This window comes from Glycine soja, chromosome 17 (assembly GCF_004193775.1).
Source record: "Glycine soja cultivar W05 chromosome 17, ASM419377v2, whole genome shotgun sequence".
Taxonomy (NCBI): domain Eukaryota; kingdom Viridiplantae; phylum Streptophyta; class Magnoliopsida; order Fabales; family Fabaceae; genus Glycine; species Glycine soja.
Genome location: NC_041018.1, coordinates 3,661,007 through 3,721,954, shown reverse-complemented (window position 1 = coordinate 3,721,954; position 60,948 = coordinate 3,661,007). Strand labels below are relative to the sequence as shown.

At 31.8% G+C, this 60,948-nt stretch overlaps 5 protein-coding genes, 1 long non-coding RNA gene and 1 other non-coding gene across 7 annotated transcripts; 3 read left to right on the top strand and 4 right to left on the bottom strand.

Annotated features, from left to right (window-relative positions):
- The first annotated feature begins 2,983 nt into the window (after positions 1-2,983).
- On the top strand, positions 2,984-5,547 carry LOC114393832 (serine/threonine-protein kinase RIPK-like). Its single transcript, XM_028355291.1, has 5 exons — positions 2,984-3,650; positions 3,904-4,039; positions 4,152-4,288; positions 4,405-4,528; positions 4,645-5,547. The coding sequence occupies exons 1-5, from the start codon at positions 3,279-3,281 to the stop codon at positions 5,244-5,246; spliced, it is 1,371 nt and encodes a 456-aa protein (XP_028211092.1). The 5' UTR covers positions 2,984-3,278; the 3' UTR covers positions 5,247-5,547.
- A 9,846-nt stretch (positions 5,548-15,393) lies between these two features.
- On the bottom strand, positions 15,394-15,475 carry TRNAS-GCU. The gene has a single exon. It is a non-coding gene; the product is annotated as a tRNA-Ser (tRNA).
- Positions 15,476-21,722: 6,247 nt separating this feature from the next.
- On the top strand, positions 21,723-24,481 carry LOC114393723 (subtilisin-like protease SBT1.8). Its single transcript, XM_028355141.1, has one exon. The coding sequence runs from the start codon at positions 21,947-21,949 to the stop codon at positions 24,206-24,208; it is 2,262 nt and encodes a 753-aa protein (XP_028210942.1). The 5' UTR covers positions 21,723-21,946; the 3' UTR covers positions 24,209-24,481.
- Positions 24,482-25,271: 790 nt separating this feature from the next.
- On the bottom strand, positions 25,272-28,764 carry LOC114393724 (guanine nucleotide-binding protein subunit gamma 3-like). The gene is made up of 5 exons (XM_028355142.1): positions 27,740-28,764; positions 26,949-27,001; positions 26,779-26,823; positions 26,640-26,684; positions 25,272-25,963 (listed from the first exon to the last, which is right to left on the bottom strand). The coding sequence occupies exons 1-5, from the start codon at positions 27,890-27,892 to the stop codon at positions 25,573-25,575; spliced, it is 687 nt and encodes a 228-aa protein (XP_028210943.1). The 5' UTR covers positions 27,893-28,764; the 3' UTR covers positions 25,272-25,572.
- Positions 28,765-42,496: 13,732 nt separating this feature from the next.
- LOC114392913 (protein LURP-one-related 6-like) lies at positions 42,497-44,192 on the top strand. Its single transcript, XM_028354171.1, has 3 exons — positions 42,497-42,970; positions 43,424-43,654; positions 43,766-44,192. Exons 1-3 carry the CDS (start codon positions 42,731-42,733, stop codon positions 43,907-43,909), a joined length of 615 nt encoding a protein of 204 aa, XP_028209972.1. The 5' UTR covers positions 42,497-42,730; the 3' UTR covers positions 43,910-44,192.
- A 1,726-nt stretch (positions 44,193-45,918) lies between these two features.
- On the bottom strand, positions 45,919-47,459 carry LOC114393070. The gene is made up of 3 exons (XR_003662464.1): positions 46,776-47,459; positions 46,538-46,684; positions 45,919-46,444 (listed from the first exon to the last, which is right to left on the bottom strand). It is a non-coding gene; the product is annotated as an uncharacterized LOC114393070 (long non-coding RNA).
- A 6,929-nt stretch (positions 47,460-54,388) lies between these two features.
- LOC114392823 lies at positions 54,389-55,253 on the bottom strand. Its single transcript, XM_028354051.1, has one exon. It carries the CDS (start codon positions 55,099-55,101, stop codon positions 54,652-54,654), a length of 450 nt encoding a protein of 149 aa, XP_028209852.1. The 5' UTR covers positions 55,102-55,253; the 3' UTR covers positions 54,389-54,651.
- Positions 55,254-60,948: the final 5,695 nt, after the last annotated feature.

Below are 60,948 nucleotides of genomic sequence, written 5' to 3'. Positions count from 1 at the left end.
TGAATAATATAATAATAAATAAATAAATATAAAAAAGTGCAAGAATCTTTGAAAATAAATTAATTTAAATGTGATGGACGATTTTCTAATTATAAGTTATTATATAAGTAAAGATTGACATTTTTTAAATAAGAACAATGCTATTTTAATACAAAACTTTACGAATTTGAATCTTACGGTGAATATCATTATTTTTTTAATAATTACTTATTATATAAGTTATTATAAGTCATTCAAAAAAGAGAATAATTTTTTTTTTAAAAATAGTACTCTTTTAATAATTACTCATTATATTTTAAAAAACTAATTAAATAACCATATGTTTTTTTATACAAACAATATATAAAAATAAAACTCTTGGTTTTATATTCAATCATCGTGATTCTGTGAATGGGGACTGTGTGTACACTGCACACTCTCATCTTGCTTGATATTTTCTGACAAATAAAACGCTCCAATTGTCCTTTGTATCTAAATCTGAAAAAAAAACAATTATAAAAAAAATTAATTATCCAAATACTTATTCCTCAAATTATTTATCCAAATACTCATTTATTAAAACAAGAGAGAAATCGGCAATGGGATTCACAATTTCTTAACTAATTTATTTTTCATAAAGAAGAAAAATCGATAATGAAAAAGCCAATTTAGCAAAGTGTTTTTTTTTTATAATTGGATTTAGTTAATATGTGCATGCATACATATGTTTGGACTTATGAATTTTACTTTTATTTATTACTCTTGTTAGTTTAGAATTTTTATTATTCTTATCTTAATTTTAAAAATTAAATTGATGTTTCTTAATTAAAAAATAAACTATTTCTTTCCTCATGTTTTCCCCCAAATTACATATTCTTATTTTTTTTAACATATAATTTGTTTGCAACTTATATCATTATCAATGAAGTTATCATTGACGTTTTTTAGTCGATCATCATTATAGATAATAATGATAGTAACAATAGAAATAACAATTATGATAAATGTTAATAACAATAATACTAATGATTATGATGATAAAAAATGTGATATTAATATTTAAAGTAACAACCATGATAAAAGTGGAGGAAACAATTATAGCAGTCACGATAAAAACAACAACATTAACAATGATAAGAGATTATGATATTAATAATGTTGATGACCATAAATAAATATGACAAGAATAATAATGATAAGACATTGATGTTCTCCATTACTACAGTGATGCCAATGGTATAAATGAGGAGTTTTAAATAAAAATACAAGATATTAGATAGATAATTTAAATTCTTTTATTAAAAAGAATAAATTAATTTTTAAGATTAAGAAAAAACAATAAAAAATTAAACCAACGTGTATAATAAAACTCGTAACATGTAAACTCTTATTATATATAAAAGTTGTACTACTTTAGTTCCAGAAAAGGATTTGGGAAAACGGGGACATAACCATGGAGAGACCAGAACATCACCTACTCAAGGAGAACCTAACCAATGGATTGGACGGGGTTGTGCGCTCTAATTTGACTAAAATTGCAAATAACGGAATCAAATATTTCATTTTTTTAACGGAATCAAATATTTCATTTAATCACCCTAAAAATGTTTCATTTAATCTTAGCATATTATCATTCAGTATGATTCAATTTTATAAAGGAATTCACTATCTAAAGATTTTTTAAAAATATTTGCTCATAAAACTTATAATTTTTATTTAAGATAATAAATGTTTATTAAAAAAAAAAACGAAGATACAAGTAAAAAATATTAAATCAATTTAAGTTTATGCTTTTTTTTCTTCTTTATAATGTATTTTCACTATTCTGTGATGTGTTGATACATATTCTGTGAATTTTTTTTCAAAGAGAAATAAATTGTTAAACATTCAAGAACATCAACGGAGTTTTCTATTTTCTTTAATCTGAAGTATCAACGCCGACAACATACAGAGAAGAAACAAACGATGTATTCAGTATTCACACATTGTTCAGTCGAATTGCCCTCTGACTAGCTAAAAGAATGCATTTTTTTTTATGATTAAAGGAATGCAGATATAAATACACCTTTGCTGTACACTTAAACAGCTGGGGTATGGAGGGTCCTTGTTATTTGTGTGCGCTTGTTTCGTTTGTAATTTAGAGTTTCAGATATCACGTGAACAGACAAAAACTTGTGTTAAAGAAAGAAAAAAGTCAACGAAAATCCAGGAAAAAAAAGTAATGAGTGGTATTAGGCTAGCATTAAGAATTTGGATTTTATGTTCAGCGAACCTTAGAAGTTAACTTATAGAGTGAGAAATTAAAGATTATCCCTTCATTATATGTATTGTTTTGACCCTATCTATACTTTTTTTTTTCCAGAGCCATCCTATCACTACTTAAGGTCCATAAAAACACATTTCTTTAAATTTTTTTCAAACACTTTTTTTATAATAATATTAGTTAAAATTTATTAAAAATTATAAAATTACTAGTAAAGAACGTATTACTAGAATTAAAAAAAAAATAAGAAAAGAAAGTAGCAGAGGTTGAAATACACTACACTTGTTCAGTGATAGTTACTATCTAAAGTTTTATATAAAGATTTAGAAATTTATTGAATATTTATATTTTTAAGAAATATTCTAATGTTATATTATTTTATGAGATTAAAAAAAATAATTGACGTAGTTTTAATTCTAATCTAAAACAAAAATGTTTTAAAGAGAGAAGCACATTAATCATTCTGAAATTAAGAGCAATCTTTGGAGGTGTTTGCATTCTGGAAGCCACGAAGGTGCTTAATGCATTGGAAAGACGAGAGAAGCCGAAGTCCTTTTCCAATTTCATCAGCACAGAATGCTACAAAGTCAAGGAGGGGTAACCGCGTCATTTTCCTTGGCCCAACTTAGACTTAGGATACTCGGTTCCCCATTAATCAAATAAAATCTTCGGTCTTCTCATCCTCGGCAAACAGCAACGTGACCTTTCTCGCTATATATATCTAAACAAACTAGTAGAAAATTCCCATTTATTAAAGAACCTAGACAACTACTAATAAAAAAAAGAAAGCAGAGGAAAATCAACACGGCTACAAAAGGAGCTGCAACGCCTATCAGTTGAAGATTAGAAATCCATGCTAACCCCTTCCTTTAAAATCTTCTACCCTTTATCCATTTTCTACTACCCCATCTCTCTCCCTTTCCCATCTACTTCTAAACCTTCATCAAACATAACTCTCTTCCTAGAGAAACATAAATATTTTTATAGCATAGGACTTATTTGATTCTTGTTAATTCACACCACAAGGATAATTGACATGGGATCAAGCTTCTCTAGTTGTTATGAGGGTGAATCTGTGTCTCCTTCTCCAAAGCCAACCAAAGTGGTGGCTACGAAGGGTGGTTCTTCTTCCAACAGGGTCTCTATAACGGACTTGAGTTTTCCTGGCTCAACGCTTTCGGAGGATCTCTCCGTTTCTCTAGTGGGGTCTAACCTGCATGTGTTTTCACTCGCTGAGCTCAAGATCATAACGCAGGGTTTCTCTTCGAGTAACTTTCTCGGAGAAGGAGGTTTCGGACCCGTGCATAAGGGCTTCATTGATGACAAGCTTAGGCCTGGTCTCGAGGCTCAACCGGTTGCCGTCAAGCTTTTGGACTTGGACGGTTCTCAGGGCCATAAAGAGTGGTTGGTGAGTCCTTGTACCCCTTTTGCTTTTTCACCTAACGCATAAAATGCCATCAAGTGCTCATAAGAAAATAATAGTGATTTTTATTTTGTCATAAAAATGTTGTTTTTAACAACATAGACTAGTATTAATAATGTGGTAACATGCTTTAATTACATTTATTGCTTATGATTTTCTTGATTAATTATGAGGAATAATCCTTTTTGCAATAAGTGCTTCTGAGTTCTGACCTTCCCTTTTGTTTTTTTGACGACAGACTGAAGTTGTGTTTCTGGGTCAACTAAGGCATCCACATCTCGTGAAGCTGATTGGATATTGCTGTGAAGAAGAACACAGGCTTCTGGTATATGAGTATTTACCACGAGGCAGCTTAGAGAATCAACTATTTAGAAGTAAGATTTCTATAATGGTATAGCAATTAAGAACACTTGTTAGTTGTTACTATTATATTATTTCACTTTGCATATAGCGTTGAAGGACTAAGCTTATTTTTCTGAATTACAGGATATACGGCATCGTTACCATGGTCAACAAGAATGAAAATTGCAGCTGGAGCTGCAAAGGGTCTAGCCTTTCTACATGAAGCAAAGAAACCAGTCATCTATAGAGATTTTAAAGCTTCAAACATCTTGTTAGACTCGGTAAGTAATCAATTACTAGTCACTTTCTCTGACATACTCTAATTAATGCACCGTTTGGACAATTTCACTCCTTAATTAATCAATTATTAACTCACTCTTTTTAATTATTCTTCCAGGATTATAATGCAAAACTTTCCGATTTTGGCTTGGCCAAAGATGGTCCTGAAGGAGATGACACACACGTTTCAACTAGAGTCATGGGCACACAAGGCTATGCGGCCCCAGAATACATCATGACAGGTAAATAATTTCACATCAAGAAGTAAAAAACAATGACAGGTTGACTTGGAGTTTAATTTTTAACTCATTGCTAGCTCAAATCTCACACGTGTACATTTTTTTCTTCTTCCGTATAGGACACTTGACAGCAATGAGTGATGTGTACAGTTTTGGAGTCGTGCTCTTGGAGCTTCTAACAGGACGAAGGTCAGTGGACAAAGGGCGCCCACAGAGAGAACAGAACCTCGTGGAATGGGCCAGGTCTGCTTTGAATGATTCCCGGAAACTTAGCAGAATAATGGATCCAAGGCTTGAGGGTCAGTATTCTGAGGTTGGGGCAAGAAAAGCAGCTGCATTGGCTTACCAATGCCTTAGCCACAGGCCAAGGAGTAGACCCTTGATGAGCACTGTGGTTAATGTTCTCGAGCCACTTCAGGACTTTGATGATGTTCCAATTGGACCCTTTGTTTACACTGTTCCAGCTGAACAACAACAATACAATGAAGTCGCAAAAGAGAGTGAAACACCTAAGGAGAGGAAGAGGGAAAATGGTCATCATCATAACCGACGTCATCATCATCATCGCCACAATGGTCATAGGCATCATCCACTTAAATCTCCTAAGACACCAATGCCATCAGATCAGTCACAGAATGATGAACACCGAAATGGTAGAAAAAGTGGGTCTAATTCACCTGATACATTCAATGCATCAGAAGCTCAACGAAGCATGGGTTAGTAGACACATATAGATCTTTACTGTACATAGGTGAATTATTAGAGTTACATAGTGTGCCACGTACTAGTACTAAGTGCAACGAGCCTTCAAGGCAATAAGAAACAGGAAAAAGATGAAAAGGAAAAGGAAAAGAAAAAGAGAGTGCCATATGTAATGGTCCTTGCATGGAAAACATGATTGAGTTCTATTTTTTTTTTTTAATTTGTTTATTTGTTCCAGAGGAAGTTAATTATTTTGAATTGTGTATACAATGATGAATTTTTTCCCTTGATGAATCAAAACAAAAGACCAGTTCAATAAATAGATAATTTCCAACTACGAGTTGAATGGATTTTAAAATGATCTGCAACGAAAGAGAGTACAGCTAAGTGGTTTGACCAAATGACACGTGAAAAGATCCAATATTGCCAATTCCATATGATATTAATTAATTTGGTCAAAGTGCAAGACAGCAGGAACGCTGCCCTCATGATTTTTTATGTTCACGGTGTATGAAAATGTTTATTTTATTTTTCTTTTTAATTTTTATGATGACAATTATGAAATACTAAATAAACAACTAAACAACGCTGTATGAAACAGCAGCATAGTCGAAATATTTTAAAGGATCAACAAATAATAGCAACTGGATATCTTTGCATATTGCATCATATGGACTACGGGGCAGGTATTATTTAAAGGGTGATCAATATATTAATCGTAGGTTAATTAATGATATGCTATCGAACTATACTTTCAAATTTTCATTTATATGAACGAGTTGAGACTTATCAAATTATTTAAATTTCAAATCAATAGACAAAAATACAAAATATGAAAATATAGGCCGCAGTTTTATCATCATTATGACCATAATTGACTGAAAAACTTGTTATTATAGCGTGATTAAATTTTGAAAGTGTTAACGGGCTTTCTCTTCCACTGAAAGAAAATTGTTGTCAAATTATGTGGTCCTCGCATATAAGGGTAGGAGAATATCAATTATACAAGATGACGTGCATCACAGAATGTCACCAACTTCACCATAGTGCGCAAGAGGCAGGAAATTAAATCAGGTGTTTTCGACTCAGAATAAAAGCAATGAGCCCCATATCCCGTCCACAGAAACCAAACAGCACAAAACTATGTTGATATATTTTCTTATCACATAATATTTGCCAAAATGAACAAGACAAAATAATGTAGGACAAATTATATAATATATATGAATGTATGCCATGACCTTAATTGGTATATTTGACAATATGGGCAGCTTCTGCAAATTATGTAGGTTTTAAAATTTACGTGACAAAGAATATATTTTTTTTTTATTTAACTTCGTTTATTGTTATTCATCATTGATTAAGATGATAAATTAACAATAATTTGGTACTATTTGCGAAAAATTTCCACATTAGAGTGCTGCTGATTGTCAAAATATTTAGGCGTAAGCCCTAGCTAGCATTAGCTACTAGTACTTTTAAATTATTATAAGAGAGCAAGTGGACATAAATCTGAAATGGAGACAATGTATTGAGGCAAAATTATAGAAAAGTACTAAACTAATGAAATTGTGTTAAAAAAATGAAGGGACAAATTCATAGAGCTCCTTTTTTTCTTTCTTGATAACACACCAGTTAATATTATTGGTCAACATTCTCTGCAGTACTATCGTGACTCTTTCCAGGTAAAAAGATGAAATAAGTTAGCCTAAGCCTTATGAAATGGTATGCCGTTATTTAATATGATGCTACCTACTTATAGAACATCTTTTAAGAATGAGTATTTTGATCTTATAGACTGTTGAATTTAATCAAAATAAGGTATTAATTGGACTTGGTTTTCTTCTTAATTAGGTTTTTATTTTATTTTATTTTATTTTATTATGCAATAGTCATGTGATTGCATTAAGCTATATATGTCGTTATTAGAAGAATTGCATTATTTGGTTGTATTCCTTTATTTTAGTTGACTTATTATAAGAAATTAAACAATTAATTTTATTTTGAACATGACGATAATTTTATACTATATTTGGTCTTTTACACGGAGTAGTTTTATTATTTTCTCGGAAGGAAGATTTGTATTCAGATTTAAAGAATCTTTTGTTTTCAGTTAATCCAATTCAAGAAGTCTTGGTAGTTAGAAAGGTTTGGTAACACTATTAATCTCAGGCGTGTGTAAAAACTAGTTCCATAGAAAAATCAAATCCAACTTACTTCAAATTATTTTAATTACTTTAATTTTACATCTAAACAGTCGAACTGATTTAAATGCTGATTCAGAATCAAACTATTTTTAAAAAATTGGTTCTAAATCAAATCGATTTTTAATCAATTTTAAATTGATTCTAAAAGTTGCATCAGTTTATGATTGATTTTTAACTTTTTTTAAATAAAATATTTAAATAAAAAATAGTTAAACAAATCAGTTTTGTAAAAATAATTGGACTAATCGAATTAGTTTTATAAAATAATATATTTTTTTTATCTAGTTCCGTTGCAATCTGATTTGATATCAGGAGGTTTTTTTTACACCGCTAATTAAGCTTATGCGGCTATTTAATTATGGCTATATGAGCAATACTCTCTCCCCTACAGAAATTTGTCACATTCAGGAATTTATATTATCAGATCCTTTTCAAAGTGTTTAGCCGTTAACAAAGTCCATGATTTTTCTACGAGATCGATTGGATTCCCACGCGGTAGATCTAATTTATCTGAGAAGGAAGGAATTAATGAACTGATAACCCAACAATTTGTCATAGGTTGAAGATTCTCTCCATCTTTTGCTAAGATGTGAGTTTGCATAGTAGGCACGGTCTTCCGTTTATGCTAATTAGTTGGGTTTGAGATGAATAATCATTTAACGTTATTACAAAAAAATATTTTCATAAGAAATCTATATTCGTTTTAAAAAAGTTGATGTAATATATGCGATGATGACATTTTTATAATTTATAATATTGGAATGATAATCGTAGATATTTTCTATAGAACTTATCTAAAAAATATTTTCTAGCTAGATTTTTTTCTAGTACAATCTATCTAGATTCATTCTTAATGTTCTTTGTAACTTTTATGTATCATTTGATACGCACTATAGTATAAGATAAAAGAAAACATCAAAGAATAAATACTTGAGTTATATAATAATTTTTTATTATATATATTGTTGGATACAAGTAAGTTAGATAGTAGATAATGTAAATTGAAAAATACACAGTACAATTAAAAAAAAAGGAATTGAAGGAAGAATATTCCATTTAATATAATTCTATTGGATTGTTGAAAAAAGTCATTTTTACTTCATGAGATTATTATGTTTGATAAACAAGCTCTTAATTAATTAGTAGCCAGCCTCATGCCGGCATGGACTTGGGGGATTTGGCTCTGAACTACTTGACAGTTGCTGAATGCTGACCAATAAATCTGGACAAACAGTTGTGCACTTGTGCTTTTGCAAAATATATGTAAAAGAGCGGAAGAGTGGTAGTGTTGAAAAAAAAAATGGTTGCTTTTGCAAAATCTGTGGGTGGTGTTTGAACGGACTATATGATTATCTGAATTATAGTGAGGATAAATTAAGAGCTAGCTGGGTCAAATATGCTCGTCATCAAATAGTAATAACTAGTAAGGATAGTGAGCAATGAATTAATGGATTGCTCCCTAAGTCTATAAATTGAATTCTTGGTCATCAAAACATGACATTCTAATATATGTAGATTTAATGGCACCCAGGATGATTACATTTATCAAATGGCACAACCGCACAAGCACTAATTCTGAGTTCTGATGCATTTCTTGCCCAAAGTAGTCCTATTTATAATGCTAGGAATGAGACGATAAATGCAGGTCTTTCTTCCATACGAATGTACTGGCAAGATTCGATTAAGTTGGGGCCTTGTCGCTAGCTCGTATTTATATATGCTTCGTACGTATAACGCATGCTCTCATATAGTATATCCTTAATCTCTCATTTATAGTAGATAATAACGTAATTTCCTGCAGCTGTTTGAGGTCCAGAGGCAAAAATATTGTTACATACTACAAGTCTTCAGAAACATTTCACTCTTCCCACTAGAAAGAGGCTAACAACAACCAAGAAAGATCCAAACCAAGTTTGAGGAGCATGATTAATCGGGTCACGCTTTCAGACAATTTCCTATGAAGTTCAGATTGCAAATGAAACGACTGATGAATATAGTTTGGGATCTGCTGAGGATGAACTTTATATTTAAATTCCCATAATGGTTATATAGCAGCGCATAAGACGAAGTTTCCTCATCATTATATTCCATAATTGAGTAGTGTGAACTAGGGATTTAGCGCCCTAGTTTATTAAAGCGAGTGATTACATTTTAAGTAATAAAAGTATAACTATAACCTTAATTAAAAATTAACCTCTCACTTTTAATTAAGTGTGTTGTGTTAATTGTAATCTTTTGTTAATTATACATTATTTAAAATGTGACAGACCGAAGTCGCAAACGAAGATAGAGGTCAATTGATTTGATTTTGTTGCTTACTGTCTAACATAAGTGGTTTCAAATCGTTTAGCTTTTTCTTATTTTTCTCTACAGTAGTTATATACACAATTTTTTTTTTCTGGTTAGCAAAAACACTCAAATTTGTTGATAAGGAAAGAAGCTGGACAGGCTGGCGTCTCCAGAACAACTCACTGACACCAACTATCCTAATAGACAGTAAGTCAATGATGTAAAATAGTAGTACTTATAATTGGAGCTCTTAAATTTAATCATATATGTCAGTATGTCACAACTCAATGTTTTTAATTCTTCATATTTTTCTTTTGTTTTCTTCTTTAGATTTCATATACTTCTTACTAGTCAAGTGACAAGAGTCACGACTCACGTCACGACCAGTATTTTGTCTATCAAATTCAATATAGTAAGAAGGAACATTATGGTTTTCGACATATCGATTTTAATTTTTCTTTATTTTTACAAAATTTGATTTTTGTTAAAATGATTTTAAAATCAAATAATTTATGTTTGAAAACTTTTATTGAAACTAAGCTTATAATAAATTTTCACAGGAAATTTTCAACACAATACAAAATTACTTTTTCTTTTTTTTTTTTTTACTTTTTAGTTTCATATGCTTTGTGAATTAAAAGCAATTTTTGTTCAAAAGGATCAAATATTTTTGTACATATTTGTACACAATTAAATTTTTTCTTATAAGATATCACAGATATCTTCTACAGGAAACCGTTCTGTTTGAGCGAGTAAATTACACTGGACCATGCATAAAACTTTCTCTTTAAATATATAATGCAATTAATTATATATTTAAGAGTTAAAATCAAAACAAATAATTAACTAAACTTTAATAACTTCGTACTAATTAGTCCATGAACTCCATGAATGAACAATTAAACTTGGGATTCATTGGGATCCCAGGTTCATTATAGAAAGAAAAGAAGCTGATGTAGTTGCTCTTGTATCTTGTGTACAAATATGTAAAAAGCATTTAATTAATAAGTAATGTACATAAAAATTTAGTGCCCTAATTTATACTCATAATATGAAAATTCCATCACTGATTGTGTGATATTTGTGAACATTTTAACCAAATACGATACAAACAAAACAATTCAATCATAGGTAAGGTCTTCACCAAGGGCACAAAAGCTGCTAACAGTGTGGTATCTGCTATAGCAAAGGGTTTGTTTGACTGCAAATTGGATACAGCACATCGCGCTGTGGTGTATCGTGATCGCTTCACACTGAAGTTCATTTGAAGTTAGACCATTTCTAAACCACAAGCAGGTCTCTTACCCTCCTCATCAGTCATCAGCCAATCAAATAAAACAGAAGAAAGTGAAAAGCATTTTTAATTAAAATGTTTATTCATTTCTTTGACTAGTTGAGCATATCAGTCATCTGCTGCCTAATATACACTTCAAGGTATTTGGGTACTAAAAACTATATTAAATCCGTATAGTTAACTTAATTTTTACATAAATAAATAAAAATTTGGAATTCAACATAATCTACCATTTTTTGTACTCAATCTAACTAATTGCAAAGATTAAATAACAAGAGGAATCCATCTTACAAGAAAATAATATGAAGTTATTGGCAAACAAACAATAATCTTTATGTGACGGTCAAATTAGTCTTCCATGTCAAAAGCTTCGTCACATACATACTAAGTCCACCGCGACCAGAATAAAAGATCCCTAAAGTGAACCAATCAATAACCCAATATGCAAAGCATAACCTCATCCTACACGAAACCAAACAGAGTACAAAGTAAATAGAAAGGTAATTAATTGAGGAGGTATTTTCCAAGAACTTGCTGGGTTCATGCCTGGAAACACCCATGTTTTTTCCCTTGTAAGTGGTTTAAAAACCCTACTTCTATACCTTGTAAGTTGCAAGTGTATGAAAACTACTACTATAAATAGGCCAGCCTCTTTCCCTTTATGAGATCATTTTCTACTTCTGTCTCTTCTTATATGCACCCATAACTAGAAACCTAGCCTTGATTTCCGGTGTGGGATTTGTGCAGCGTTTCTAAGTGATGAACCGAGACAAGAGTATAGATAAAACAATGAAGCCGCGAAGGAGAAATCCCAAAAGATCAAGACGCAATGGTGGTGGTGGCGGCGGGGGCACTGGCGACCACCATAGTCCGGTGTTAGGTCTATGCCGCTTTCTTCTCGGGGTCATCGTGTTGTCCTTGGTTTTGTTTCTTTTCCTTTATTTCATTTTAGGCTTATGAAAAAGGAAGAAAAAAAAACTATTACTAGGCGTGTGGTTTAAAAAAAACAAAAGGCACGCAAGAATAAAGAGATCTTTGTAGTCATTGGACTCGGTGGATCAAGTTCCATGCACTTTCAAATATTGGGAGGAAAGGCACAATTAGGATTAAATTTCATAACGTCAATTGGTGTTCTTGGGCGGTAAAAAGGGTAGACTGATACATATGATGGTGTATGGACCTTGATCCACTGGTAAAATACTGATTTATGTTTGTAATATTCTGTTTTACTATTATTCAGCAGGTTTCAACTGAGTGTTGTTTAAAGTATTAGCAATATCTCGAGGGGAAGGGGATATATATATATACGCGTCAGTGTTTGAAATAATATTAATTTTTGACAAAAAAAAATGAATAAAGAGGAAGCATGCATATTCAGAATTCAAACCTTTAATTTACAGATTTACCTTCCGACTCAATTGGTTAAGCTGTCCTCTCAATAAAAATATGGACCATTATGTATTATATATAATATCTTAATCTAATTCACTAAATTCAGAATATTGGTTCCCCATCATTTGATGGGGATGTGGATATAAAAGGACAAAAATGCATCTTAGAGATTGATGCATCATACAGGTTCAGGCGGTACGACAGGGTGAATTCAATAATGTTTTTTTTTTCATTTTCATTTTCTTTGATCTCCTCCCTCTTTTTTTTTTTATTGAATTTGTTGTAAGTCTCTCTTTAAACAAAAATGTTTTTTTTCTCTTCAAAATAAATATAGAAAAATGTATTTTCTCAAATTTTAGAAAATTATAAAAATTATAATATAATACTTTGGATTAAAGTAAACTTAAATACAGTTTTATTTATTCACTTTAAAATAAACCCACTTCAAAGAATATTGTTAATATTTGTATGATTTTCCTTTAATCTTGCGATTCAAATCTCCCTTAATTGTTTCTCTCTTTTTACATTTTTTTAGGGGTTCTCTCTTTGTACCGTATTCTTTAATAAAATGTTATCTATGACTTTAATATTTGTCTTTAATAATGTTTTTCTTCCTTAAATGTGACTTTTATATTCAATAATGTAATGTCTATTTTTAGATATTTAAATCGATTATGCGAAATATAAAATTAAAACTAAGTTTCATAAGATTATAAAAAATAACAAGTTGATACGTCAAAACAAGTTTAATAGATACACTAAAATTTATTTATTATAAAAAGAACATCGAACCCAAAGGAGTATATTATTTGGACATATCCTACTTTCTAAAATTTATTTAAATTTAAACTTGATCCAGAACAATTTTTGTAAGTAAAAAGATCGATGCCAATTGCTCCATGTACTTCCCAATTATTTCTTGTATTTTTTTTTCATCTTTCAAGATGGCCAATCCGAAATGTATTTTTGGAATGTAATACATTCTTGATGCATTTTCTTTTTTTAGGTTCCGAAATGATTAATCCAAAAAGTCAAACAAACATTTCCGAAAAAATGAAAAAAAACAACTTGAGTAGTGGAGGAAGCCACAACCTCAAATGATTGCTCCCTGCATCACAGGCCCAATGTGCTAAAATCTGAAATGGTCAAGGAAATTATTTAATGCACTCTATTATTTGCTTGATGTTTATTATGGATCGCCCGACAATTCATAATATAAAATTATATTATAAATGTCTAATCCATAACTCAGTTACGTAGTTTTATTTAATATTTTTTATTTTTTATTTAATATATTTTATAAATTAATCACTAATAAAATTAAGTTGTGACTATATAACATTAGAAAAAATAGAGAAAATATTAAATCAAAATAATATACAAAAGTATAAAAAATATTAAATAAAATAATAATTTAAATAAAATTATTTACGACTTCAAAAAGTTCTTATTTTTTTAAATAAGAAGTTATAAATTTTTTCACGATTTTAATAGAAAAGAAAAAAAAATAAAAGTTATAAAGTGATTTACAATTTTAAACTCAGAAGTGATGTCATTTCTTACTATTTATTCTTTTCTTGATATTTATTTAAAATTTACTCCATTTGATGATTTAGAAAAAAATTTACCCCTAAACGGTTGTTTGGCCCAAGTTTGAGCCACCTTTGACTTGTAAATATCATGCTGGTTTTGTGTTATCTGCTCAAACCATGGAAGATATCTAATGACCATGCAAGCAAGCAAACCGAGCTAGGCTGTGCCGTGGAATTGCTTTCCCTCTTTAGAAATGTTCCTTCTTTTACTGTAATTGTGTCTTTACGTGGGGTGTTTATAAGTTATAACCATGCTTTTCACTTTAACTGAATTAACAGATGGCTCAAGACGCGTCAAGTTTGAAGTTTGTCCCCAATTGCAACGTATGTTGTTGGCCTAATACAATGAGAATTATTTGATTTAGACGATATAATAAAACCACCTTTGGAATGTAACTATAGATATATTTTGTAAATTCTACATTTAGTCAATACTTCCTGATAAAAAGCTAAAAATGCTCACTTATTTTAAAATCACACGGCAATTTTGATTAAGTGGGATTCAAAGTGGATTTATATATATATATGTGTGTGTGTGTGTGTATGCTTTCCAAATTAAGGATGAGATGTTAACCCAACCATGATTTTGTTAAATATTTTCATTCTCTGTACTTTTATCTCATTTTCTAACACGAAAATATTTATAAAAAAAATACTAAATTAATGGACTTATAAAACACTTTTAAAGTATATTAAAAAAATGAAAAAATTATAAATATACAAAACAAATCAAATTCAAGCTCTTTTTTCTCTAATAAGCAAGCTCAAGGTTGTTTCATTTAAAATAAATGAATCATACTTTTTTTTTACTAAAAAAGGAGTCATACTTGAACATTAACACCCACATATATTACTTAAGTTTTCTACGTGTGTTTAACTTGTTTACATCACCATTAAAACCTATCAAAAGATAATGTCATAAACAATGCGATTTTAATTCTGAAGATTTGAAATGTTTGCGAGTACTTTTTTTCTAATTCAGAAAGTTTCATGTAAATGTAAATAGGAAGAAAAAAAAACTTCACTCTTATAATTCACTCTTCCCTTAACTTGATTTTGATATTTATTTTTCTTTATTTAAATGTTTAAATAAAACAGGAGAAAAATATGTAACTTAAACTAAATATGGAAAAAAAATTAGAGTACCAAACAAATTGCTCATAAGTGAGGCTGTAAGGGTCTAGCATGCTGGGTAACAAAATTCTAGTATTTTAGTATGAAGGTTTTTTGTTTTTGTTTTGAAAGAGTGACACAAACACTGTGTACTGCTATGGTGTTTTGGACTTGAATGATTCCGGTGAATAGGGCCCAACGTTTGGTTTTGGACCTTTGCCAGATGCATAAGATAGCAAAGTAGTTTATTGGAACGATAAAAACATAAAAATTAATGTTCGTCGCCTGAGAGATTCGAACTCTCGCGGGGAAACCCCATGTACTTAGCAGGCACACGCCTTAACCACTCGGCCAAAGCGACTGTTTACTTGTTCCTTTGTAAAAGAAATTTTAAATATATTTTCATTCTGAGAAACTGAAGTATCATTTTTCTTTGATTTAATTTGTGCAGTGTGGTTTTAATTTTCAGATGACAAATAAATCAAACCGAATCTTGTTTATTCCTTATATTTGACTTTATTATCCGATAAATTATTGTTATGAATATTTTCTTGCTTCTCACCCAATATCTCCATAGATGACCCGTTCAAGATACAATTAAGCACTTTTTTTAATAAAGAAATGAACTGTGATTTATTAACAGTTAGTTTCTTCTGCTAGTAGATTTTATAAAACGATTAATTGATTTGAATTTTTAAAATAAAAATTGAATCAAACATAAAATCATTAACATGCATTAAGATAACAGTAGCCAACCCGTGGCAATAAGTAGGGCATGTTAGAATTAATCATACTCGCCTGTTTACATTGTGTTAAGTTTAAGGTCAGAAAACAAATTAATTGTGAATTAATTATAGGTAATTACAATAAAAGGTAGATACATTATTAAAGGATAGAACGTTCTCAAAAAATATTGTATTAAATGGCATAAATTTATCCTTTAGTTTTTAATCGTTATGATACACTCCCTCATTTCACACCACAAAAAATATGATATATATCGTTAAATTATGTCGTATGACATGACATATATATGAGTATCAATATCTTTTTAACAATATTTGAGAATAGAGAATAATTTTTGCACTTTTATTTTTCAGGTTTGAAATCAATGGATAAGAAAGTAAGGTTATATTGTTTACTTTTAAAATATCATTGGTTAAAAAAAATATAGATTAAAAGTAAAAATACTGTTTATTTCATTTAAATTGCATGTAATTATGTACACGTACAGTTTGTCAGGCAAAAATGTTATTATAGTCTATTTGACTGTCCTTGAATGGAAAGTTAAATATTCTTCTTTTGCATAAAATATTAGCAAATATAAAAAATAATTATAATATTTGCAAGTTGTAACAATTAAAAACAAATAAAAGGATTTTATTATTTTTTGTTACAAGTAAAAGGATTTTATTATCGAACCATAATAATAAACAAGTTATCATCAATCGCGCTTTTGATGTAAATGGGCCATATGCATCAGCAGCATCACTTGGTTTGAACATATAAACCCGTGAATATGTGTCAGACGAAAAGATCCCTATGAATTTTGTAATTTTTGTACAAGGGGACAAAACAATATTGAATGGGGAGATTACAATGCAGCTAGGTATCTAATGTTGTAGAACTCATTTAAAATGGTTTTATATCCATATATTTAGACATGTAAATACAAATGCATTTGTGTAAAGTATAGAGAGCTCATGAAATTAAACTTGCGAGGGCACATGCGATCGAAGAGGAGCTTATGTAAAGCCAAGATACAATATTTTTCTTCTCTTATATACGCATGCATGGTGATGCTGATGATGTTATAAGAAAGTTGTTGTCGTGATTGCTCTCTTTGATAAAGTGAAAGACGCGTTTTCACAGTTGCTAATTGTAAATATTAACGATAACGATGACAAGAGAGAAAGTAACCGCGAATGCATGTGCAACCACAAACAGAAACAGCCAACAGCAACTACGCATGCAGACACGGAAACTTTCTGATTTGTACGTATGCCCTGGCTCCCTCTATTAAGCGGGTGTTCGTGACCCCATTCGATTCTGATCAAATTTAGAATTTGATCTGATTTGATTTTCTCAATTCTTTTTTGAGTGACTTAATCCGTAAATAAATGATTTTGATTAATTTAATTCGATTTTGATTCAAATACATAAATAATTTAATTTAATTTATTTAAATTCATTTGGGTGAATTTAAATTTACAGCAACTCATACCGGTGAACACCCTAATCTATCTGCATATAATAAAAGACTCTCTTTATGTTCCAATCTTGAGAGTCACATTCATAAGGGAATCAAGGGATAGCTAATCCCCCACCTTTTTTTATGGGTACAAACTAACGTTAATTAGGTGGTTGTCCTAATCTTGAGAATTAAATAGTAGCCGTTGTAACTTGTACTACATGAGTTTAAACGGGAATATCATGAGTTACTCAATGAAATTATGAATAGACACACGAATTGAGTCGATATGCTAAAATATAAAGTTATTTTTTATATATGCTTCTACTAGCAGTATGTATAGATGCAAATATGGAATATCTCTGTATTCTTTTGTCTACATGAATGAGGGATTTCACTTATTTCCCAAATAACTCTGCGACATTTATTTCACGCAATAATTTGTTGTATCAAACATGTTAACCACAAATAACTTGTTGTATCGAGAAAGTTCACCTCAAATGAATTTAAATTAGTAGGTTAGGGCGGTTTGTTGGGTTAAATCACTTAACCTACTCCTATATATTATTCTTGGCGGGTTAGGCAAATTCAATCCACCTTACCATCCCTAATAGATACGTAGATATCATTTTAAATATTTGACTAATTAAGGTAATGTTCACGTACATGAGAAAGAGAATGAGAAAAACACTAATTATATATATATATATATAATTATAGATATATATATATATATATATATCTTAAGACCATTGATAAGTTAAATAAAAGTATAGTTATTTACATTTGGTTTTTTACCAGTACTAATATCTGAATATCAGGTCAAATAAAGTAGCATTATTATGTTTAACAAAATTTTCCTCTAAATAATATATATCAGTTTTTATTTGTTCTTTACATTTTGTCCTATATACACTTTAGCGCTTACTCTCTTCATTTTTTATTAAGTAGCATAATTTTGATATGATTTTAATATTTATGTACTATAAGTCTAAAAATTGAGGATAGATTCATAAATCTTCAAAGATTTCTCCCACTTCAATCATAATTGTGGAGAATGACTCCAAAGAGCTTCATGCATTCACTCTCGTTCATTAGAAAGTCAAAAAATACCTCAAATCCTTTTCTTTGTGCATTTAATTAAACTTAATTTAGGACCTTCAAAACTACTTTTGGTTGCTGGGAGAACTTCTTGGAGGCGCTGGACAAGATTTTGTAGCAAAAGTTGCGCCAAACACTCTCCGTTGGGTGTTTTTCTTCTTCTTTTTTAGTTTTATATAGTGGTAGAGTACACTGGACAAGCAATAGGTTGTATTCACTTTAGATATCTTCACGAGAGTTGTAATTAAATAGATTTGTCATTAAAATTTTGGCATTACTCTTATGTCATTTTGAGCTCAACCAGTTGATATAAGCTCAACATGCTACACTTAATTATGTTAGGTTGTCTGGACAAACCATCAACTTCAAGTCTTATTTCATCTATATATGATCCACATTGAATCTGATCTGAATTAATCGCTTTATGACAATTGTAATTCCTTTCTTGAACTTTTCATAGACACTAAGATTATCTCAATTACATTACTGAAGTCTACATAATGACTCGATCTTCTATGTTGATCACTCTCAAATCTTCTTCCTTCCTTGTTCATTTTTTCTACTTTAAAAATATAAGTATAATCGTGGGTTTTTTTCATTAACAATCTCTCAAAATATGAATAAAATAAAAATGTATACAATTGAATTATAACTTCTTGAAAACCTTTCTCACCTCACTTTTCCAAAAGTTAAAGTATATAACTTAATTTTGAACTTATAAAAAATCGAGTTGTTTCATCTCCTTATCATTTCTTTTCTTATGAATACTTGTGGAAAAAAAAATTCAAACTGAACCCAGCTCTAGTATACACTGTTCAGCACGAGTGGGATGGATGTCCATTGTCTAACAAGGAAACCATTCATTGGAGAAAATTAATAAAGCATGCACGCATACGTCATATTCTTGTCGTTGTGCTACGTACTTTTTGTTGTGCTTCGTTTTGTAATTGCTTCTTTGTTATATTGTTGTTTTGATTGCGAAGTCCGTGAGTGGATAGGAAAACAAGAAAGAAAAATTATATATGTTAAGTTATATATATGCATAGAAACAAGGGAACCTTCAATTAAATATTACTAGTTAATTTGGAATGGACGTCAAATTATATTTGAGGACAAAAGAAAAATTAAAAGGCGTTTATTCATCCTCTACACATCTAATGACTCTTTGATTTCTTTTCAACAACATAATTTTGCATAACATCTGAAATATAACGTAATACCAGTAATACTCTATCGTGGGCAACAAACACAAATGAGGTTTAGCTAAAGATAAATAGTTGAATGCAGCATATATTGTTATTAGCAGCCTTGCCGTAAAGTGTGGTGCATATATATGGTCGAATCAAGAGAAGATGTGGTGTATCAGTGAACTTAACGAGCATAGTACAAAAAGAATAGGCAGAGATTTAATTTCCACTAAAACACTCTCTTGCATGAACAAAGAATGGTGAAGATATAGGTGGACCCTCCTCCGTGACGCGTTTCCAGCTGTTTAATCCATGTCTTCATGTGTTTGTTCATAATTTGATGAAGACAAAAGTATCTCCCCCGAAATCTATCCTTCACAATCTCGGATTGGTAAATGACATTGTTATGAATCAAGTGCTTGGTATAGTAAGATTGCCGCGCGGGTGATGTTGATATTCAACGTTTAATTCTCCATCGTTTCACGTGGCTGTATTTAAGGAAAGTCTGAAAATAGATTTCTATAAAATATATAAGTAATTTTTTAATAAATATTTTCTAATTTAATATTGTTCACAATAAAAATTAAAAATGATAAACTAATATAAAATTAATTTAAAAATTAAAAAGTGTGAAGAAAATCAAACATACTCTTATTCTTCATTTTTTATCTTAAAACTCTTGAGTCAAAACATGTTTTCACTCTAGGTGGAAAATGAACAAATACATACAAATAGAAGAAAAATAATTAGAGAAAAGAGAAATATAATGAAAACAAAGTAGAAAGTTGGATTGTTTAATTTAAGAGAAATGAGTGTGAAATAAAGTAAAAATAACAAAATAAAATTGTTTGGTTTGAATGAAATAGGGTTAGACAAATGAATAAAGCGGCAAAAATACTATTATATCTTTAATTTTTATTTTTTTTGGTACATAGGAATAGGAAAAGAAAAGAACAAAGGCTAGCTCTACCGTTGAGGAAAGATCAAGCCTCAACAAAATCTAAAATAGCATCTGGTGGTGAGCTCCAGTGAGCATCCATGTCTATCAATCCTGCACCCCATCTAGCTAGCCAGCCTATCCGCGACATGAGTCATGAGGTATGTGAGTAAAAGAAACCTTCGAGTCTCTTGAAGGCTTAAAGATCGAATAGCCATAAGCTCCTTTTCCATATGCATTTAAAGCTATGCGGTCATCTTCCCAATCATTCAAGGATGTGACTACACCCTTGTTATCAGATTCACACACTACTTCCTTTTTTGTGCCAGTTGACTGAATTTAATCGATTTAATTTAATATATAATCGATTAAAAATTGATGTATTTATTCGATTAAATGATACAAATAATCAATTATGCAACGATTCAACACAATTCCAATAATCGATTATTCAAAAGTGACAGATGGTTGAATTCAATTTCAATGATGATTATTCAAAAGTGATATAGGGTTCAATTTAGAAACAACAAGGGTAAGTATATATATAAATAAAAACGCACACTGCTCAGTCGCATGTAGCGGCATCACACAAGGAAGTGAAATTTTAATTGAGACCCACTGAAATCCCAATTAATTCTATCATAACTCATTTCCACCAAAATATTCACACTTAATTCTGTCTCTGCTCCCTTCTCAAAATCACTTCTATCAAACAGAGAGTACTAAGATATTTTGCCCCTAGCTATGCCAACTGGCTTAAGAGATTTAGATAGCAACTTTCACTTCTCAAATGCATTGATTCAAATCTCCATATTGGTTATTGGTGTTAAGAGCTTAATTGTCTTATTACCTCCCTAAAAAATCATTTTGAAAAGATTTTTGCCTTCCCCTCATGATTTTAAGACATGTAGTTCACCAACAGTATAAGGGCAAGAAATTCTTATTAGTTATTAATGTTGATGGACAAAAAAGAAATCTATTTTTTTGTGTTGAATATAATTATTTTTAGAATATAGAACTCATTCCTATGATTAAAATCAAAGCAAAAATATAAAAAAAAATGAATGATCCTTTAATCGAAAAATAACTGAAAAATTAAAGAAACAATTTTCAAGTTAAGAATGAAATATTGAGCCCAATGAAAAGTTTTCATTTTGATAAGTTAAAAGCTAGTAATATAAAATAACGTGGGCAGAATCGTGGACACTTAAAATTAAAAAAAATGAGTTTGAAGATGTTTGGAGAAGGAGTGGAAGAGGAAAAGCCGTTGCGAAAACTGAAAAGCCCGGGATTTTTGAAGAGGAGAATGTGACAAGTGAGGATGATTTAGCATTAGTTCCCACGGCCACCCCCAAATTCTTGTTTTTATAAGAGAGGCAAAGTCACACTACACTTGTTTATTGTAATTAAGCAGCCATGGACTCATCAATTTCCCTTTACTTCTTCTCCTTCTTTCTCCTCCAACTCACACTACTATCTGCGACCAAGAAGACTTACATAGTACACATGAAACACCGCCACGATTCCACCGTGCACCCCACGCACCGTGACTGGTACACTGCCACACTCGATTCTTCTCCAGACTCTCTCCTCTATGCCTACACCGCCGCTTACAACGGCTTCGCTGCCACTCTCGACCCTCAACAAGCCCACGCGCTTCGAGCTTCCCATTCCGTCTTGGCCGTCTACGAAGACACGCGCTACACGCTTCACACCACTCGCACCCCCGAGTTCCTGGGCCTTCAGGCCCATTCCGCCTTCTGGCAAGACCTCCACCAGGCCTCACACGACGTCGTCATCGGTGTCCTCGACACTGGCGTCTGGCCCGAATCGCAAAGCTTCGACGACTCTCAAATGCCGCAAATCCCCACGCGCTGGCGCGGTAACTGCGAGTCCGCACCTGACTTCGACCCTTCTCTCTGTAACAACAAACTCATCGGAGCTCGCAGTTTCTCCAAGGGCTACCGCATGGCCTCTAGTAACGCTAGAAAAACCAGAGACCCTGCTACCCCGCGTGACCTTGACGGCCACGGCACGCACACCGCCTCCACCGCCGCTGGCTCCGCCGTCGCCAACGCCACGCTCCTCGGCTACGCCACCGGCACTGCTCGCGGGATGGCGCCACAGGCGCGCGTGGCGGCCTATAAGGTCTGCTGGACCGGCGGCTGCTTCGCCTCCGACATTCTCGCCGGAATGGATCAGGCAATCCAGGACGGCGTCGATGTCCTCTCGCTCTCCCTCGGAGGCTCCTCCTCCGTCCCTTACTACTTCGACACCATCGCCATCGGAGCCTTCGCGGCGTTGGAGAGAGGCATCTTCGTCGCCTGCTCCGCGGGGAATACCGGACCTCGCGGCGGTTCTGTCGCGAATGTCGCTCCGTGGATCATGACCGTCGGAGCCGGCACTCTGGACCGTGATTTTCCGGCGTACGCCACTCTCGGGAACGGAAAACGCTTCGCCGGAGTTTCGCTCTACAGTGGAGAAGGGATGGGAGACGAACAGGTTGGTTTGGTTTATTTCAGCGACCGGTCGAACTCGTCGGGCAGCATTTGCATGCCGGGTTCGCTCGACGCGGAGAGCGTGCGCGGGAAGGTGGTGATTTGTGACAGGGGACTCAACTCGCGCGTGGAGAAGGGTGCGGTGGTGCGCGACGCCGGCGGGGTTGGGATGATACTCGCCAACACGGCGGCGAGCGGGGAGGGACTGGTGGCCGATAGTCACTTGGTGGCCGCCGTGGCGGTGGGGGAATCAGCGGGAGATGAGATCAGAGAGTACGCGTCGTTGGATCCTAATCCAACCGCTGTACTGAGCTTCGGTGGGACCGTGTTGAACGTGAGGCCCTCGCCAGTAGTAGCAGCGTTCAGCTCCCGAGGGCCGAATGGAGTCACGGCCCAAATACTAAAACCGGATGTTATTGGGCCTGGAGTGAACATATTAGCGGGATGGTCGGGGGCGGTTGGCCCATCAGGCACAGAAGACAGTCGCAAAACTAACTTTAACATTATGTCTGGTACTTCCATGTCCTGTCCCCACATAAGTGGTTTGGCTGCGTTGTTGAAAGCAGCACATCCAGATTGGAGTCCAAGTGCGATCAAATCAGCACTGATGACAACGGCTTATACCAATGACAACACAGAGTCACCAATTCGTGATGCAAAGGGAGAAGAAACCATCTCCACACCATGGGCCTATGGGGCCGGTCATGTCAACCCACAAAAGGCCCTATCTCCTGGGCTTGTTTATGAAGCCTCCACCCAAGACTACATTGCGTTTTTGTGCTCCTTGAACTACACGCTCGACCATCTCAGACTTGTTGTGAAGGATCCTGATGCCAATTGCTCAAAAAAATTCGCTGACCCGGCCGAGCTCAACTATCCATCCTTCTCGCTTGTTTTCGGAAGCAACAAGCTTCTTCGATACACGCGCACCTTGACCAACGTGGGGGAGCCGGGATCTGTCTATGATCTGGTGCTCAGCGTGCCATCCACGGTCCACGTCACCGTCAACCCTAGAAGGCTTCAGTTTCGACAACTAGGGGAAAGCCAAACCTACACGGTCACGTTTCTCTCTAATAGGACTCTTAATGATTCCGTTACTTCTGATTTTGGTACTATTATGTGGACCAATCAACTACACCAAGTTAGGACCCCGCTTGCTTTTACATGGACATATTTTTGACTTTGTTATTCGTTGGAGTACACTATAATATTTAAAGCCTAACGGTAATAGTCTATAGACTAGAGTGCAGAAAAAAAAAAAAAAAAAAGCTGCATGACTTTAGTCTTCAGGCACCTTCCTGTTACCATCATAGTCAAGACTGAAATTGTATTAACAGATTGTAAAAGCTAATGCAACATGACACTCGCGTCTCACGTTCCATAATGCTATGTATCAAGAGTGCTTACGACTATTATTAATTTCATAGTTTCAGAATCCTCAATCAGCGTTGAATTGAATAATGCTTCAAATGGTGTACATGTTTCTCCAGATCATGCATGGTTTACTAAAACTAAAGTTTCACAGTGAACCAAACGTGGACTGACAAAGGCTGAGCGAGATGCTGGTAATGACTATTTTTTACCGATCCCGGGATCAGGTGGCCGATTTCACAAAAACGGAAACAGATTACGGGCAATTTTGCGCTCCTGAACAACCCATGTGCAATTGATGGATTTTGTTTTATTTTTCTCTTCCTGTGTTGGTACAGGCGTGCAGTTAAAGGTTGTGGCATGTTCTACCGCAGTACATACTACACACGGTCATTTCAAAGTTAACACTTCCTCTGAATTACTAATTACTAGTTATTTCGAAGGGTCTTATTCCAAACGATCTTTGGCCATGAATGGCTACTAATCCGTGTACCAAATGAATAGACATTTCCAGTGTCCTGTGTCCCGTGTCAGATATGCAGAAAAAGGTAGTTCACAGCAATCACTTATTTTCCTGCCGTGCCATTTGATTATTTCGTCGATCATCAACTTTCTGGTAGGACCACTGGGTTTGAAACTTTGAGGAAAAAAAAATCAATGAGACAAAAGAGAAAACATTTTTTCTTTTCTGTTTTCGGAGATAAAACGCTTTATCCTTATCGTGTTTTCAGGAAGCTGACAGGGGTTTTGCATCATGTAAAAAGAACCCAACTGACTTTCGCAATCAAGCTCCATCAAAACGCCAAAGGTTAATAATATATAACACTTGTGCATTAAGAAAATGGAACAAACATTGATTGATTAAACTGATCAAAGCATGCAATCGTAATCAATAGCTATTTTCTTACTATTGCGTCTTTCATTTCACTTGCAACATAACATTGGAGATCGACAACAGCAAAGGATCGAACTTATCTGACCCACAATTACAATACTACATTTGCTTCAAGTATCCATATAGTGCACAATCTAACTTACAACATTTATAACCTTTCTATTTCCAAAATTTATACTCTAGCTATTATGAATGCAATTTTGATAACAAAAGCTTCGGATTTTTTTTTGCTTCTTTTATTTTTTATTTTTTTTGCTTTTCCCTTTGGAAAGCATATACTAGCAACAAAAACAACATGGTCTCCAGCATGACTTTGTACAACAGCAACATGGGCTTACCTTCGGACAGCTTGGGCAAGAGCAAGTGCAGGTGCATTTGCAACTGCAGCAAGAGGGGCAAGATGGACAAGTTGGACACCCAAAATTGCAACTACGTGGGAAAGTACAACAATTTCCAAAACCACAACCCTCTTTACAGCAATTTGATTTGGGGCAAGAGCAACAACAGCTCCACTTTGGTAAGGAGCAGCATTTGATGGGTGGAAGACAACTGCAACTGCAACTGCATGGTTTGCAGTCACAACAGCAGCGTGGCAATTTTAGTTGTAAAGATAACCCTTCACAGCAGCAACAACAGCAGATCCAAGAGAGGTTAAAACAGGGCATGCCACTGCACATAAAAAAAGTTACGGAGTGTTATTCATGAACCATGATAGTTATTAAATAAGGCTTACTATGAAATGAGGTGTTGCTTCAATAAATGGAATTTAACCAGCTTATCAATCATTGTCTGATGGCAACTCCGGTTTATCTCAGATATACACACACCACTGTTGACTGAATGCATCATTCAGCAACACTCCAACGTGTTTGTTTGATGCAGAAAATAAAATGACAAGATAACATGCCATAATCTTTATAATTAGGCATAGCTCAAGAGTGTTGTTCCTTAAAGCTAAACCATAGTGTTCACAGAAAGGGTACCTCTCATTAGTCATTAGTCGTTTTCTTTTTTCAAGAAAATACTCAAATGAAAAAGGGGCATGAGTGGAAAAGAAATTCTTTGCTTGAGATTGATACTTAATCTCTTTCTTGTCATACCTTTTAACAAATAACTGCATGTGTATGCAAAAATAGACTACATAGTATTACATCAGATAGAAAATTTGTGTGATACTGGTAATTACTATTTAATAATAAAAAAAAAAGTCAGCTAGTTATTTGTGTGCGATATCATTATTATTATATAAAACTTGTTTAATCTATTTGCATTGAAGGCAAGTTTTCATACATATGCATACAGTTGATATAAAAACAGAAACAGTAACAGGATAAACAAGTGGTACCAGAGCCACTTCCAGAAGCGACATGACCGGCGGTTCTTCTTGGTTCTGCTTGAAAGAGAAAAAGGCATAAGAAATTAAGAATCTTGATGTTTTTTAAACTAACATATACTGATTGATGAATGATGAAAACAGTTCTTACGAAGGTAACAGGGGATCTGCGTTTGCCATCACATAATCAGCAATCCTGCAATATTGTGGCATTTAATCAGCAAAGAACATTTGGCTAGCAATTTATTACTCAAACATCCGAAGGAATTTCTCTAATTTCATTTCATGGTTTCACAATCTAAATGGCATGTACAAACATACTCTTTGCAGCATCTTGAAGCTGGTTGAAGGCCCTCAACAGATTTTAATTCTTCCTGCTAGATGCAAAATTGTCAGTAAACTTGATTTTAATACCAAAAGATGCCAGACAGAAACTGCACAAACTTAATCCAAATTGGCATGTTTGACTGTACAATCACGGTGCCATCATGTTACAAGTTGCTACTTCTCTAACATCTAATTACTGAGAGGGGATGAGAACAAATAATAATTACACAAAAATGTTTCGCATATGTGAGTGAAAAACCACCCATGCCACTTCATTATTGTTTCCAAACAATCAATCAGCATCCACAGACAAAAGATTCTGACAATAAAAATAACATTTTTAGCAGTGAGGGTTAGCTACCACCTTACATTAACCACAGTAAATGAGTAAATTAATGATCAAAATCAAACCGTTAGAAAACCTCCAAAGGCAGAAGATCACTGGAAGAGGTTATGAATTAGTTGAAAGTTTCAAACACTTCTTTCCAAATTCAAAAAAGAAAAAAAAAGTCACAGTCATAGACAACCTAACTAACTACTCAGGAACCCTGGCAGAGATAAACTCAATAGTTACTATGTTTCATGGTGAAAGCTAAGTAGCGATCACGAAAATGCCACTCCAATTCGCCATCTCTGATCAGTACAAAAAGGCATGTTACAGTCACATTCCCTCCATTTCAAAACCTCAACATTCTCAAAAACCCGAGAGTTGAAGTTCCAGAACGGTGTAAAGGAGGGAAGTGGAATTGAAAAGGAAGCAAAAACGAGAAAAGAAAAAAACCCACCTCGAGAAAAGTGATTTCCCTCTCGAGCATGTGAACCCTGGCGGTTTCACGGCGCTTGCCATACAAATCTGGGTACTCCGGCGGGGACTTAGGAGAGGGTGGAGGCAGAGAAGGGACGGAAGAAGAACGAACGGTGGTGGGAGTAGTGGCCATTGAAGAGAGAGAGAGAGAGAGAGAGAAAGGAAGGTGAAATGGACAGAACAAGAAATGGCAGAGGTAGCAGGCAGTAATAGCAGAAGTCCTTGTTGATGCACTAAGGAAGGGGGCACAAGTAACAGTAATGGTAAGTGACAAAGAAGAAGCGGCAAATGAGGTTAGGTGTGAATACCATACGAAAAGACTGTGGCAGGGGCAGTAAATAGGCCCTCTGACAAGGGATAATTAAGAAACACCCGGAAACCACCCGAAACAGATTAGTAAATTTAAATTAAAAAGCCAAACTTGAATGGAAGGGTTGAATTGAAGAAGAAAAGGAAAAGTAACTGAAAAGAGTGATAATGAGGGTAGAAAGAGAGTCATTATTGTGTACAGGGCACGAGTGGGAGGGGGAAAGAATACATTCAATATTCAATATTAATAAAATAAAATGAGCAAGGGAGAAGAATCTGAGGCTGCGGGTAAGTTTTTGTTTCTGAGAGTGGCACATCTTTTGTGCATGGTGTAAGGTAATAATAATGGTAAAGGGTATTAATTATAAATAGTAAAGACGGCTGAGAGAAAGCGCTGTGACTGCAAGTTTCAGTAAGAACCCATTTAAGCAAAGTTGGGGAGGCTTTGATTGAGATTTTGAGGTTTTGTTTGGGTAAGAGGCGATTTAAATGGGTTGTTTTTTTTCTTTTATTATGTGTTGTGATTTGAAAAACTTTGTTTTTATTTATATATTTTGTTTGTGCTGGTGGTGCAGGCAGCGAGCACTGAGTAGTGTGGCCTGGTGTTGCAGAGAGCAAGCGAAAAGCACGATGGGAATACCTCAGACCGCACGTGACCGCTGCGTAGGAAAGAGAAATCGTTGTGTTTTAGGCGCCACTCTTCGCCCACACGACGAATTTGCCCTGATTTTGAGAACACAAAATATATAAAGCAAGCGCCACTCTTCGGCCACTCTCTCTTATGTTTATTTTTATTTGAATTTTTTTTCATGAAATCATAAACTTTACTTTCTTACATTTTTTTTATTACTATGTGATTGGTAGTATTCACTAACTTTTTTAAAAATTAATTTTTATCTAAAAATCTAACTCATCATTTTTTGTGAAAATTTTTCTTTTAATTACATTTTTTTCATCTACGAGATTTAAATATGAGATCTTACTTGTAATATCATGATTAAATCACATCAAAATTAGAGGAATCTAGATATTGCAATATGAGACTGTATGAATTATTTGATATTACATATATTAACAAGATACATCTATTTTTCATTAGTCTATCAAAGACTTGAAGTAGTTATGATATTGATGACTTTCTGAAAAGTTTATCAAAAAGTGTGTTAATAAGTATAAAACATGCTGAAAAGCCTTGGTTTGTGAGGACTGAAAGTAAGCAAATTGATTTTTGAGATTTTGAAAAGGGTTATTTATGAAAGATTTTGACCAACATGGATGTTAAATGAAGTGTCACCACATGAAATATCTTAGTGTGAGAGTCACTTAAAAGTTGAAAATCAGAAATGTTACATTATTTAAGGAAATTGAGCCTAGTATCCCTTACATCAATGAACCGTAATGAATTATCCTCTTGTGCTTTTAATTTTTAATATTAATTGAATGGTTTAACAAGTTGTAACATAATAGCATAGACCAAATATATATATTGATTTTAATGGTTGTGTAATGATATTGTAAAATAATTTTATATTGTCATCCAATCTTAAATCATTGTTAAAATGAATTTTAAATTTGTTATACATAATAAATTATGATTGAACGATAATATAAAATTATTTTACATATTCTATGCATACTCTATTTTCTCATTATATAAATATTTAAATATGCTCACAACATACATCTAATATATCATCTTATACCTTAATATTAATTCATGATTTAACTTAACTTAATTATCTCTTCCAATTTGTTATTTTTAATATTTTTAGGTTGAACTTGAATTTGAATATAAATTTTTCAAATAAACTATCAATAATTAAAATAAATAATATTTCATAGCATAAATTATTTATCATAAATTTAAAATATATTTTATATCTTAAAAATTATATTTATTACCAATTTTAATTATAATAATAATTTATATTAAATATTTATTTGTTATAAATTATAAATTTTAGTTGTATAAAATAAATATTTATTTCGTATAATGCAAAAAATAAAATGTTAATTAACATTATTTATAAATATTGAATTTTTTTACTAATTATATATATATATATATATATATATATATATTTATTTACATACACTGATAATAAATTCATGAACACACAAGGGTTTCAAAATCTAGTATATATCGACGATAAATGTTAACATTTCCCATCATAAACAAGATATTTTAGGAAATTCCAACAAATATATCTCAATGTAAAATTTTATTATGATAAAATATAATATTTTTTAAACTATTTTGTACACGATTTGTTGGACTAAAATGATTTAAAATTATCGCAAAGAATCATTATTCTTTCGTAATAAAACAATGTTAACTTAAAGTATCTTTGTTTGTCTGTCACTTCTCCACCAATAAAGAAAAGTGGAAAACAATTAGTGTTTTTTTACCTAAAACAATTTGACTCATCTGATTAGATATTTCTTTCGTGTTTTATGTACCTGCCGAATTTAGTAATAGTGTCGATCCTTAAATCATTTTATTGTAAATAATAACATTCAAATTTAATAACAAATGTTATATTCGTAGAGTGAGATCGATAATAAATTCTCTAATGTTTGTTGTTAAGAACAATACTTCCATATGTTAAATTACATCACATATAAAACATATATTTTTCACTTTTATCCTCTAGTTCATTAGCATATACTGGGTGTTCATCTATAATTTTTTTTATTTCTATTGTTCTTAACAACAAACATTGTTTTAGGATCTATAAAAACCCAAAAGTAGAAAAGAAATGAAGAAAGATAAGCAAGAGAAAAGAAGGTAATAAAAGTGTTTTTTTTTTTCAGGGACTAGAAATCTATAGCTTGCGAGAATTCCCACGGGGGGGCTATGGTTGCCTGTGGAGGATGCCATAGGGATAGGGGGCCATGGTCGCCTCTGACAAAAAAAAAATATTTTTTCCAATTTTAAATGAAAATAAATAAATAAATAAATAAAACAAATGTTACTAAGTTGATGTGTTATCTCCCTAGCTTTAAGCGCTTTTCTTTAATGTTTTTATAAGATCATTTATCTTTGCAGGTAAATCTCTTTACATGACTTGCCATGAGACCTTTACGAAAGAAGCTTTGATAATGGGTATTCATCTAATCATCTCACATGTCTTACCTAAAATAAGCTTTTTGTTTTTAAATAGGCAAACTGAATATTAATAACAGCACAAGAAGTGCTAAATTACAAGTAACGATGACCACTGTGCTAAAATGAGCTTATTTATTTGCATGGCACCTTAATTAAGAGTGTTCCTGCACGGAAGGGTTAGTGACTTTCACAACATAAACCATCATCACATTAATAAGAGTTTTCATAGACCCTCAAATATTAGATCTAACTATTTCACCATTAAATTCCATTGTGAATGTCCCTTTTAAAAACATCAATTTTAGTCCTTTGCAAAACAAGGAATGGTCTTCCTAATAAAATAGAAGTGGAATTAGGGAGTTATCCTTCCTCGTATTAAGTACATGAAAAATAGTAGGTAGAACAAAAAGTGATTTATTTGAATTACTTTTCATATTGCTGCACAAACTATAATATTCACATAAACTATTCAGTATCAACTCAATTTCAGATGTTTGGAAAATAAAATGCTTCGTAGAATCTCACACGGCAACTTATGAAAAGCAAAACCATTATTTTGATTTCATGATTCCTCATGTCCAAAAAACAGATTTGGACCGGAGCGACATCAATAATTGATGATTGGTACATGCAGCTTAGATGCATCATTAATGCAAGATAACTTCTTCTCTTCCATATTGTTGTTGTTGTATCCCATCAGCACAGGTTGGTCTTGGATGATTCCATATTAAGTAGTATACCTTGATTGTTTTTTATACAATCACGTATGCGACTTGTCTTAAACCTATTTTGAGCTGTGGGTGGTGAACATAAGGATTTTGATGTTGAAAAATGGCGTACATGTAACTTAATTGATAAAGTTTTAATAATTCGCACACAGATAAAGTTTTAATAATTTTGCTATTTTTATAACATTTTACAAGTTTATATATTGTCATAATATTAGTAATTAATTAATAATTATAACTTCGTATTTGAGTTTTAGAATATAATCCCAAGTCCTAACTTGAAAAAAAGTCAAATCTACGACAAAACAACCCAAGTTCCGATTTGGCGGTACAATAATTCGTAGAGTATCGTCGTTCTAACATTGTTCGCGAAAAATGGAAACGAACAAATGAATGCGTATACTTGTAATCAATCAACTGTCATTCAAGAAAATTCCCCAAATCGTGCGATGTTTTCCGTACGAATCTCAAACTATGCTTGAGGCTCATTTGGTCTTACTATTTTCTTTTAATTACTACCTTCTTTTGTGAATTATAGAATGTTTGGTTTAAGAAAGAAGACGAAGTAAAAAAAAAAAAAAAGAGAACGGAAGTTATTTGATAGATAGGCATGAATGAAAAAAAAATGATAGCGTGAAGAGAGAAAATGAAAGAAAAAAGTGTCACGATTGTATTCTAGCCCCCTTTTTTTTATTTCTCCTTTATTGAACTTTCAATCTGGAATGAAATGATATAGTTTTCTTTTGATTAAAAAATGAATGAAAATAGTTGAAAGATAATAAAAAAATAAGGATTTATAGACAAAAACATAAAATTTAAGATTCTTTGATTTAGATGAAACACAGTGAAAAAGATATAGAATATTTAAATTCAAGTGCTTGAATTATGAGAAAAATATCATTTAAATTACTTTTAATTACGAAAAATAAAATAAATATAATTTAGAATGACTAAAAGAATTTAAAAAATTGAAAGGATAAAAAGAAAAGAAAAAGTTAAATTGTAATGACTAAAAAAATGTATTTAATCCTAAAAAAACAACTGTGTTATTGGTGCCATAATTATAGCGCGAGGGGAGGGGATGACAGAATATGGTTTATTATGATATAAAAAAATAATAGGCTTAATTATTAATTTGGTTTTTAAATTATTTAATTTGGTCTCAAAATTTTTAAAAGATTTATTTTGATTATAAGATTTTAAAAAATGAATCAATTTGTTCTATAAATCTTTTAAATATTTAATTTAGTTCTCAAATTTTTAAAAATAAATCAATTTCATCCTTATATTTTGAAGAACATAAATATCAAATTGAATTATTTAAAATAATTTGAAAAAAAAATTAATTTATTTTTAAAAACTTGACAATCAAAATCAAACTTTTAAAAATCTGACCAAATTAATAGTTAAGCGAAAAGAAAAATTAAGATGCGTGTTAAATGATGTCTATTTTAACCTAGTTGGAACCCATGCTAAATTTGTGAAAAAAGATATGAACGATGTCCGGAAAATTTTGACAACTTTCAGGCTTCAGCTCTCTTTCATGGCAATTGAATAACATCAACCCTCCCGATTTTGAAAGTGACATGGGGTCTCTCTCTCTGCTTGTTACCCACAAGAGGTTTATTTTGTAAACTTAATAATTTATGTATTCTTTCTTTACAAATCCACTCAATTTTGCCAAAAAACTTAATTTGGTGGACCCCATATATTTTGTACGAAATTTACTATTAATTTATACTCAAACGAATGGTGAAAAGGTGATTTTTCTTTCTTTTTCGTGGATAGTCATATTTTGTTCTCTCTTCTTTTGTTGAAAACAAATAGAGTCTTAACTCTTTCCATGTGTTGAAACACTTTTTGTACGTTTCTCCCTCTTACTATAAACAAACCGTGGGTAAAGAAGATCAAAAGGAAAAAAAGTTATATGTATAAAGTGAAATATGTCATAATAAAATATTTTATTCTTTTTATAAAAATAACTTTTATGTGAGTTTTCGGTTCAATTTGAAAGAATTGAAAAAAACAGGAGTCTCGTAAAAATGTTTCATTTCCTCACATTTTTAAGTGATATCAAATTACGAGGGAATGATATTCACCTAAAAACTATAATACAGAAGGAGAGACAATGTAAGTGCTTTTCGTCTATTCTTATTCTTCCGTTTTTTTTTTTTGACAGACTTATTCTATCTTTCATGCCTTCCAACCATGTTAAGGAAAATAACACTAATGTTTTTTTTATATAAAAATTCAGAAATATAATTTTTTTTATTGTAACTAATTTTTTAATATAACTAATAAAAATGAACTTAAATATTTAATGAACTCGGCATAAAATTGTATTCATTTTAGTGATATTATTATTTTTATTTACTTTCGAGTTTGATAATTTGACCTTTCTCTTAATCTATGATTTTTTCGCTAAAAATATTTAAAAAATAAGTATATGTTAAATTTTTTAATTAATTAGATATTTTTAAAAATATATTATTAAAATTAAAACAATAATGACAATAGTATATTATTTAAAATTAATAAATAAAATGAATATTAAAATTTAAAAAATAATATTATAAATTTTAAAGTGAAATATACTTTAAACTCCATCTAACAAATATTATAAATCTATGCATCAATAACATTTAATTTAATTAAAAATTTATAAATCAACTTAAATTATTTATTTAATACACTGATAATATACTAAGATGTATCTAAAAGTGTTTTCCTTCTTCTAAGAATAGAAGGGATAAATTTAGAACTTAATTGGTATGTATTGTTAGTGTAATTTTTTATCTTAGTAATTAATTAAAAATGAATTTAGTATATTTTTTAAATAATAATTAATAAATTTGTTATACATTATAATTTAAAAAGTAATATATTTTAGTAATTAAATTGGTAAATTTAAGGAAACATTATTATGATCGCTAAAAAAAACATTATGATGAATATTTAGAATTTAGTAGAATGAAGGGCCACGCGCAGTGAAGGGGAGTAGCGCGTAAAACGAGGGAGGGGTGGGGCCGGGGCCAGGGCCAGGATGAAACAGACATGTCATCCAAGCACTTGCCGCTCTTTCCCAAAGTTGTTAGGTTATGTTATGCGGCAAAAAGGGTTAAAAAGTTAAAGTGAATAATGACGTGTCTCACTGTTTTGCCGGCGCATTATAGAATCCTCGAAGCAACTCGAATCTAACATGAGCCTGGTGTCCTCAGAATGAAAGCGGTGAATTTTCGTAGTCCGGTAATCAATCATTGTCCGGTTTTTATCTTCATTGAGCTGTGACCTCGACAGCTTCTGGAGACTGCGTACAACGCGCCACGTGCACCAACCTGACACCATCGCTTCTCACCCTCACCCTCACCTTTTAAATAATAAAACAACCTTTAAAAAAATGCTGATACCAAATTACTAGTAAATTGTGAATCATTTGGTAGTTAAATTTTTCAAAATATATCTCTTAATATCATATTTCTTTCAACCTATCATTTATACTTTTGTTTTTAGAATTAATAATAATAATAATAAATAATCATACAGTAGTATTATAAAATATATCATTTTTCATAAATGTATAACATAATTTATATATTTAACAAATATTTATTTATTATAAATTTCAATTATAATATTATTTATATATTCACAATTAATTATTTATTATAAAATTTAATTATATAAATAACCTTTTATCTCGTTGGTTACACAAACTAAAATATTAATTACAATAAACTATAAATACTAAACAACCCACATCATGTATATCATTGTAATAGCAATAAGCAAATCATAACAATTCTCTTTTTTAGATTTAACTAGTTGCAACTTACAAGTAAAAAATTATAATTATTTATTTAAAAATTAATTGGATGTATTTATCCGTTATCTATTATATTATATAAAAAATAAAATTTTATTTAATAAAAAAATTCACATAACAACCTCATATTCATTCAACATTACTTAAATGTAATTAATTAATTCAAAATAATAAAATGATAAATGATAAAATTTTATTTCTAATTACATTAAATTAAAAATTGTTCAAATCAATCAATTCATTAAAATACTAAAATGAACATACATACAATTATGTCACCTTGATTAATAATAATTATGTTGCCCATTCATTATACTACATTCGTTAATTTTTATCTGTTTTTTAAAAGTTATTATGTAAAATTCAAGAAATGCATGTGAAGTTTTCTATTTTTCACTCCACAATAAATGCATAAATTAATTAATTAAAAATTATGTGACAAGTAACAATATAATTGATAAAATAATAATTAATGTGATCTTATATTTTACAAGCGACAGATAAATAGAAATAAAAATAAAAATTCTCCAAAAATACAATAATTAAAATAGTATTGTACAATCACATTATTTTTTTTAGTAATATATGCTGCCAATTCATTAAAATAAACATGTTTTTTTATTCCATTTTATTTAGTTTCAATGCAGAATATGTAGAAGCAAGAAAAACATGTTGATCAATTTTTTGAAGTCATAACCTTACCCAGCGATGACACAGAGTTCATTCATCAACTTGATGTCTCCATTCGGGCACGTGTTGGTGTAATTCAACTCGGCAAATTCATCAAATTTTTTTTATTCCTTTTAGGGTAAATCTTTATCTGTTTCAGTTTTAAAACTTTAATTTAAGTATTCTAATTAATATATTATTATTTTTTAAAAATTAAATAAACATTAATTTGAATCATTTAATTAATTATTAATACAAAATATAACTAATAAATCAACTTTGTTTAAGAGAAAGTCAAAAGAAAGAATATAAGACATCACAAAAGTAAAAAAAAAAAAATCATACATAAATCAACAGTCTCAATAATAATAATTTTTTGAATATCTACTAACATATATTTATTAAAATTTAAACTAAATAATTAATAATAAGTATTTATTTATTACTATTACAGCTTTTTTACTACTTTTAATCAATTATAGTCTTTTATTTTATCTTTCTAAAGTGAATCTCTCACTTTAAAAATGTATAATGCTTCACTTTTAATTTACCACCCAAATTAACTTGCAAAAAAACTTTATAGTAGTATAATTTTCATTGAGATATTGTTTTCTTAATTTTCTTTACTCGTTTTTTCTTGATACATTGCTAATAACTTAACTGCTTTTTAATCAAATTTAAAATGCATTTTTCACACGAAATAAAAATGTCGACGACCACGAACTTTTTTATGATAAATATTTTATTTATTAATCCTAACATCTTGAAAAAAATCGGAAATTAAGATTTGAGCATTTAATTTATCTAACTATGCAAGGTATTCTCGTAGGCGAAAGTAATGTGACTAACCTCTTAGTCGTAAATATTACCTTAGCCTGGAATTTAGCCGTTTATAATAAATTTATGCAACGGAGAAAAATTGTTAAATTGCAATGTGAAATTCGAAACAAAACATGCAACCACAAATAGGGAAGATGGATGGGTGAACACGGAGAAATGGAAATGGTAAACACGTTGTCACTGTGTTTGTGTGCAAGTCTGCAATATAATTAATAAGTATGCCCGTGAAAGGGTCCGAAAAAATCAACTAAGTACTCGAAACAAAACAGGGAAAAAAAAAGCAAATAGTACAGAAGATCGATGATATAAAAAGATAGAATAAGATAAGATAAAAAGCACATACCCAAAGAAAATTACTGAAAAATATTAATGAAAATAAGCTAAAAAAATTTGTGAGGTTTTGTTAGATCTAAACTCTAAACCTTTGTTAAAAATATAAAGTTTGAGTTTATATTTGAAAGAAAACAATAATTATTATGAAGGTTTAGAAAGGTGATGTTTAGTTTGTTAGGTATAAAAAATGAATCTTTTTTTATTTATTTTAAAAAAATTTAATTTCCTATTGGTTTTTATATCTCTTATTTATTACCTTGATATTTAATATTTTTATTATTTTCACGAAGAAGCAATTAAAAGAATGATGTTTAGTAAGATTTTAAAATTAAAAAAATGGGTAATTTAAAGCAAAACTTTTCTTTATAAAACAAAGATAAAAAGTATTTATTAATATTTCATGTTCTTAGTTATTTTTTAAAATAATTCTTAGTTATTGTTATTGGCATGCAAAAATAACGTAACGTTGAATTTTGGTTAACCGAAATTAAGCTGGGAGACTTAATTATGTAAAAGCAGAATAACCTACTACTTATTTATTTTTCCATTTACCAAATTTAATTTGATATTTTTAGGCTAAAATACAGTTTTGTTTTTCTTATTTTTCTTTATCCACAATTTCAGTTTTCTTAGTAAGAAATAGAAACATTTAGTTTATCATTTTTCAAAATTAGAAAATTTGTTGATACCATCCAATTTAACGTTTTGACCATTAAGTTTTTAACATTGACTTATAGTTGACAGAGTTCATTTTATGGGATATTTTATTACTACTTTTTTTCTTTGATAGTCGTGATTTGATTACTTTATTTTTTTGGTGGTCATAGTTTTTCTAAAGTAAAAATTAGAAAAATTAATAAAATGCTTATATGTTTAAAATAATTATTTATTAAATTGAATTATTTAGTAATTAATAAAAAATTTCAAAAAGTATAATTGTTATACTGACATATCACTTAAGACACTATCAATGTTAGTAACTTAGTATGGACTGACACTAATTTAGATGATAAGATTAAATTTTTTAATTTTTAAAAATGAGAAGACTAAATATTTTTATTTTTAAACAAAGAAGCTAGTTTTGTGAATTGAGAAAAATAATTAATAGGAATAAAATTATATTTTGCATATTTTTAAAATGGAACCTGAGCTCAATAATTTGTATCAGTCAAATTAATAGGCGTTGGTATTGGCACTACTTTTTAATTGGCCATAGTTTTAGCTACAGAAGTATTTTATTAATTCAATATTTTGAAAAATTTGATATACAGACGTAAAAATTTCATATTTTTAGAGACGAGAATTAGCGACGGAAAGTCCGTCTCTAGATTTGTTAGCTCCGTCCCTGCATGATCTAAACAGTATCCGAGACAGATGTTTGTGACGCTCATATCCCGTGTCTAATTAATGTTAACTGAATCCATCTCTACGTGAGAATTTCAAATTTTAAAATTAATATATTAGAGACGAAAATATTCCGTCTCTATTTTTTCAAAAATTTATTTTTGAAGAATTGTAGTTTAAAAATATCAAATCAGATTAAAAATTTCTTAAGATTTATGAGCAATGTTATATATATTGCGCCCAGAGTTATGATGATTCCATTTAAATATTTATTATATAGTGTTATTGATTGGAAAAATATATATGTCCTGGAGGAAAAACTGAAATTTTAACAGGAGATTAAAAATATTATCAATAGTACATGATCTTGCCTCCGTTGCTAAATATAAGAAAAAAATTATAATATTTTTTTTGTTTTTAAATATAAGAAATATATGATTACTTTCAAATGCATTAATTGAAAATTTTATTTTATATATTTATTTATTATAAATATTATTAATGAGATAAGTCATACATATTAGTGAAAAAATTATCTCTTAAAAAATGAGTAGTGTCATTAAATATAAAAATTACTTAAATATTTAATTCAGTGAATATCTTTGAAATAAAATTTAAATTTATGATATTATTAATTAAAGTTAACCAACTTAATTATTTTTATTGGTCATGATGTTTAGGTATTTGTTTCTTATGAATAGGAAGGTAGATACATATTTTAAGCTTAAGTATAATTTTGGTCTCCTCGTTTAAAAATAGATACATTGATCTCCTATTTTATAAATTATGTAATATTAATCAAATCCTTATTTTAGCCTATATTTTTATTGATATTTTTCTTATATTTTACATTTTAATTTTGGTTGAATTGAATCTTAGCCTTGACGTATCATTTTTTTCTATTATTTATGATATGATCACTTCAATTAATTACCCAACTATTTTTTATTCTTAATTATTATGAATTATTTTAAATTTAATTATAAAATAAAAAATTCTTACTTTTAAGTACTATTTTTCATAAAACTATTTTAAGTGATAAACTTAAATATTATTATAATATTTATATAAATATATAAAAAATATATTTTTTTCAATATTTTACTTGTTAAATATAATATACGACAAACTTTAAATATACTAGTATTTATTACATTTTATAACAAAATATACAATTATATTAAAAGATAAAATTTTAAAAAATTAATATTAGTGAGTAATTATATATATGTATATATGTATATATTATGCTAATATAACTTTATAAATTTTCAATTTTAAAATGTATTTTATAGATTAATTTTTTATAGACCACCATGAAAGGGCGTCATGGAGCTTATTAAGAAATAATCTAAAAACATATATTGCTGAAGCATGAGCATATGAAAAAAATGTGAATTTAGACCGGCATCTATCCATAATTTCAAATAATGTTTATATAATTTATATTTAAATTATACAATTTACAAATTAAAAATTTACTCTGTGCCATACAAATATTAACAAGCACTATAATAGTTAACACTTACCTAATATTTTCTTATGAACATACACCCTACGTAGTAGGTACTTTCTGGTTTCACGTTAAATGTTTTCTATCAAATGTATATATTTTATTAACCCAAATCATGTAGATGATAAAATAAAGACTAAATTACACTTGTATTCCTTAATATTAGAGTTTATTATACTTAATTTTATTTATTTTTTATCATACATAAGACTCTCTTGTGTTTTTATTATCCATTACACTGTTATCCCTTGACTCACTAATATTATCAAAGATAATGAGAAAAAGGAAAAAGTGAAGATCTAGTGGTGTAACCTTCACATCCTTAACCCCGATGAAGATGACATTGTTGTACTTGATGAAACAGTGTTGAGCTTCAATATGCCGTCAGAGGAGGTGAAGCAAAGGTTGGCAGGATGGATACCTGCATGCGACACATAATTAGAGCATTGATCATTGGTGATGTTGTCGCGACACTGGAAGAGGTCGTAGACGGCGTCAGAGGAGGCGGAGACGTGAAGTTGTTGTGGTTGACGAAGGCGACGAAGTTGACGAGGGAGGTGAGGAACAAGTTGACGGTATTTTCGTAAGCGAAACCTGACCTGAATTGAAAGTAGACTTGCATGAGAGTGATAGGAATTCTTAGAACATTTCACAAAAAATTAACACCATTAATAACAATAATTATTTAGAAAAGACAAAAAAAGTTAGAGAAAAAATACAAATGTAATAAATACTAACTTTTTCCAGAAGAACAAATCTAATTTACTCTAAAATAAATTTATATACTCTTTGAACCGGAATTTCGTTATTGGAGTTATTGACTATTATTTGTCTCCTCCTTTGTAAAAAAATTAAGAAAAATTGACAATAAATAATGATGACATAATTAAAACGATAAATATTTGATGACACATAGCAATGTCTTCTCGTGCTATAGCCTATAGGATCCCCTAATGAATATGTTATGATTAAGACACATGATGTCCTTATCCAATAAAATTAAGGTGTTTTAATTACTAATATACACGTGGTCCAGGGTATAGAATTAGATAATAATTCCTATTATCCAAAAAAGAAGATAATAACTGAAAAAGGCAAAAAGCAGCCAACTAAAATACCCTAAAAAAACACACCAAACAAGAGCAGTTAACGTGGCACATACGCAAGAATCCCGTCAGCCCAATGCATTAGAATTAGACAACCGTATGCAAGAATCATACATATGGTTCAACATTATTCCAAAAAGAATGGATCAAATCGAGTAGGGTTGCTCTCGTTGTCCGATCCTATTCTAGGGATTACACATTTTCTTTTACATAAAAAGTTAAATTCACATTCTACTTTTCTTCCTATAAGATCATACGATAATAAACAATTAAAAACAAAATCATACAATTTCAAAAGTGTAAAAACAACATTACAAGACAAACGACGTGCTCAACACAAGTTCCCCTATATATCAAAGCACACCTCTCGTATATTGCACTCATCCCCTCTTTGCAGCAGCCTAAGGCTACACACACCGAATCTCTAAAGTACAGAAACACTAGCTATTTTGAAAATCACTTGCTAACTAGTTTCCTTTTCTCCTCGTCTGTGCCGAATAAAATCTTTTTAAGTTTTAACACACATATGGGACCAATGAAATCCCGTTTGGGAAACTAGCTAGTCATAATGAAATCCACTAGGGCACGCTAGCCTACACACATTTTCATATACGCCTTTTTTTGGTTTAAAGGGAGGGGGCTAGCGGCTAGCCACACTTTCTTAACAATATTTTGTATTCGTGATCATCACGTACCATATCAACCCGTGTCATGCAATTATGATAATGTCATTCACACATAGTAGTATAATCTTGCATATATTTTTATATTGATTTTATCTAAATCATTATCTTTATAATAATAATTTTAAAAAATAATTAAAATGTGATATTTAATCAATATATTTTTACTATATTTTTTCATTAAAATTAAGAATTCAACAAAATTGTTTTCATATTGGTGATCACAAGGTAGTTAAAAGTGGCGTATCATTTTCGCATAATAAATAAAGCCAAACTTTGTATCTCCTCCACAAGCTATCTCAATCCAAGACTCGTAGAGATTCTTCCACTTCCTACCTCTACCTCTGAACTTGCCAAACCCTCTTTTTAACAAAGACAAAGGAGTCAGAGAAGGGAGAGAAAACTTGATCGTTTTTGTTTTGTAGAAACAACTTGGTATAGTTAATAATAATATTTGAGGAGATCGAGAGAGCAAAGACAAAGTTTGTAGTTTGTAAGTACAGAGAAAGATCACATGATTGCGAAGACAAACACGATTATGCCTATCATTGGCAAACTGTACTGTTCATCGTCTGAGACGGTGCTTGTGGTGAGGAGGAGGCCACACGTGGTGAATGGTGGGGGTTTTGTAGTCATGGATTGTAGTGCCCAGAGGGTTGTGTTCAGGGTCGATGGTTGTGGTGTTCGTGGCAAAAAGGGAGACTTGATTCTAAGAGAAGGAGATGGAGACGCTTTGCTTCTCATGCGTCGAATGGTATATTTATTTATTCATTTTATTGCATTTTGCATGTTACGTTACAAGTTTGTATATGTATTCTAAATGTAAAACAAATCAATTCATAAGTATGCCATTTTAGTGTGAAGTTAGAAATTTAATCTTTAAGTGCATGTTTGGATGTCTGTTGTAAAAATATCTCCACTTTTCCTTTTGTATTTTGTTTGAGTTGAACTATTGGATTTGATTTTGAAATTCGTGCACATCAACTTAGATGGCAAACCAAACATGCTCTAAGTATGTATAAAAAAATATATGATAGGAATTCCGAAGGAATTAGTTGCTAGCTGTCGGTCAGGAATATATGGGGACCCCAAGTATTATATATATTTGTGTTTTATATAATCTTTGATTTGAGGTTGAGTGATTGAGTTTCATATTAACATAGGGAAAGGTTGCAGTTTGGTTAATTTAACATTTTCAAGTGTGCAGGGAGGCATGGTTGAGGCCTTAAGCATTTACAAGAAGTGGAAATGCTACAGCTTGGACTACGAAGGATCTCGGAAGCTGGTTTTCAGCTTGAGAGAACCCAATTCTTGTTTGGTTAAGAACAATGCAATCAGAATCTTCACTAGGAACAGAGGCCGTGACTTTAAGATCAGTGGCTGTTTCCCGGATAAGTGTTGTAGCATTGTTGACTCTAAAGGCAACGAGGTAGCACAGGTACTCCTAAAAATTAATTTGTTTGAGTTGAGAATTATATATTTACAACATGATTATAAAAGTAACATTAAGTTGTTATTTGAATGTGTTGGTTGATGATTTATTTATTAGGTGGGGATGATGAAGGAAGTGGAGGAATTGATTGAAAGCAAGGATTTGTACCATGTGGTGGTGAATCCTGGGATGGATCAAGCTTTTGTTTTCGGAGTCATCGCTGTCCTTGATTACATTTATGGCGAATCTACCCACCGCTAAATCCAAAACTCTACTGAGAATGTGCTCTGAGTTTTGTGTTTTTCTTTTTTGGTGTGTAGGATCACTCTTTCTCCTATCACACAGGCATATAAATGGGGATTGAAGATTTTCTAAAGAAGAAAGGGATCATCAACTTGTCTAGAATCAATTTTCTAAAGTTGTATATTACGAAGAAATGTGGCTATTAAGGCATTTTCCCTTATAATAAAGGGATTTGTCTTGTATAAATGTATAATAATGATCAGTGTGATTTGTTACCTATAAAAAAAGTGCTTTCACCCAACCGTTTAATCTTTTAAGATAGTTACTTAAGGACATGATAGAAGAGTCTTCAAGATCATACGATTTAGCATTGAATTCTAGCCTTTCATTTTTTTCTTCTTCCAATTAAACGTTAACTTTTACTAGTATTAATTCATTCTTATAGACTGATATCGAATATCCGTGAGACTGAATTCATATTTGTGAAGTTGGATTGGTGAAGAATGGTAGCTGCTACCTGCTAGTTAACGGTTTGAAAATGAAGTACTGCTTAATTTATTATTACGCACGGATTTGACAAAGTTGGTTTGAACATGCGTGTACTTAATTTGATGCTAGTAATGTATTGCTACATCCCTGTTTTCATGTTGAATAAAATATTCTCTTTATTTACCTCATGCGTGTACTTAATTTGATCCAAGGTATATTGCTACATCAATATTATCGTGTTGAATGAAATATTCTCTTTATTTATCTTTCAAACAGTGGCTGCTGATTGCGTAAATAATTTAGTCTATCTCTTACACCGAGTGACTAATTAAATTGATTTTCTGGATTTTTTTTAAAAGGTAAAACGAAATATATTATTAAGAACAAAACTCAGCTTTAGCACAAGTAGTGCAAAAGCCAAGCCAGCAAGTGTAACAGATACAAAACACTAGCTCATCAACATGGGAAAAGCATTACATAAGCACCTACTAATGCTACCAACACAGAAACCTTCTTCTGTAACTTAATACCCTCCATACAGCTCAGTTATACATGCACAACTTAAACTTGAATTGAACACACCCAAGCATTGAGTCACATCGAGATTTTATTGAGCCAAGTCCACCAAGAAGGCAAGCTTAATTTGATTGCCAGCAGTAACTAACTGTAAGGCATTTTATGGATAATAGGAGACAATAGCAATTTATGTAAGAAGGATAACAGCAAGATTGACTAAATTCCACACCAAGGGATTGCCGTATTTTTTGATTGCAATCATCCCAAAATCATATCAATATTTTTAATAGAATGTCTGATAAACCAAACTATTTATAAGAAGCATAAAGGACAAAAAAGTACTACATTTTTTTTAAGAGAAAGCTACCAAATCTTCTTTAAATCTCTAATGACAAGAGGATGACAAGTTGGAGAAAGGACTGGTTGTAGTATTGGTGACTAATGACTAGAAAACAATTAACAAAGAAAAATTAAAGAATAGTGGATCTCAGTAAAATCAGCTTTAAAGTCATAGAGAAAAGAGACGTTAGAGTATACTATTGTGAAAGAAATTAAGACGTGGATCTTAGCCGTTGATGTGGAGACCAGACAATCACCATACTTATATTCCAATAAAAACATCTTACCCTTTTCTATTCAGTTGATATATGTACACAATATTATACCCATTTCACCTTTCCACGATACAATGGGTTTGTTTGATCAGTAACCAAGCGTCAAACAAGCAGTTCGCACAAGCGTCAATTGCAGTGCTTGATATGCTGTTAGGAATTAGGATTCAACCTTATTTCTCAAAATTTGTGAGTTGACTTTCTGATAGCATGTGTGTCTTAATCAAATTTGGACCGAAATTAATTTCTTACATATGATAACTTAATCTTTTCAATACAAAAGGATTGAACCACACTTCACTGTATATATATGGCTATTTGCTATACAAGTAAAAAGGATCACTTTAAACAAACAGGTACAAATTTGATCTTTGGGTGTGTGAGAAAACTTATGAGAGAGAGAAAAAAATAAAACATGACAAACATTACAGACATTAATTTATAATTAACCCCGAAAGCTGCCATAAGGCCACAATAAAACTAACAATTCCAGAGAATGAACAGAATCAGACGTAATTCACAAATACTCATCAGTAAAGAAACACATAGATTATAAACAAAACAAGTCAATATCCTTGAGTTTACGTCAATATCCCAGAGGTTACTAATGTAAAGATGGCCAACAAGGAACGGTTTGCAACTGGTCAAATGTAAACTATTTAAATAAAAGTTTACAAGTTGCAGAACACCTTGTGCAGGAGGATAAGTTTTCAATCATTTCAAGCTTCTCCCCTTCGTTTGAACTAGTGTTAGTGCAAATTGTCATGGTCTGCAAATGACTTGCATTCTGCATAATATATCTTGCAAATTGAAACTCACCTTTTGAGCCCACATAATTGGTAAGACGGCATGTTTTAAGGTGTAATGAAACGCACGTGGGAATAGACTGTGGGTATGACCAATCTGATCCCTCGTTAGCATGTAGTCCTAGATCCTTCTGTTAACAAACAACAAGCCTAGAATAAAATAAAATTGATAGAAGTATGTGAAGAAAGGATGAAAATAGAAATCGTGCTTAAACTAATCAAACCTTATCAATGACAAGAATTTGAAGCTTGGGGCAATGCTACAGTACTTTCAACAATTTAAGCCGCTCGCTAGCACGCTCCAAATCCAAATAGCCAAATTCAATGTGAGTTAAATTGTGAAATTCAGGCATGTAGTATTGAAGATATACCTGCAAGGGTTACATCAAAACAATAATCTGTCAGTATCAGAATCCCCTGTTATTCTTGAAAAAGCGGAAAGTAATGACATAGAAATCTCACACATCGTATCCAATCTATGCTCATAAACTCAACATTGTTAACAACTTCTAATGGAACCACAGCATCGGGTTTATGGATATGGGCTCTGACCAACTTGGGCAATGTTTTAAACCGAGCTTGAATTCCTTCCATATCATCATAAAATTCATCGCCATGTTCATCGTAAATACAGCCTAAATTCTCCGCATTCAAATCCTCAAGATTAGGACACCCACAAAGAAGCTCAGCAAAATGCATAGCACTTAAGCAAGGCAGAGGGTAAACCAATTATCCAAGGAACACAGGAGAACACGCGGCGTCCGCGAGCCATGCTTTGACATCGGCGGGACTGTAACGAGAAGAGCGAACACAGTGGCGGAGTCTTTTGAGGGGTTGGTCCAAATGGAAATAGCTCAGCTTGAGGTAGCTGTGTTCTTCTAAGTCGAGAGTGGGAACTGAGCGCCAGAGAGGCTCCCATCGCTTGGAGAGAACGCTGTTTGCAACAACTTCTTTGGTTGAGACAAAGATAGAATGTTACACAGAACTGCGTCTGCCAAACAACTGATCATATCGGCCATTTTTTTATGTTGAAGTGAAACAACAAAGCAATTTTATTGCCAAAATCAATCTCCTTCTCTCCCCTGACAGACATCAAACCCTAAAAACCCCAATCCTTGCATTCCTCGCTCAAACTATTGCTACTCCATTTTATTACGAGAAATTTCATTTTTTGTTTGACATAATTATTATTTTACTCTCTAAATTATTTTAAATTGTTTAATTTGATTTTTAAAATTTTAAAAGCTTTAGTTTGATCTTTCAATTTTTACAATTACTTCAATTTAGTCCTTTATATCGAATTGGATTGATGCCGTCAAGATTACACATTCCAATGACTTTCTTTTACGAATAATAATTCCTCATTATCTGTAAAATGCCATGAAAGTGGAAGAACAAAGATAACTATTGTGTGTAATTGAAGGATCGTGTTGCGTGTCACCTATATAGGTTTCTTATTGGTCGACTAATAACGACCTGAGTGGTTACTGTTAAGACAAAGTCCCTCGAGAAGCTAAATGTTTTAATGGAAAACAATTATAAAGCACGAAAAACCAAAGTGATTGTGAACTTAGCTATTAATGGTTTCTTTTGAATATCAGAACTTGTATATGATTAGATACATGATGCTGAGGAATAACTTGAGTTGTGGATAGATATCAGAAGTTACATGTGACTTAAGGATTATCAGTAATAAGCTTATAACTAAATGTGACAATGAGTTTTTTTTTTATTAGTTTTTTTTTTATCAGTAATAATAGGATTGAACGAAGTTCATTTATATATACTATTGGAAACTAAATCACAGATTCCGCGGCACCAAAGAGAGGTGAGATCGTGACACAGATTAATTGGTGAAGCATTAAGGGCCAAATTTGACTCTATGAGTAGTCTAGTGTTGCTTGAGACAGGAAAAATTCTTTCAGTATATAGTTTGACAGAATACAAGTTTATCTAGTCACATACTGCCTATCTGCAAGAGAAGATGATTATGTGAAAGTTTATCTTTCATACATAGCGTTTGCTTTAACCTATCAAACTATCTCCGAATGGAAATCTATGATATGTGTGATTATGCTGTTGGGCTAAGCAGACAGCTGAATGGATCAATTATATCATCAGACCATAAGAATTATTTATAATATGTTGATGCTAAATTTTTACTTTACAACCCCTGTAGTGAGACAGCTACTTGAAGTATTTACAGATACACTTTTGTTAATTTTTATACTACTTTCTCTCCCGATTGTTCTGAGTTTAAGTTCTCTTCTGCATGTTTCTTTACTGGTCCAGATCATATGATGTTTGAGATTATAATATTTAAGCTGTGATTACTTACTGATGTGAGGTATAAACTTCAACTATATTGCATGCATTGTATTTTTTTATATCTCAGGTATGAAAACCACTAGGAATTGTTGGTGTTATCATGGCCTTCAACTTTCATGTGCTGTTCTACATATACTTGGTCCTTCCTGGGACATAACGTTATAATCAGGTTATATAATTAAACCAATTAAATGGGTTATGTAGGTTTCCACTCTATGTTAAAAGTTCTGTATGCTACCTGAATGATGCTTGGTTTAGTTTCCTAAAGTAAAGTGAAGCGTCCTCCTCTTTTTTCTTTTATAATGATTCCAGCCTTATTATAGTCCCTATTTTATGATATTTGATATATGATGCCCTAAAACATGACCTCTCTTCCTGTGCTACTACCTCCACGTATCATGCGCTGTGTAATCATATATGTTGCCATAATCCTCATCGCACTTACCAGAGAAAAAGAAAAATAGAAAGACACTACATAGAGATATTTTGTATAAATTTACTTGATTCTGTATGATTTGAATATTATAATCTTTGCTATTGAGTTGATAATGATGCCTTCCCTCGTATAGGTGGGATAATGGTCCAGCAAACAGTAAATGAAATATTTGGCAAATTCTTGCTTGAGTTAAGTGGTAACAATGTAATAGTAGTACGTGGTGGGTGATCAACGTTGCACATCCTATCGTAGATTGATCATTGGTAACAACCATTGAAAATTTTGAATTTCTTAATTCATATGTGAATTTAATGAAGGTATGCATATTCATCTATTTTAGCTTTCTTAGACTACAGTTTCTTCATGAGAGTAATTACGCAAATGTAGTTGATCAACTTATTGAAGTCTACAAACAAGTTAAATTGATGACTTACTGGAGACGAGGACTTTAGTTGAGCCCTTACAGACATGCATTTCAGTGGAAAACCAATTATCAAATCTGAGGCATGTATCTTCTTGTTACTGTGGAAAAAAAAAAAAAACTAATGTAATCTAGTGCTAGAAGGCTCCTTGCTATGCAAAGGTATGTAGGAGGGTCATGTATGCAGTTTTACCTTTGCATATGCAAACAGATTGTTTCCGGACCCATGACCAAAGGGTCTGTAACTTTACCGTTGTTACAATCTTCTAGTTACATGCTGCAGGTGTTTAACCTTCCAATAGGTAATTGGTAATTGTATGCCTTTTCTCTGATATGATTAAAGTTAGTATTTTGTGGAGATATAAGGTTGGCCCAGTAGTAGTTAGGGAAGGGTGAAGAGAGAAGGGAGGAAAGAGAGGTTGTGGGTTCAAATCACCCAACTAACATTTATAACAAAACTAACATTTACCGATAAAAATAATGTGAGTAATTTGTATGTGGAGACAATCTAAGAGCACTACCAAAGTGTTTCAAAGAAAGATTATCTTGAAGTAGGTTTACTTCTGGCCTAGATCAACTTAAGTTAAATGGACTCTTTATGCTCTGTATGAAAGTCAGAAGGAAATTTTGTACAACCAAAATTTGCTTGAGGTTTCCCCAGATGCTCATATATGTATCAATTTTTTATTAGCCTGATTTCTTTTGAAGTTTAGCTTCTGATTGAACTTTGTGATTATAATTACGGCTTGGACTCTAGAAGAACTAATAGTCCTGAATAACCTGATTTCTTTTGAAGTTTAGCTTCTGATTGAACTTTGTGATTATAATTACGGCTTGGACTCCAGAAGAACTAATAGTCCTGAATAATTCTACCTCAAGGATTGAGTAGTTCAGTTTTTACATGAAGACCTGAAGCTATATTCAGATAGATTAGAAGAGTTCTTATAGACTTCTCCATTTCTTTTTTGTGGTCCATCCTAGATCCTCAATATTATTATGTTAGGTTAGGCATTCAAATACTAACCAAAACCCTCTGAAATGTTCTTTTTGGTGATTTCTAGCTGTAAAATTAGTATATTGTGTGTACACATACATATGAATACCATGCAGGCAGCGGGAAGTGATTATTTTTTTTTGGTGGAACAGGGAAGTGAATATGGTATATAGTGAACGTTACATAGCAACAAATGGAGCAGAAATGGGTGTTGCTTTTGGTGGAAGCAGGGAGTGACTCCTGGAAATAATACATGAGACACTCTACAAGGTAACTCTCAGTTGAATTTACTGTGTTGCATTATCTGTTGACCCAGGGAATAATAAACTTTGGATAGGAAGCCATCTTTTGTACAGGAATATGCTCAAATGCAAATTTCATCATAAGGAAAGTACAATGCCAAAATTAAGTCAGGCTGACATGTGGGCTTAAATGTAGTAGTATTAACTAGATATGCAATCAGAATGGTACCTCAACTTGCAGTTTCAATGTATAAAGATACATTAAACCGCATTCAGTAAATTGGTACAAAAACTTTATTTCCCACTCATATAGTTTGTCTTGAAATATGCTTATCAAATAGATTCTTATTGAATAACATGGACATGGAAGTTCAATTTTTAGCCTATCTATCCGTTCTTGTGTTTGAGGGACATCATACAGTTGCCTGCTATTGGATATAATGAGCCCGACATACTAAATGAGATATGTTGGGCAAAAACACTAGTAGAATCTTTTACCGTACAAGTAGAGCTTGGATTTTCTAATGTTTCACATTAAAATCTTTCCAATCAGTTGGACTCAATATGCTGTTCTTCAAAAGCTTCTTTTCCCTGGATAACAGAAAGGGGTCTTGAAAAAAGAAAAAAAAAAAAAAAGGTGCCTTGATGAGATGGTCCAGCACTGTTCGTGCGCTGAAAATTGGGCTTTGATGTTGATTTTACAATGACAATGAAGGTATTGAAAAATCAAACTCTTCGTCATGCTCTTTAGATCCTGAATGGTATCTGTGAATGACCAGTACTGAAGTAGCAGAGTCTTGCTCCTTACTTATGTCTCATGTCTCATGCACCCTGATCGTATGGAGGACTGAGTAGCTATCTAGAGCCGCTATGAAGTTCTTGGGCTAGCTAGCACCTTGCAATAATGATGTTTCTTTATCTATTAACCATGAATTTTGACAAAGACACCAGACACTAATGCTTTGACACGGTCAATGTCCAAAATATATAAGATATGGGAATACCACATATACATAATAAACGTTGTAAAGATACATTTAAAAGTCGTTATTTTACAATATCATCACTCTATGTGCTCATAAAAATATCTCTAAATAAGATGAATATACCCGTGAAAGTCATTACTTTAATATACAATGTGCTAAGATTCGTTTTCTTTTGTATAGCAATGAGCCTCACAAAAACAAATGTTAAAAAGTCATTAATTACTTTCAAAATTTTATATTATATTTTAAACTCCACTTTTTTCTGAATGTTTATAAAAAATGGAGTATGTTTTTGTAATACTATTGACATTGTCCTTGTACTGTTTATGCCTATGTAAGTATGGATTCAAGTATTTGAATTATATAGATGTGTCCACTCAAATATCTGAATTGAAAAAGATAAGTGTCTCTTATTTTGAAGCTCTTTATATGTTTATTGATCTTTGTGGTCAATGTAGGGTCACAGGAATCACGTAAAAAAAATCCATGATGATTCGCACGTTTAGTTCCTGTTCAGTATCTAAGGTACTAGTAGAAAAATGGGGACAGAAGTTGGCGATGCTCATAAAAAGCTCTGCTTTATTGGATTAACTAGGCCATTTTTCATTGAGGGTGGACTTGCACGAGGAATAGAACGCAGATTGATTTCATGAGCACTACAAGAGGGGTTAGGTAAATTACCTTTTAAAAAAAGTGCATAATTGGAAATTATTTCGGTGACCCATGAAATGATGGAATCCATTCAGTAAAACACTTGACTATTTTGATGATTGAGTATGGAGCTAATTTATGAGGCAATACAAATATACAGTAGCAGTGAGGACAAGCTTAACATACTGCATTGTTCTTAGAAAATACTCTTCTTCACATGGAAAATCAGTGACTTTATGTAGGTGCATGTTTTTTCAATCTTGTTTTACTTGAAGGTTACTACTACTTCAAACTCGGTGCATGCCATGTAGCACCACTCTGTAGTCTGTTCCCGTTTTAAGAATAATATTTTGTATTGTAGAAGAGGTTGAACACTCTATGGTGGTTTTGAACCATGGGAAACTCATTTCAATGCTTCTTTGCTTCTCACATTCGTTTCTCTTCTACTTTCTAGCATCAAATTAAGAGAATTCCCATGCTTACGTAATCTCAGGATCTGTCTCCGAGAAATTATAGTTAGACACCACAATACGTGACCTTATAAGTTGTTGTTGACTCTTTAAATTTTTTAATGTACCTATATGAAGCAAAATAGTAGATGATTTTGATATTTTACTCTAACAAAAACACGTAAACACAAACTTTGAAAATCTGTAAGTAGCAAACTTAACTGGTCGAAAAAAACGTAGAGTGAAAGAGTTCTTATTTATTTATTTATATATTTTTTTAATCTTTTTATCTTGTCCTTCTAATGAATGAGGTCCAAAGTCTTCAACAAAAACACGCAAATGGCAATAAAACGACATATAATATAATTAATAATGATCCGATTTGTTGGTAGTGTATACTGCCCCCACTCTCTCTCTTCGTCCGTTTCGATGTATATTATGTTGCAATTTGCAGAAAACTCCTGGAGTAGATGCATCCCGAAGGTTCACATCCATGTTCGTCTTATTTATGTTATACTACGTATCCTTGGCGACAAAACGTGAATTGGGGTGTTCTGATAAAGAGCACTAATGCAAAAGGGTCCAAGTGGGATGATCATATAGTAAAAGTTAATAAACTTTATATCCTGTAACGCATGAATGCAATCCAATTCAGGTATGAAAAAGCATAGCATCACAAGGCATTTTCAGTTACAAGCGTTAGAAGAGGTACAAAAAAAATGAAAACCTGCTACTTGCAGCTTCATTCAAGTCCAGTGCATTCTTATTATTGTGACCCAAGCTCTAATCTAAAATTTGTCTGGCATACAAATACTAACTGGAGCATGGAAATGTTAAACTTTTCCAAGAAAAGCGATGGCTCTTTCACTTGAGGGAAATTTCGCTGCACCTTCGTTTTGTGTCAATATCTCGCTTGCAAAATGCAAATGCCCCAACTGATCAACTTTCCTTAATTTCTTTTGTTGATTTATTTAAGAAAGCCATTAATGTTAAATGGCCATGCTGAAAATTGAAACAAACAGCTAAGCACACCTGGAATTATTAGTCTGGAAAAGGTTTAAAATTCTCATATTCTTTTTTATGCATACAGCGAACGCAAAATTGTTTCTTTTAAGGAGTGCTTGAGCCAGCCAGCCATCCTAATCGCAACTTTGCGCTGTCTTTTTGTTCTGATTCAAATTTATAAGTTAATTACAAGAGTTTTCAGCTTTATTTCCTTAAAGTAGGTTTCCTTAATAACCCCAATAACAAAAAAAAAAAACAAATAAATTAACAACACATGTAAAAACACTGAACCAGAATGAAGCAATAAAAATCCGCTGGAATATCCATGAAGTTTTATCCTTGCCCATAATCTTTGGATAAAACATAAATAAAGTTTTTCACCTTCCAATCAGAATAGGAGTTTTATCTGATAATTGTGTAACAGAGGTTAGCATGTCAACATAAACAACTCTAATTTTGATTAGAAAAAAGCATTAAAAGCACCCAAAAAACTGTATCTTATTTTTGTCTTATTCTTTATTATGTTCTGCAGAAGAAGATAATACTAAAAAGGCAAGCCCAGATTAGAAGAACTAAATTTTAGAATTTGCTAATCAATCTATATATACATTGATGATCATAGAAAAAGGAGCTAGTAGTAAAGTCATGAAACAAACCACTCAATCAATCTAAAGTCTAAACAGAAAGGGCCAATGTTAGAGAGGCTTCGTGGTGGATTTATAAAACCTGTCAGTCACAGAAAAACACACACAGAGTCTCTATGCTCCATGCTTTACCTACCTGCTGCAACTGCAAGAGTCTAATAAAGCAAACTAAATAGACCTTATTAACCCGAGATAGAAGAGAAGCAACTCTCCGATCGAAGCAAGTGTGGGGCTCGAACCCCGTCCACGGACGGGAGAGCCCCACTGGAGTTCGATCGGAGAGGCCTGGGAGAGTCGAGGCTCCTCCGGAGGACGCGTCCCATGGCGAAGATGGGGTGCTCTGTTTTATTATTGGTAACCGTCGATGATCTGAACTCTCTGCAGAAGCTGATGTGACGGTCCAGCGCTTCTTCCGTGGTGATGACACTGTCTGATCTCACCACCTCGTGCTTCACAGCCTCCACGCACAGCCCACAGAGCCAGCGACCCTGGTACCTCTGACGCACCCTCGTGATGTACGCAGGGGTGCATTCCTCTGTGAACCCGCACGAGTCGCATTTCACACACTCAACTTCCACCTGAGAAACGCTTTTCACTAAAGGACTCTGAGTCTCTGACCCTGAAATTGCCATGGCTTGCTGGAACAGAACTTGCAAGATCACTCTCTCTCTTTCTCTCTTTTCTTTATTCTCTTTCTTTCTCGGTAGTAATAATATAGGCAGGGGCAGGGAGTCAACACAGATTTATGTTAATGTTTGAAATTTTTTTAAAAAAAATGCGTCTCATAATAAGCTATTTATATTAGTAGAAATGACTGTAAGCATGATCTTTCAGGGTCCTTGAAATGGATTAGACATGAGTCACTGACGGGCTTTTAAGTTGTCATTTTGGTGTTTCTTGCCACGTGTCACTCTGAGCATATGGCAGCATGGAAAACTAACCTGACTGGCTGGTAGTAGATCATTGTCATTTGTTCGATTTAGGCACATTTATCTAATTTTCAACCGTTTTAAGTTTATCTTGTTAATCTGATAAACAGGTATGTAGAAGAAAAATAACGCAATAAAACGGGTTCCTTGCTTGGCAGCCTCCAAACTTGTGACATCTCACTCCTCAGTGTCTATCATACTTTTGGTAATTGCCAGTGCTTATTAGAAACTATAGTGGTAATTAGGTATATTTCACTTTTTTGGGACGTGGGATGAGTTTGACTCAATTTTGATCGAAATTCGTTTCACTTTGTCGTCAATTGCAATCTAGCATATCATTCTTAAGTTACTTGTACGTGTATGCTAAGGAAATTTCTTTTATTTGAATCCGTGATCGTATTCACTGTTATTTGCTAACTTGTAGGCATTGATTGCCAATTATTTTGACATGTGAAAAGCAGCTTGTTGTCTTAATGTGTTTTATGTCTCTTCAAGACTGATGCAGGTTTGCAATCAAACATTACACACACACACATATATATATATATATATATATATATGTATGTATCCATGTATTGGATTGTGGCTTTACTTTGGAAGCTGTTCCTGTAATTTGGTCCATAAGATTGGCATGACATGTCATAGAAAATTAGTGTCATTTAATGTTCAAACATCAAACTGCACTTGATATAGTTATTTTTCAACTACACCCGCCATTCTTTTCCTGTATATCTACGTGCTTTTATGTGTCACAGTGGTCAATTTAATATAGGTATGAGCAGCCCATCAAATGATTAGAGGAAAACAGTTAGTCCCTAGTAAGATTAGGTGTATTTTGGCTAAAACCAAGTAGTTTCAATGTGTTGAACTGTTGATAGGAAAAACATGGACTGGCTAATGACTAATATGTGTTAACTTTCCTCAAGGAGTCAAGGTAGAACTCCATTATGGCAAAGGACCCACCCAAATGAGAATGGATTTCAACCTCAATGATTGCTAACTAAACTCTCAGAAAAAAGAAAGTTGTGACATCATGCTTAAGCTTGGTTTTGAAAGTTTGATTTGTTTTCACATTTCAAATCTTCGACTTCTCACCCAATAGTCCAAGTTTACTGGAGATGCCACATTCACTTTTATCTTCAGCTCACCAAAAAACAAAAACTACCAGTTGCAAGGGGAAACGTTCACGCATGTTATATTGTCTCCATCTTCCAAAGGAATGACTACAACAAGATAAGGCGTTCTCATTGTATGTGGTTCCGCAAAGTTGACATAAAACTCTTATACACAGGCAAAAAGTGAACCACATCTTTATCAGTACAAGATTTTTATAAGACATTATGTCATAGGAAATTGAATTGTAATAACAGAACCGCTATATCTATAGAGGATACTACCTGTTACAAAGGCTAAACTTTAGGATGAAGTAGTATACAGCAAGATTAAAGACCACAATTCTAAAATCCAGAGTTTGCTCAAGGTTATAGTAGATGGTATCACTAGTTTTTGTTTCATAACTAAGGTTACAGTCCCTGGCCTGCCAAATAATTTATGAGCAGAGTGCTTTCATGTTTTGACAAGTTTGTTGAGTTCTTTTCTTTCAAGTTCATACCAAAGGGCTATTTTACTTACTTTAGCTCATCTTAAATGTGACAATATGTTAAACATGCCCTAACCAAGTGGTAGATGTGGCCTTTGAAGCGGGGTACTCAGATGGCTCCTTAGTGCCTATCTTGTTGACTCATTCATTGTATGAAAATGACATTGCAATGACTTAAAATTAGCCATGTGCAAGTTTTGTCATTTTTTCTAGAGTGACGTAGACACTAGTGATCAGTGGGCATTGTGATATTGAGGTGAGGCTACTTCGTCTCTAAATCAGAAGAGTGGTGCAAAGGGCTAATCCTCGTAATGTATGTGACAAATCAAGGTTCAAATTCCCACAGGTAGAGATACTTACATTTTAATGCCCCATGACTACTCAAACAGAATATAGTCTTGGAAAGAAAATATACGTGAGAAACAAAAAATAAAAGACCTGGGACTTGCATCTACTAACAAGAGTAAGGTTGTGATCTATAATAAGGGAAGGAATCTTTTCCTATTGGGACCAGTGACTACAAATGATACATCAAGAAGTGGTGCCTTTTGAGATGCATGCATAAATATTACTTTCAAGACTTTTTGTACCTGGTTGGAGACAAAATATTGAAGTAGTATTTCTGTCATGATTCGTGAGCAACCTGCACTGGTCTCTTTCAACATGGTATTTTAGGAAGAGTCAAAATCTGGAGTTGGTGATTTGTTAGCCAGTAGGCATAAAATTGAAGGCCAAGAGACCCCTGGTCCATGTGGTTGGCCCCATCACTGCAACACTCATCATATCCAAAGCTAAAAGGGTTTTGCTGGCAAAGGTAAGCTGTTATAGCGTATAATTTTTTAAGGTTTTACTTGAATCTTTGCAGCCACTAGCTGTGAATCTTTCAAATGGTTGAACCAGGTTTAGGGATGATGTGATAGAAGCATTCAGTGGATGTTTACTCTTTAGTGTTTTTAGCACTAAACTTGGTCTCCACTACTACTTGCATTTTGATGTGCTAGAGGCTAGACCTATGGGCACGTACGAATATGGAGTAATGGACAAGGTTCCAAACAGACTAGAAGATAATTATCATGTTTGGTTTCACATCTTACACATGATTTTCCACATCTCAGTCGTGATTTTTAACTTATCAACATATTTTCAAACACGCACTATATATCTTGTGGTGTATGAAGTTTGGAAGCTTATAATTCCTTGATGAGATTCTCTTGTCCTCTCTCATTGCCTGCCACCTAAAAAGCAGTGCTATTTTGTGTGTTATTCTATATTGATAAGCAAGACCATCAAGCTTTCTGACTTTTATGCTCCTGATTGGTCTTTCTGGTTACTTACTTTAGGTAATATTAATGTTAATTGTTAGCATATTTAAACTGTGAAGGATTATAGTCACCAAATATGAAGATTCAAACCAGTACAATGCATTGCATGATGTTGAATTGGTTTTCTTCATTATCAATTCCACGGTTGAAATGGTTTTCTTCAACACCTAGTACTGCATGTATACGGTACTGTCCCTGATATTTTAATTATTTTTTGCGTCCCTTTTTTCCAAGTCAGTTCCATAACTAGATCTCTGTAATGAAAAAGAGTTTGTAGAGTCCCTAGAAAGACAACCTTAATCAATTCGCACCATCACCTCATACTTCTCATTGTAACAAAAAAAATGAGATAATCTTAGTTAAGCAGTGATATATTATTCCCCTTAAAATACCTGCCAAAGTGCCAATTCCGTCTCTACCTTCAGCAGATGTGAAACTCTGTAATATGCATATCCACAAACTGAATTGAGGGTAATTTGTTTTTAGAAATCCGTGAAGGATTGATAGCCACACATTACTGTCATTACAATTAAGTTTTGTTAACTTTTACATGTAACATTAATGCGATTCAACAATAATACTAACGCAATAGCGGTGGTGACAGAAAATCTCATGCAGTAAGTGACAGCAGATGCAAATCGGGTTAAGAAAAAGGGAGACAAGAAGAAAAAATGACGCATGATTCTTATATAAAATTCTTCTCATATACCATTAATTAAATTAAATTTTTATTTTGAATGATTAACGTAGTATTTTTTTTTTAAATGATGCGTAGTTTGTGATGAGATCATTTATAACAGAAGATGCAATGAGATCATATATCCCCAAAAAACAAATTACTCGAAATAATTCTTTATATATGTTAAATTTATGGATACAATCGTGAAATCAAAAGTTCTTATTAAGTAGTTTTAGTTTATAAGTTTCTTGTAAAATTTGAAAACTATTTAGTACTTTATTAACTAAATTCAATTTAACATGTAATATATTTTTTAAAAGTATTAGTAAATGTTAACTATAAACTTATCTGATTTACATATGCTTTGGAGATAATCTTAATCATACATGTGTTATGATATTTAAAAATATTTGTATTGTTAAATTATCTTTTTAATCTTTTAATAACTAAATTGATTCTAGTTTTATGAAAATAATTATCATTTATAGTTGAATCACAAATCATCATTTGAGTTACTTAAAAATAATTATCTTAAAAATAAAAAAACTTACCATATATAATGTGTTGTGATTGGATGAGTGTGTAAAACTTTTTGTACAATTAGTTTATAACTTTTTTCTCTTAAAATTATACATTGGTTTTTTGATTATTTATTTAATTGCTACAATTATTTTATTATAAATCCAATAATATGTTTAAATGAGATGCAATGATAAGCAAATACGAAAAGGAGTGGTGAGGGTGAAAATTTTGAACGAGGATTATAAGGTTATAGAGATGACGAAACTAAGAGTGACAATTACAAAAATACTATGTTAAGCAAGTGATAAATATAGTTAATATAAGAAAAACATAATTAACCTTGACACATAACATAAACATTAATTCGATTTAAAAAACAAATACAAAAGTGCATAAAGGAGTATATTTGACATTTTTTTGTTTCAAAAGTACAAGAGAAACACATTTGACACATACATCTTGAAAAATATATTTATTTTTTGTAGTTGTTCAATATCTCCTTCAATTGAAAATCTTAAGGATTAAGGTGGGATTGTTTGATAAATGTTTTATACTAAAAAATTAGATAAATTATATTGAAATTCATATTAAAAGATAATTCATTAAAATTTATATATTTTTAAATACCAATTTTTTTAATTTATAAAAAACCTAATTGTATACCACCGAATTTTATTACCCTTTTACAAAAATCCTAAAAATCTTAATTAATACTACAAAACTTATTTATACCATTAAAAATTCCTAACTAAATACCAGATAATTTTTTATAAAAAAAACTTTTAAAACCCTTTAAAATTCTAATCTAATGTAATACACCATTTCATGTCGTTGGTGCGATAAGTAATAATCTAACTAATATATTTAACTTGTGCGTTAAATAAGATAAATATTTATTCCAAGCAATTAAAATTATAATAATAAATAAATTTTTCTAAATATATAAATTACATTTTAAATTTACACTAAACAATTTAACTGTGAAACAAAATTATTTTTAAATATTAAAAATTTATTTTTAAAGATGATGGTTAAAATTCAATTTTGAGATATGGATAAGAGATAGCAGATTGAAAGAAAGAAATAATTTAAAAAATCAAGGATATACTAGTAAGAAAAAGCAGTGATATAAATATGGATAAAGCAAGAGTAATTTGAAATAATTAAAAGAGAAGAAATATATGAAATGAACATTAGAAAGAAAGTACTGAATAAAAAGATAAAAAATAAAAATCTTGCTACATATATTTTAATATGAAGAAAAATATTAAAATATATTTCAACTACCACATATGTCTTTTAACCTGAAATCATTTTAGAGTGTCTCGAAACTCTAAAGTTCATAAAACATCATTCTTCATAATAAACAACTATCTATTTATATCAGAAAGTGCAATTCAATTGAACAGAGCGAGAGTGTACAGCTT

Excerpts from the sequence above, each read along its gene's own strand:
- LOC114393832 (XM_028355291.1), top strand. The coding sequence starts at position 3,279 with ATGGGATCAAGCTTCTCTAGTTGTTATGAGGGTGAATCTGTGTCTCCT. Across the intron at positions 4,289-4,404 it reads CAAACATCTTGTTAGACTCG|GATTATAATGCAAAACTTTC; the intron begins GTAAGTAATCAA and ends TTATTCTTCCAG. Across the intron at positions 4,529-4,644 it reads CCCAGAATACATCATGACAG|GACACTTGACAGCAATGAGT; the intron begins GTAAATAATTTC and ends TCTTCCGTATAG.
- LOC114392823 (XM_028354051.1), bottom strand. The coding sequence starts at position 55,101 with ATGGCAATTTCAGGGTCAGAGACTCAGAGTCCTTTAGTGAAAAGCGTT.
- LOC114393723 (XM_028355141.1), top strand. The coding sequence starts at position 21,947 with ATGGACTCATCAATTTCCCTTTACTTCTTCTCCTTCTTTCTCCTCCAA.
- LOC114392913 (XM_028354171.1), top strand. The coding sequence starts at position 42,731 with ATGATTGCGAAGACAAACACGATTATGCCTATCATTGGCAAACTGTAC. Across the intron at positions 42,971-43,423 it reads TGCTTCTCATGCGTCGAATG|GGAGGCATGGTTGAGGCCTT; the intron begins GTATATTTATTT and ends TCAAGTGTGCAG. Across the intron at positions 43,655-43,765 it reads AAGGCAACGAGGTAGCACAG|GTGGGGATGATGAAGGAAGT; the intron begins GTACTCCTAAAA and ends TTTATTTATTAG.
- LOC114393724 (XM_028355142.1), bottom strand. The coding sequence starts at position 27,892 with ATGGCCACTACTCCCACCACCGTTCGTTCTTCTTCCGTCCCTTCTCTG. Across the intron at positions 27,002-27,739 it reads GGGAAATCACTTTTCTCGAG|GAAGAATTAAAATCTGTTGA; the intron begins GTGGGTTTTTTT and ends TGCATCTAGCAG. Across the intron at positions 26,824-26,948 it reads GCTTCAAGATGCTGCAAAGA|GATTGCTGATTATGTGATGG; the intron begins GTATGTTTGTAC and ends ACAATATTGCAG.